This window comes from Nannobrachium achirus, assembly GCF_963921795.1.
Source record: "Nannobrachium achirus genome assembly, chromosome: 8".
NCBI classification, from domain to species: domain Eukaryota; kingdom Metazoa; phylum Chordata; class Actinopteri; order Myctophiformes; family Myctophidae; genus Nannobrachium; species Nannobrachium achirus.
Window position 1 is genome coordinate 43,749,328 of NC_137817.1, and position 72,089 is coordinate 43,821,416.

The window sequence follows — 72,089 nt, forward strand, 5'->3', positions numbered from 1 at the left end:
GATGCCTTGTAAGCGACTACGCTAGCAGTTTTCATGTGAAGTTCAGGGACATACCGGTAGTGGCGAAATCTGGCATTAATATCTTAATTACAATGAAATTAAGTTGACTTTTTTTTTTTTCTTTTTCTTTCTTCTTTTAACTCATTGAGTGCCTATCCCGAATTAGTTCGGGATATATTATCGCATCCCAGAGTGCCTATCCCGAACTAGTTCGGGATATTAAAAAAAAAAAAAAAAATTGAAAAAAAAATTTTTTTTAATTTTTTTTTGGACCCCATCAAATCTAGTGAACATGATTTCAATCGCGATTTTGCATGTTCCACCCCCATACAACCCCATCTAACATACAGGGCAGCCATGTTTGTTTACATAACATGTAAAACATAATGGCGATTATCTCAAGAATGCCTGAACGGATTTCCAATCGGATTTTTTTGTTTGAAAGCTGTGAACAAACTGCACAAATCCACTCCAATGCAATCCAGGATTGCATTGGATTTTTTAGAGCTCATTCTTCTCTGTTTTTTTCCCATGCATGAGGTGTGCAAGGTTTAATCATGGCTAAGTTGACGAAAATAAGGCTTCTAAAATGCTTGGTAGCCAATAGCTAACTTCAAGCTAACTTCATCCTCTTCCTGTACATGCACAAAGGAAAGTGTTCAGGCAAGTCATGGCTGCAGGGCTTCTGCATATACCAGCATATCTCTATGGGATTTTCTATGGCCACTGGGCGCCCTCTAGTGGTGAACTGGGTGGCACTAAATGAGTTAAGGGGCAACTGTTAATCGCAACTGTTAATCGCCATGTATAATCGCAATATTACACTCGAGGGTCGTGACTTATCGTGGTTATTGGCACTTCATCCCTGCCTATGGAACTCACCTGCTAGCTCGTTCCTGCAGCAAGGCAGGCGTGCCAATGCATGATAATGCACACACCCTCTTGTGTGATATTGCTCAAATACGTGACATACCGTTATGGTCGCATAAGGGCTAGGATAGCAGGTAATCATCAACACCTCAAAACATCTGTCTATACATACAGCCTATCATGCAGGCTAAACACCTTTGGAGAAGAACTAGGGTGTGTGCCTGACCACAGCACAGTGGGAGAGTCTGTCTTGAAAATACTACAGCTTCATTCAAATGTGTAAGATACAAAATATTACAAATTAAGGTTGTACAATGTACATAGAGCCTAATATTACACTGTACACAATAAAGAAAATAGATAAGTCTCTTTCAGACATGTGCTGACATTGCAAGTAGGGACTCATTCACCTGTTGTGGCATTGGTCTCAAAGTGAGGAGTTTTTTTGGAATACAGTCATCCTGACCATGTCTACCATTCTGGATTTGTGATCAAGGTAGAAAGTTCACAGTCAGCCCTTACACATTGCATCATTGCATTTGGATTTTTGTTAGTTAAAGGTATTGCGATGATGAACTGGAGAGTGCATGAATTAAATTGTTTGACTGACTTGCTGGCAATGGAACAGGCAGCGTCAGTCATCCTTGCATATGAAAATGGTGAGGATGAGGTATTTAATACGAATACAATCATATGTTGAGAACAGCTTGAACTGCGGGAATTTTCATTATAATAACCCTGCTGCTGACTACCTTGCATTTAGAAGTCCCCAGAGGTATCGGTAGGCTAAGATCTCTGATCGTCTGGCAACCCGAGACTAATGAGACTTTAGCTCCCGTGGACCCCCCCGTGGAGCTGGGCCTGCTCCACACTCCTTAAGTATTCCTTTTTTTTCTGCTCGCTATGCACCTTAGCGCTCATCAAACAGATACACACAGTTAGAATTATGAAGTTGCCCAACAGAGGGAATGGGAAATTGAAAAGGACGACGGGATAAGAGAGGTTAAGGGCTGAGATGGGAAGAGTGACAGTGAGGAACAGAGAGTAGGGATGGAATGAAATGGACTAGTGGTCTCATTAGAATGTAATCACCTAGAGAGAAGGTCAGAAGGCGGTTACTGCTGCTATAAAACACACAGAGAGGAACAGAGAGAGGGAGAGTGAGTTAAGACAGCTTCTTCAGCTGTACTGTAGATCACTGTCAGGAGAGAGGGACGTTACTCCGCGAGGAACAAAAAGACATGAGAGAAGAGAAAGCGAGGGGTTGAAATGAAGGAAAGAAGGAGATGGGAGGAGGGTGAAAAGGAAATTGAAACAAACCAACCTCCTTGTTTGATCTACCCCAGCGTTAATGTTCATCATATCATAATAGTATGTGATGTAGGCTATACGGTATGAATCAATGTTTGACCTGTTACAGCATGTACAGAATAATGAACTTGCGTGTGAAACGACAATAAAAACATGGAGGGGAAACGTTGTGTATATTATGGGAAACAAATGAATGTGTGAGACAGCAGCAAAACATCTACCATTGACCTGTTTAATGTATTGTTCACTGTCATCGAATTATACGCAATGTATCATACAGTTTGACATTACTGACAATTGAGTAATTACAAACACGAATCCTTCTACGCAGGCACACACGCAGGCACACACACGCACACATACACACGCACGCATGCATGCACTTTTTTTCTGATGGTGCACATACAGTATGAGAGCATTTCCAATCAAATTAAAATGTTTTAAATGTCGCTTACTGAACAGATGCTCATTGATCTCAAAATCACCTTTGTACTGGATAAATGCAACCAACCAATCTGCCTCTGCACAGATACAGTTCCAGTGGACAAGACATATTGAAAGCTCGAAAGCAAATCGAATGCGCTTTCATACAGTTTGACTGAAGCAAATGAGAACTTTACCACAACATGTTCAACAATGTCCCCAGCCATGACATCAATTCTTCGGCAATGGAACTGTTGTGGTTATTTGTCATTTCCTCATCTGCCATCACTGTGGCTATAGGATTGAAGCTGGGGGTGCCACAAGCTTCTTGGGCTGGATAGCGATTTATTGATTTAGCCACTACTAGGGCTATTTCATATAAACAGCGATACTTTTGTCACCTTCCTCAGCGCTGATCTACAGCTTTATGTGAAAAAGCTGCCCATCTTCCCACACAGGAAAGATGTTTTAGTGTGGTGATGGTGTTGTACAGTAGATGGGCTAGTTTCTTAGCCGTTTGTTGGGAACAAAGACAGACTTACAGCACTGTTGTTTTTCATGGCCACAGCCACATCAGCAGCACAGTATGGAACAGCAACAGTCACTGACATCTTTATTTACTGTACTGTGTGTGGCCTATCTATAAATTCCAAGAACATATATCTGTCTGTCTCTAGATATGTAAAAATATGGAGACCGTCAAAGTACGGACATCATCAATGACGGACGTCATAGATGTGGCCACTAAGTAATCTCGTAACGGGTACTGCACATGTACTGCCCTGCCCCAAATGAGGGCTGTCGCCCGCAAATGATATACTGCTCTATAGTGTCAATCAGACATGTCACACACCTCTTCAAGGAGAACATATATGTGTTAATGTCAGTATGTGAATTATGCCTGTTGTCATGGAAGCCAACTCTTGTTCTTCCAGGCTGGCTCTCCAGGAGGCTTTCGCAGAGTGGTAGAAATGCTCAGAGTGGTGGAAGTCAGTACACAGGCTGTTGTAGCCATGCGCCGGTTCTTAACCCCATGAGGTTCTGGGAAATAATGGCCCAGATGTCACTGAACCAAGCGATCCCGGAGATGATGAATGTCAGAGCCATGTTAGCCGAACACATGCTTCCCTCTGCCCATTGTAGGCTACAAGGGGAGATTTTTTAATATAGACCAATTATTTGTTTACAAACATTGAGACTGAATGGCGCACAGCTGACTGTTTCATCATGTAATCAATTCCCAACAGATCTCCAAACCTGTTGTTTTGTGTGTTGGTTATAGTGAGGTGCATGTGCGCCCTAGCGAGACCGTTGTGAGCTTGGAGGTCCCGCGGACGTCCTGTTTACTGGTGCTAGATCCCACAAGAGTGTGTTTCTAGGACAGAGAAAGGTCAATAATAAAGTTGATTTTCTCCTTATTTTTGTTTCTGAAAAAAGCCATTGTAGTATGAAACTGTTGGGAATATTGTGTGGCTTGTGGTGATCGGGTCCAATATTTCCAATATACATTGAGATGAATAGACTCCAACCTACTTCCTGAAAAGGTGTCAACCTACTTCACGCAAATACTGTACATGTCTTGCTATTTCCGTCTTGGGAAACACCTGCATTGTCGACCTAGACATTGGCCAGCCATGACTTTTCCTGTTGGCCTGGACCTCAGAGTCTGAAGTTTGGCCATTGGCCATGCAGGTGTAATGGATGTGTTTTTGTTTTCCTCCCACACAGCATGTCAGATGTCTGTGGTGAATTCCTTACAGGTCCATTTGGTTCCATTTGTACACTCACACCTTTCAAGGGGTCAAATGCTGCCATCTTTTAGTCCAACTCGCAGCGACTGGCAAGACTACTCCTCTAGCATTTAAATAGGGATTGTGGAAACAACTGGGGAACCAAAACAAAGCGACGCCGCTTTTTCTGCCATATCCGGTCTAGGATGCCATCTGGCCTAAACCGGATCAGACGACCTGTTGTAATACCGGGCTTTCGCCAGAGAAAGCCTGGCACAGGGCACCATGAAGGGTTAATCCTGCCCTGTTGGGTATGCCAGCTTGGTTACATTTGATGTCCAAGTCTTGCTTTCTACAAAAGATGCGGACGTCATCTGCTCACCTGCAAGCTTTTGCTTGAGGGCCTCCTGCAGGGGATGCATGAGTCCTGCTGCACAGACATCCACAGAGGACATGCCTGACTGCACTGTGGTCAGAAATACATACAGTACATACTGTAGGCCAGTGGTGGAAAAAGTACTAAAAGTGTATTGCTGAAGTAAAAGTATCAATACTGCAATATAGAAATTACAAGTAAAAGTCCAGATTTCTAAATGTACTTGAATAAAAGTAAAAAGGTATTGGCATCAAAATGTACACTAAAGTGCCAAAAGTATAAAGTACTCATTATGCAGTAAGTTTTCAAATGATCTACAACATACATGGGCAACTGGCGGCCCGGGGGCCACATGCGGGCGGCCCCCACCGTCAATTAATGCGGCCCTCAGGTTAATATTGGAATAATGATATATATTATTGATTTCAGCTGTGGCAATTACAAACATGCAAACATGACCGCTTATATTAATACCTTAATGACTAGTATAGTAGTATTACAATTTTTGTATTTTGTGTCCAACGTATTTGTTTTTAAGTTCAGAAAGTTAACTGAACTTAAGTTGAAGTTAAGTTGAAATTAAATCAAAACGTTAAATAACACATTTCAGGATTCCAATTCAAGTGCGACGCATTTTGAGCTTGTAGATTGGCCATTTTTGCTTTTTTTGTATTCTTTTGATTATTCTGACTATTCTTTTGACTAGAAAAGACAAAGTAGGATGTAGCAATATGCAATGTGGCCCTCTGGAGTGAGAAAATATAGTGGCCCTATCATCAAAGTTGCCCACCCCTGATATACAAGCTTGTAAAACTATTTTCGTATGGCCGAAATGTATATAGGGTATATGTTTTGTAATAATAATCAAGATCTAAAAGCAACTAGTAACAAAAGTTTTCAAATAATTGTAGTAGAGTAAAAGTACAATATTTGCCTCTGAGATGTACTGGTGTAGAAGTACTGAAAAAAAGTACTGAAAACTGGAAATACTCAAGTAAAGTAGAAGTACAGTACTTAAGTAAATTAGTTACATTACACCACTGAGGCCTACATACATACAGTGCATTGTTGTTTCGTTGTTATATGACAAAATGCGATAATTTTATTGGGGGAAAATGTCATGTTTGACTTTTAATTGGCAAAAAAAAAACATATCTATTTTTTATTCAACATTAGATCCTCCTAATTCTTAATTTGCATAGCATTTGCATTTACTTATTAAATCATGCACACCTGCTGCCCAAATTATTTTTTAAATTAGATTCTACATTTTCCCTGTGGCGCATTATGCTCACTGTGAAACGATCCATTCTAATATATAATTTATTTCTTCTTTTTTCCCCCTGATTTCAGGAAATGCACACATACGTGCACCGTGTGCTTATTTAATATGTAATAAATTATTATTTTATTGCGGGCGGTCGTTATGTTCTACTTTTAATGAGCAAAAGTCTATACTCTCCTTATTCTTAATTTGGAGCTCAATGACATGCCCCCATTGACTAACTCAACCATGCACACCTGCTGCCCAAGTTATTAATTAGATAATACATTTTCCCTGTGGCTGTATGTTTACTGTGACACAATGAATTCTAATATGTATGTATTCACCATATTCCTGGCCCTCTCTATGGAGGCTGCCATTTTCTTTTACAGAGAGCGCTAGAGAGTTTTTCTCTGTGTGCTGCTTCAAAAAACATCTTTTCACTTCCTCCCAAGTAAGGAAGTGACATGGAATTGTCTGTTGCCAGATTTTCACAAATTGCTTATTATAAGCAGACATGGCAACCCAGGTACATTCAGAGCCCAGAGCCCAGAACGCCAACTACTGACACTTTAATGCAAGGACAACAGGAAACCAAATGATGTTTTTCAGGCCAGCTTTTTCAGCCTCCGCCTCTTTCAAGGAAGATCAAAGAAGGAATGGACACTGATGTCATTTTAGGCTCCATGGCCATCCGCCATGACACTCTCGGTGGCAAAACTGGCACCGGAGGTTCGGTGAATAACATTGGAGTATATGAGCACCGGCTGGGGCAGCTCATGAACAAAAAATAATTCTGAACGATAGAGACCTTTATAAAACACTCAGCTCAGGAATATAAAAGAAAACATGTCACACATTGTTTTGTGCTGTGTTGCTTTTCGGTGAGTACACTGTATAACATTATAGAGGCATCTAAAGAGCACAATTTACGTTTCTGAACTAGATAGTATCGCGAGACTCTCCACCATTCCCTGTCTGGAATCCAAATCTCGCGATAGCTCCGAGACAGAAAGAGCCGCCGCCGCTGTTTAGCTGCCTCAATAACATTATGTACCGTGCACATCGAAAAGCAAGTGATTGTAAAAATACCTGCATGTCTTATTTTATATTCCTGGAGCGATTATACAACAAAGGTCTCAATCGTTCAGAATTATTTTTTGTTCATGAGCTGTCCCAGCCGAAGCTATAGACGCCAATGTTATTCATCGAGCTTCCGTTGCAAGTTCCGCCACCCAAAGTGTCATGGCGCATGGACCGTGGTGTGGGCGTGACTTATGGTGTCTTCTCCTTCTTTGAGGCTTCTTGGCCTCTTTCAGGATATGAACAGGAAGCCGGTGGCGGGGCCAGGAATATGGTGAATACTTTGTTTCTGATTTCATGAGATATTCAAAAATACTGCTACTGTTAATGAAATATTTGGACATCTGTCGCTCCTGTTAAGGGGGTTGAATTACTGTGAAAGTCTTAATCACAGAGCCGGAATAATGGGGGTTTGCTTTATTTAGCTTCCTGTGTCACACAATGTTGAGTGAGACAGGACGTGCTGAGAATGTTAGAGGGGCAGGGGCTGACATTTCTAAATGGGCACTTTTAGTGAAAATAGCAAAAATAGCAGATCTCCAGGCTCACAAGCTCGGTTGAATCAAGCCAATACTGGAGATGCGACATGGATTACACAGAGGGCAATTCCTTCTATATAAAATGCTGCATTCAGGTTCAAGAGAGTTTGGACAAGGCTATTCTCTTGAAGGCTGCCTTCGGGTACCGCATGGAAAGGGGTCATTTGCATTTCTTTCACTATAGTAAATGCTGCTATATAGTAATGCTGCATTAATGGTCTGGAGAGGATACTTTTACACACCTTTTTAGGGTAAAGTGAAGGGGCTCAAGCCCCCTTTGATGTCTATGTGAGCACGTGCCAGAGTGAGGATAAGCTAAAGGCCACTTTTAACCAAACAGATTCGTGGCCGAATCGGCGGCGGATAGCGGCGGAAAGCATCTGTTGCCGAACGGGAGCTCATCGGTAGGTTTTCGGCAGCGGGTCGGGAACGCTATCGACCAGTATCGACGGAAAACTGGAAGACTGGACTTGCTCAGTTTTGTAGAGTCGCCCCTGGACGTCGGTGAATTGTAGCGAGTTGTAATGGACCATTAGTTTGCTAGTACTGCAGTAGCAAAACCAAGCCTAAATAAGCCAGAGACATTTTCCCGTTGCACATTTTAACTAAATAGCATATTCACAATCTCAACTCTCAATTTCCTATACTAATCAACTCCAAGGCAACGCTAGTAATAGTGATGTGTGTTGTTTTGGTGTGAGGAGAAGAAAACACCGGACAGGAAGCATCTCCGCTTCTGCTCCCCGGTTGCCAGATTCTGTGCGTTAAACAAGCGACCAGGTCTATGAAAACAAGGCCTAAAGAAGCGTCCAGTTTCACCTATTGAGCTCTATTACATTAGCTATTTTCTAAAAGAATGTTGAAAGCAAGGCCAAATAAGCAACTACAATTCAGAAACATGCCCAAACAAAAGTAACCCACAACTAGCAACATTATAGGAAAACAGGATCAAAGTTGCTTGTAACGAGCCGATATGGAAACACAGTGCGCATGCGCAAAACTGTACCGTAATTACAGTCGGCATACAGTCGGCTGGAAAATTCAATGTGCTTCGTTTTTTGCAGTTCTTTGCAGTTCTTTGCAGTCTGTGAACAGTTTGAACAAGTCTCCTGTAGTATTTTCGGTGTGGAGGCACCTTAAGCCTTCCTTTGACAGACCTGTGATGATAGACCTGTATGGCTGCCATGTGGGGAGTGTTGACATTACCAGTAAGACTCCCTAACAAATAGGGCAAAAATTTGTTTTTCCAAAATCCTCCTGATCCATGTTGATGACATGAGTGTAGACATGCTGTGTAGTGATTTTCGTGATTTTAGGGCAAAATCTGTAGGAGCAGTGTCCAAAAATGTGCTTTTTAAAAATGGTGCTGAAGGTGGCGCTATATGGGACAGATTCATGTTGATGGGATGAGTGTAGACATACTGTGTAGCGATTTGCGTGATTTTAGGGCAAAAACTGTAGGAGTAGTGTCCAAAAATGTGTTTTAAAAATCGGCCTGAAGGTGGCGCTAGAAGAGGGCGATGTGAGAAATGAGGGGTGGGGTCTCCGCGTTGCCTTGGCGGACGAATAGGTCCAAGCCCCGGCTCTCCCGGACGCTCCTAGGCCGAGTTACGGCATTTTATGTGAGCTGCAGTGGAGGGGGTCCTCCACTGGGGGCGCCACCACTTTTGCAGCCGTTCTGGAGCACCAGGAGTGGGTGGTCCCCAGGAATTCCCCGTGAGCAGCCCCGTTGGGGTGGTCATTTGGTCATTTTTGCACATTTGGTAATTTTTTACACCTGGGGGTCCCCCAGGGACCTGGGGGTCCCTGGAGCTCCGGGGGTCCTTGGAGGTTGTAGTTTGGCAGGTAAGGAGTGTGTGTGCAAAATGTGGCATGGATGGGGGCAACGGTTGTGGAGATATGAGCAGGGCAAAAGTGTGACGTGTGACGTGTCACTCACGGAGGGACATTTTTTTACACCTGGGGGTCCCCCAGGGACCTGGGGGTCCCTGGAGCTCTGGGGGTCCTTGGAGGTTGTAGTTTGGCAGGTAAGGAGTGTGTGTGCAAAATTTGGCATGGATGGGGGCAACGGTTGTGGAGATATGAGCAGGGCAAAAGTGTGACTGACTCACTCACTGACGGACGGACAGCCGGTGGAGGTTTTGGTACAGGGTTCGAGTTATGTGGGGGCCAATGGGGGCTTAGCCCCCATAGATAAGGTCTGGGACCCCATAGTCAAAAACCCCTATGGGGTCTCTTTTTTTTCCCAAGTGTTTTTTTTTTTTCTTTTTTTTTTTCTCCCCTGCGCTCTCTGGCTCTCATCAACACAAACGTAACCTCTCAGTGGCATGTAGGTGCTATTTGGCTACTATTTTCCAGGACAATTTCAAAATAAACATGTTGAATGATCGATTGTATAGATGAAAAAAATAAAATAAAGACTCTTGTTTTGAAATGCGCTTCTGTGCAGAGAGGAAATGGCTTTCATAGGACGAGCCTTTAACGTTCGTCCACTCTGTCGTCAGTGCGTATCTTGCGCCCTGATGGACTCGTGGTGAAAACACAGGCATAAAGGAATATAACAGAACACCAAGACAAGACCATGTAGGCTATAAAGGCATTAAACATCGTCCTGCTCGTCTCATCGTCACTCTGTCAACAATTGGTGAGTGAGTCGTGGCTAAATAGAGTTGGAGTAATGATGGATGCTATGCTGCTAGCTAACACTGTTTTGGCTAGCGTTGTGGACACATTGTATGGGTCCTGAAAATAGCAGATCTAGAAGTTCACAACGCAGCGCGAAGCGACTCCTTGTGAGCTTGTAGATCGGCTATTTTCACTTCTACTTGTTTGGGTTTAGTTTCTCTTGGTTCACGGGCTAAAACGTTTGGGAAGCAATACCATAATGCTTGCTGTAGTAGAACAGTGGTGTAAAATTAAGTAGATAACTGAAAAGCTTTTGGAACTGAATGATTATATGATACTGGTGTTGTCTGTCTGTTGGAGTGTTGGTACCAAGAATTCCATCTACTACCAGTAAGACTCCCTAATCGGAAGATAAGCGACCGTTGGTCGCTTATCTCCACAAATAGGCCAAAAGTTTGTTTTACCAATTATCAAGACATACGGGCAGTTGACAGTTTGCCATGGTTACTCATTGAAGTTGAATCTCCATATATGGAGATAACCTACGCATCACACTAAGTCTGACCTCACCAGCCCATATTTGGGCATGAGCAACTTATGTCTCCATATATGGAGATATAATGACATCACACAGTCCTCAGCCGATGATGTGGCGTGATGTCATACAATACACAAACGAGCCCTACAGTATAAAGGGGCAATTCTTGCCAGGAAAGAAGCATTTCTTCGACTCAGACCTTATCGCCAGCTTATCTCCACAAATAGGCCAAAAGTTTGTTTTACCAATATAAGAGTTGGTTGCTAGGGTAAAAAACATGGTTGCTATGGTAAACAGTTGGTTGCTAAGGTAAAAAAGACATGGTTGCTATGGTAAACAGTTGGTTGCTAGGGTAAATAATGGTTGCTATGGTAAACAGTTGGTTGCTAGGGTAAAAAAACATGGTTGCTATGGTAAACAGTTGGTTGCTAGGGTAAACAGTTGGTTGCTAGGGTAAAACCATGGTTGCTAAGGTGGTTGCTAACGTACACTAACAGACCAGCAACAACAGACTGTTGCCACAGCAACGTACACAAAGGTTCATACTGATGTCAGCAGTGTGATGTCATACTGATGCGGAGATATGAGCAGGGCAAAGGTGTGACGTGACGGACGGCCGGTGGAGGTTTTGATACCAGTAAGACTCCCTAATCGGGAGATAAGCGACCGTTGGTCGCTTATCTCCACAAATAGGCCAAAAGTTTGTTTTACCAATTATCAAGACATACGGGCAGTTGACAGTTTGCCATGGTTACGCATTGAAGTTGAATCTCCCTATATGGAGATAACCTACGCATCACATTAAGTCTGACCTCACCAGCCCATATTTGGGCATGAGCAACTTATGTCTCCATATATGGAGATATGATGACATCACACAGTCCTCAGCCGATGATGTGGCGTGATGTCATACAATACACAAACGAGCCCTACAGTATAAAGGGGCAATTCTTGCCAGGAAAGAAGCATTTCTTCGACTTAGACCTTATCACCAGCTTATCTCCACAAATAGGCCAAAAGTTTGTTTTACCAATATAAGAGTTGGTTGCTAGGGTAAAAAACATGGTTGCTATGGTAAACAGTTGGTTGCTAAGGTAAAAAAGACATGGTTGCTATGGTAAACAGTTGGTTGCTAGGGTAAAAAAAATGGTTGCTATGGTAAACAGTTGGTTGCTAGGGTAAAAAAACATGGTTGTTATGGTAAACAGTTGGTTGCTAGGGTAAACAGTTGGTTGCTAGGGTAAAACCATGGTTGCTAAGGTGGTTGCTAACGTACACTAACAGACCAGCAACAACAGACTGTTGCCACAGCAACGTACACAAAGGTTCATACTGATGTCAGCAGTGTGATGTCATACTGATGCGGAGATATGAGCAGGGCAAAGGTGTGACGTGTGACGTGACGGACGGCCGGTGGAGGTTTTGATACTAAACTGCGACCTTACGGTCGCAACTAAACTGCGACCTTACGGTCGCAATAACTATATAGACTATCTTGCTGGCTGGTGCATGTGGAAAGGGGCAAAGGGAAAGTGTAGTGTGCCGTTCCCGATTGTTTAGCAAAAAAACCCCCCGCGGAAACCCGAATAAAATGTGATAAAAACGCGATCAAAACCGCGAAAAACCGCCAATTTTCGCGACGAGACGTGCACGCGCGCGAACTGGGAGTATAACTCGAACACTGTTTTGGTAGTAAATGCAACCTACGGTCGCAATAATTTCCGCAGCTGATCATTGTAGGTCGATCATGCACAGGCTACCAGAGATGGGGACTCGAGTTAAAGACTCGTCACTCGAGTCGAATCGAGTGACACTTTTGGCGACTCGTCACTCGACTCGGACTCGCCCCTCAAAGACTCGAGACTCCACTCGACTCGTGATCATAAGACTCGTGAAGTTCACGAGTCTTAAAATATTTTAAGCACTATAATGCATGACAAGCCCGACAAATATTGTCCTTTCCTTCTCCTTTCTTCTTTCTTTCTTCTCTGGTGCGCGGCTGAGCGCCGCTGTACGGCTGAGCGCTGCGCAAGGACACAGGGGCAACCGGGTTGTTTTTCCCAACGTACTTAAGCGCAACGGTGGGGGCCCAGGAGCGCTTCGCTGTGTTCACTTGGACCGCGCAGAGCGGCCCGTTGGGAAAAACGCAGTCTGTCTCGCAAAGCGTGGCAGACACAGCCGTCTGCATGGACCTTTCATCGTAAGATTTAAATATTAAAACGGCGAAATAAAACACACATGTTTAGCTCATCATCAGCTATTGTACTTCAGCTAACTTGGCATTTGTTTAATAATTTGATAAAATGATAGGATTATCTGTGAGAACCTGCTTATCTAATGTCGGGTTTCTCTCCGAGCGCATCCTCCTCTCGTCTTGTTCCACCAGCTGCAGGCAGCTATAGTCTAATAGCTGAGCTCATTAACCCCTCGTACTTATTGTTTAAAGCATTAACGTGAGGTTACGCTCCATGCCCTGTAAGCCCTACTGTTACACTGCTAGAGGATTATTAAATTGTTTTTGTATCTGTTGCGCTCGCGCGTATATAGTGCGTCTTTTCAAAAGAGAAGATCTATATCTAGACACGCCATGACACGGTGGATTAATAGCTTGCAACTCTGATTTTTTGGGAGCCTTATAGGCTAAACAATATAAGCCATCTAGTTGATTTTGTTAGGCTTATAGGCTGAACAATAAACCTATAGGCTATTACTGTAGGCCTAGTTCATATAGGTTGTTGTCACTAAATTGCTATTGAATATTATGCTGTATCAATGACTAAGTAATGTAATCAATCCTGACATACTGTCTGCTTATATTAATACAGTAAAAGAGTGATTATGAATGAAACAATCATGCAGTTGCCAGTACATAATTTAATTAATATACGCCGGTAACTAACGTCAGTGATGTAAAATGTATTCCCACTAAGAGTACACGTCGCTATGGTAACCCGTATCGATACGTTTTACGTAACTGCCATAAAGTGTTATGTTGCATACTGTCCAGCTGGCGGCTGCTTCAAATAGAGAAATTGTGATTGCTTCGCAATTCGTATTAAAAACAACATTTGAATACTGTATAGCTCAAACTCTCTTAGGAAAAGGTTAGTACAGAAAGCTACAAAGGTCTACTAAAAGGATTTAAACACAAGAAAGCACAATGGCTCGTTTACATTGTCATTGAGGTCCTTTCGTACTGCATTCAAAAAAGTGTCAAGCAACTGAAGCAAGTGTGGCTGGCTTTGGGATTATTTTATTAACAAAGAAAGTCGTCGGATGATGATCGGGATTCGGGACGGGGACCCTGCTACTATTGGACATAACTGCGTTGCTTCCAAGGAACTTTCACCGAGGATGGAGGCAGGAGGTCTACTTCAGAGATGTTTCCTGGGGGAAATGGATCCATTATTATTAATCGTGGAACTTTTAACTGCCTCCGTAGCGTGACTGTAAGTACATACATTCATGTGTCTTTCCTAATTTAGCCTGCCATGGCTGCTGCTTTAGCTGTATCTGTGAGTACCGGGTGATCATGATGCGCCATGTAACTTTTTTAGCTGGAGGCTAGATCATTATAAAAAATAATTAAAAAAGATATATATGTATATAAAGACTCGTAACTCGACTCGGACTCGCCACTTAAAGACTTGAGACTCGACTCGACTCGTCCCCCAAACTGCCCAAAGACTCGTAACTCGACTCGGACTCGCCACTTAAAGACTCTTGACTCGACTCGACTTGTGATCACGAGACTCGTGGGCATCTCTGCAGGCTACTGTATGTCTTCTACAGAATATCTCATCCCAACCAATTTATAGTTTAACTGATGATGAGTGAGAAAAACACACATCTATTTCATATTTTTCTATTGTGTATTTCATGACTATTACTTTGCTATCTCTGTTTGACAGTATAGGCTTAAGACTGATATATGTTTTTAATCGTATTATAATATTGTGTGACTGATCTACAATAATCACATTGTGTCGCGGATGCTGTGTTCAGTTTGCGACAAAGCATAACCCCTCCCGATCACTTAGATCAGCTAACACATGGAATCTGGCAGAACCTTCGCTAAAACATCCGGGACAACGCTCCACACGTCCCGGACTTTTCTCCCTTCTGACTCCCAAACTGTGGAGTGTTTGGGACCGTTTCCCAAACCGATTTTTATGGGTCACGACTCAAGTAAAAATCCCATTTTCTTTTCCTACATTTAAGAAAAACAAATCTACGAAATTCAAAACATTCAAAAATAATAATAATTAAGAAGTGAAAATATAAACCAGGAATGTAAATTCAAAGATCTCTCACCAATCGAATCTCAGTTTTTCCAAATACTGAAGTTATCCCTTACTATGGTACCCAATAAATCCATCTCCATGCTGTACACTGCATTGTGTAACGCAAATAATGACAGCACTATATACATCAAAGAAAGATGGGAGAGGGAGGCAGGTATTGAGATATCAGAGGAGATGTGGGTAGGGATCTGGGACTTCCAATGGTCTTCGACATGCTCCATGGACTGGAGAGAACACTGTTGGAAGAACATAATTAGGTTCTTTAAGACCCCTTACCAGGAAAAATATAAGGGTGAGACTAGACCTTGCTGGCGAGAATGTGCAGTCGAAAGAGCTAATCATTATCACATTTTTTGGGGGTGCTCTAAGCTGGAAGCTTTCTGGAAAGATGTTCATAAGTCATTGTGCTCAGTCTTTAATTGCCAAATACCCTTTAACTTTGAAACCTTGTACTTGGGACATGTGGAGGGCATAAACCAATTTAATGATAAAAAATTATTACAGGTGCTCCTGGTGGCGAGCAAAAAATCAATAACTAGGAGATGGTTAACCACAAACCCACCCACACTGGGGGACTGGCATGGGATAATTATGGACATCTTCAAAATGGAAAAGCTAACCTATCTCCTTAGAACCCGCAAAGAACAATTCTACCAAATTTGGGATAAGTGGATAATTCATATAACCCCCTTGAGAGCAGACTTCTTATAATTCCATTGATCCTCCTGCTTATAATAGGTTTCATATATTTCTACTAAGCCAACGTACCCCTCCCTCCTACTGTTGTATTCCATTACTTAAGTTTGGTTCCTTTCTTGTGTATTGCCCGGTGCCTCCTCAGCAGCAATGTAAATACTTTCTTTAATGTGTGCTTTTCTTTTTTATTTTCTTATTGAGAAGTGATACCCGCACACCCTTGAAATGTGTTGTCTTTTGAAAAAAAAAAAAAAAAGAACTACAGCAAAGACTTTTGAATCAGTATCTGTGATGACAGCATGGAACATTGGGGGGGATGGGAAAGAAGGAAGAAAAACAACAAAAAATATGGTCAAATGTGAGAAATATTGTGATGTATTGTCATTCAGAATGTGCTCAATAAAACAAATATTTTCAAAAAAAAAGAAGTGAAAATATATATACAAGCTCGCAACTCTGCACGAAGCAACAGCCTTGGGCGCTTGTAGATCTGCTAAAAGTTTGGGAACCACTGCTATATAGTGTGTATAGTATGTTTTTTTTTTTTTTTTACTCACTGTTTTCACTCACTTTCAATGTTCTTTATTAGTACGAAATGTTTTTAATTATTCTGGTTCTTGTATTGTAATAATCTCTCGGGGTGTATTCTTTATGACGAGCATTATTGAATTAATGCAGTCTTTACATTGACGTTCTATCTGCAGTACCAAACCCTGTCAATAGATGGCAGTCAGTCACTAATACCTCACTGCACTAGAGGTCACGTTTCACTTCCTGTTTATCATGAATGCAAGCAGTGTGTACAATTCCAGTTGCTTTTCCACATTAGCCTTGGAGTAGATGTATCTGTGAGTATCAGACTATCAACATTGCCATAAAGGGTAAAATAATGATTGTTTATATTTGTTGATATTGAGTTTAACTTTATTGAAAGGAGTGTTTGTTGTTTTTCATGGTTGCATTTGTAGTCCTACACCAGCCATTTTGAGGACCAACACAGGTGTTTTGATTAACATAGAACATCGGTTCTATGCCACTCAGACAAATTGAACACCTGTTTTGTTCCTCAATTCAGCAGCGAAGTGTGATGTCACTTCCGTGAAATGGCGTGAAATGTCGCCCTCTACGGGGTTCATGCTGGTATTGTTTTGTATTCAAATCGCCATTGGGAGATTTGCAATCACCGCATATAAGAACTGTGTTAAAAATATAAACACACCATGCTCTCGGATTGACCCAAATGGATATGAAGCATCGACTAAGGTGGAAATGTACAGATTTACCCAAAGAGTAACACAATAAACGCTAGAAACGAGTTACAACAGGCTATATCAGATATGAATGAATATCATAAACTATGCAGAACCCCCCCGCTGACAGAAACGCGCACATGGTGTGTTTATATTTTTAACACAATTCTTATATGCGGTGATCGCAAATCTCCCAATGGCGATTTGAATACAAAACAATACCAGCATGAACCCCCTAGAGGGCGACATTACGCACAAATGACGACATGGCTTCGTTTCTCTATATGGCCGGTTTAGGACTACAAATGCAACCCATGAGCCTGTCCATACTTTGACCGAAATCAAACTTTTCAGTCAAAAGGTCCGGTTCGATTACAAAATGACGTCACTCGCAACTTCTGAAAAGCATAACACAGAATGAGAGTTCGGAAATGTGCACGTCGGAAATCGCAACTCACAGAACATTTCTGAGATACTATGGACAGGCCTAAAGCCTAGTTTCATTACTACATGCTGTATATCACCTGTAATGGTTTCTGAGTTTCTAGAACTTTTTGGTGTAGTAACAGTATACTCGGTGAGCTTTAGAAAAAGTTATACTTCATAATTACTTTCCTACTGTAAAAGGTAAAAAAAAAACACTAATGAGTAAAACACTTAAAATGGTTAAAAGGTGACTTGTAACCTAAAGGCTATATTTCATTGTTTCAATGTTTATGAAGACAAGGCTTTCGCACACCCAGTTCCTCTCTAGCAGGTGCGTGGGTAACAAAACACTGCTTGTCTGTTTCAGAGAGTTTATTAATAATGGAGCAACGTTTCAGTCGTAAAACCTTCCTCGGCCTAGTTCACAAATTTGAAGTTAATTCAGGTTCAGAGTTTAAAATATTCCAATGTTTTTTTTTAAAGGGACTTAATCTTATAAGAATGAGGAGAATATGTTGTCAGTCACATATGTTATAGAAAATTGTTTCTCCTTTTTTGTGGTCTTTTTCAACAGCTCTGAACGGGGCTTCTTTAAAACCCTGCAAGGCCCAGCGTTGCTTTTTGTCAAGTTTTTTAAATCATTTTTTAAAAAATGTTATAATTAGTTTTCCTGTTATTTTTTCACATTAACATGACCATTAAATCCTATTGTTTAGTATTACAATGCCATTGGCCACAATATTTGCATATAAATGCCTACCACAGAGGCTGACATTCACACCTCCCAGAGAAGTTGAAATTCCAGCGTCTGGACGAACAACATCTCACTTTTTAACTGAAGCTATTCTTCGCTAAAACATAAGTAAAATGCCTGTAATATTTTTTTTCGTGATCATTAGAATGTCTAGAACATGTACGTTATTATTGTGAAAAATATCCCCAAAATGCAAATTAGAGCATGATTTATGGCTATAAAATCTTACAAAAACATTATTAATTTTTTAACATTACATTTTCCTGTAATCCTCCTACAACACCATCTGATTTATTTTTTTGGCCAGTAGAAATTAATTCGGGTCTTGCAGGGTTAAAGCCAGAGTATATGCTTTATCAATGCATTCACTTGAGTGCCCTCTTTGTGCAAACTTTGCCTTCATCTCAGATGATTTTTCATCAGTAAGTCTCCCTAATCGGGAGATAAGTGACCTTCAGGTCGCATGTATCCAAAAAGCAACCTCATGGTGGCGCTAGAAGAGGGGCATGTGAAAAATGAGGGGCGGAGGTTGTGGTTTGCCAGCCAAGGAGTGTGTGTGCAAAGTTTGGCATGGATAGGGGCAACGGTGCCGGAGATAGGAGTAGGGCCAAAAGTGTGTTGTGATGTGACAGACAGACAGACTGACTGATGGACGTAGGTGGAGCTTTCCATAGTAACCTGCGACCGTCTGACCTCACGGACAGAAGGGCCCATACAAGGAGATAATTATCTACGTGCGGGGCAGTGTTGTGTTGTGTATGCACCACTCACTTCGCACAGGTGCGATTTCTTTTGTTATAGCCTACTACTGATGAATGATGAAAGGTTTTCTTGGTTTAGCTACAATCCTAGATTACTATTTTGATTTATTACCCTGTGCTCTCCTTGCTTATTGTAAAACACTCTGGTTTAAGAGTGTCTGATAAATGCCTGAATTGTAAATTGCATAGATTAGGCAGTCTTGTCATTCTTTCAGGACATTTGTTACAGACAACACTTGTTTTTCTTTCTGTGTGTAATTTTGGGTGTTAATGTTCCTACTCTTCATGGATCATTTGGCGGGGGGTCCCATTCACCCCCCGACCCCCTGCCGTCCTATCATCCATTCTCCTTTTGTTTTCTGTTTATCCCTGCATTTCTATCTATCTTGTTTTAGTAGCAATCCCTCCATTCTGTTGTTCTCCATCTCTCCCTCTTGTTCTCTCTCTCCTGGTCTTGCCCTCTAACCTCACTCTCCCTCTCTAAATCTTTCTCACAGCAGGGTAATGCGATATTAATGTCTCAATGTCTCTGGTAGTCTGTCTGTCTGTCTGTCTGTCTGTCTGTCTGTCTGTCTGTCTGTCTGTCTGTCTGTCTGTCTATCCATTCTATATTCAAATGGATTTAAGGGAGGACCATGGTCTCTAACATAACATAACATAACATAACACTAGAAGAAGTGCTCTTCCGAGCACAGGTCTCCACCAGCCACACGTCCTGGTGGTGGTATAATTGGCCAATGTAAAAAGGGTGGCATGTGTTCTTCACCAATCTTAGGCCTTTCATGGTGCCACCATGAGGCTGACTTGAACATTTTGTAGTGTAATTTCTTCCTTGGCCTTTTGCGAATGTGCGTGCACAATTTCATTACAATTGCACGCTGTGTTTGATTTGAGGCATTTTGTTTGAAACGGATCAATCCTGCAAAGTTTGGAGGCCAATCTTAGCCAATCAGGATGGAATATTTAATACAGGACAGATCCGTCTTGATCATATGACTGTAGAGATACTGTGTACTGATTTGTGTTCATTTTGGGTAAAATCTGAAGGAGTAATATCCAAAAATGTGTCTTACATAAGTCCTCCTCCAGGTGGCGCTATAAAAGGCTGATGTGAAAAATGCAAGGAAAGGGTTTTTCCTTGGCATTTAGGGAGTGCACTTACAAAGTTTGAAACTGATCAGTGGAGTTATAGGTAAAACCACTAATTGGCCTGTTATAGCTTTATAGTTTAGATTTAAAACATTTGAAGTGGCATTTCTTCCTCATCCTAGTGGGAATGTGTGTGCACGATTTCATGTTAATTGCACTCTGCGTTTGTGATTTGAGGCATTTTGTCCAAAACGGACCAATCTTACAAACTTTGAAAGCCAATCTTAGCCAATCAGGATGGAATATGGACAATCAGAGAGATCCATGTCGATCACATGACTGTAGAGATACTGTCTAGCGATTTGCGTGATTTTTGGACAAAATCTGTAGGAGTACTGGCCAAAAGGTAGTTTTGCACAAATTGGCCTCCTGGTGGCGCTAGAACAGGGCCATGTGAAAAATGTGGGGCAGAGGTTCTGAAGTGGCATCCAGGGAGTGCGCTTACAAAGTTAGAAATTGATCGGCGGAGTTATAGGTAAAACCACAAATCGGCCTGTTATAGCGCCACCATGAGGCTGATTTCAAAGATTTGAAGTGGCATTTCTTCCTCGGCCTAGTATTGCACTCTGCATTTGTGATTTGAGGCATTTTGTCCAAAATGGACCAATCTTACAAACTTTGAAAGCCAATATCAGCCAATCGGGATGGAATATGGACAATCAGACAGATCCGTGTCGATCACATGACTGTAGAGGTGCTGTCTACCGATTTGCGTGATTTTTGGACAAAATCTGTAGGAGTAGTGTACAGAAATGTGTTTTGCAAACATCGGCCTCATGGTGGCGCTAGAACAGGGCCATTTGAAAAATGTGGGGCAGAGGTTCTGAATTGGCATCCAGGGAGTGTGTGTGCTCATTTTGGCAGCGTCCGGGCCAATGGCGCCAGAGATTAGCTGTACACAAACTCGGAGGACGGACGCACGGACGGACGGACGCACGGACGCACGGACGGACGGACGGACGGACGGACGGACAGGGGCGAAAACATGCCTTCGGCTGGTGGAGACAATAACATAACATAACATAACATAACATAACATAACATAACATAACAACATATCTACTACAGTACCCCTCTCTCTCTCTCTCTCTCTCTCTCTCTCTCTCTCTCTCTCTCTCATTCTTGTCGCACGCGTGCACACACACACATGCAAGAATGTAGAGGATTCATCATTCATTTCTTGAGCTGCAATATTCTCTGTTTTGAATTTTATTTTAGCTTGTTCTTATTTTATATTCTCTCAACCAGCTCTTTTTCCAATATTAATCTATGATGTATTTGTATATTTCATACTAGCGGTCTTAATCACTTAAACGTTTTGAGCTTCTAGATATTTAGCTATTTTCTTCCACTATTTCCCAAAACTGTTGGAAGCGTTAATGTTTTGTGTAAAGCAACTTAAATTGCCTTGTTTTTGAGATGTGGGCTATACTTTACAAAATGTGCCTTCAGCCTTGCCTTTAGAGACCAGGCCTGGGACAGAATGCAAGGGCTTTCTCCGTTTCTCAGTTTCCTATATTTAATTATGAGCGCCAGCCAGGTGCCCTTGAACAACAGCAGAGTTTAATCACCACTCGTGCCAGTGGAACCATGCAGCTGTGCTGGGCAGCTCCCAGGTGTGACCACACGACATGTCTGACACTATAGGAATGTGAAGCAGGGGACATTCAGAAGGAAGAGGAGAGAGTTGAAATACGCACACACACGTGCGCGCACACGCGCACACACACGCACGCACGCACGCACGCGCGTGCACGCACGCACGCACACCTGTTTCTGCTGTAAAATATGAAACGGCAGAGAGTTCATTGCTGATGACCTCCTCAGAGTACATGGTACTGTGCTGGCAAGCCCTTCCAGTGCACTAAATCTTGCAGCAAAACTTTCACTCAAGGTTGGAATCTACTGGGGGTCTTAAAGTTATCGCTTAACAAAACAAACATTATTAGAATGGGATGATTTTTTTGTGTCCATCAGCACAGTACTTGTTTACTTCTTTTTTAAACCTCAATGTTTTCTCCCGAAGGGATTTAAACATTGTGGCACATCTGTGAATATAGCCACGATGCTGAGTTTTAAAATATAACGACAAATAGCTCTGGATTAAAAGCTGATTAATGTGTGCACCAGTGTTCCTTTAAATGAATCTCAGGCATGCCTCTCCCCAACCCTTGGCTGGATGTTTCAGTCTGAATATGCAATACTTTACTTTAAACAATGTTTTGGTACATAATTCTTGTCCTTTTTTGAAAATGCTGTGAAAGATGCCCTAGACTAGAGTAAGATCCTTACAGGGAATGTTGTTTTTTTCGCGATTAATTCGCCTGAAAATATATTTAATCCAACAAGGTCATATTGTGTCATCAGTAGCCTCCATCCACACAGAATGAATATTACATGGTGATGAAGCAACACCATTTTTTTATTTGGAACAAGGACGACTTTTCACTTAGAATAAAAGCAACAATCTGCATAAATAAATGTTCGCTGCAGGCTCTGATCATTTTATTCGTTACACTCCCAGTGTGTAAAAAAAACGTTAGTTTCAACCCAACAGCCATAAGTGTCTCAAGGCAGAGAAGGATGCTGGGAGAGTTTTTTCGAGCAGAATACAGGCCTTGATTCAGGTGTTATTTGAAGACAGGAACATTGGTCATCTGGCCCCACCTCTACAAAGAGGTCCTTGAATCAATCAACACCCTGCTCCTCTCCAGGATTTTACAGATGCCCTCTCTGGTGAAGCGTGCGTAAGCGCATCTGGAGCCAGCGCATCTCCTGAGAACATTACCTCTGGCTGTAAATGATGTGGACACAGCACGGGGCATACCGAGACCGTAAAGTGAAGAGTCAGCTATACAGGAGCTTCTGGGCATCACTTTGTTCCTTGATGATAGACGAGTGCGGTTGTGTGTTAGTGTAGGCCATAATATTCACCTTATATAATATTCACCGCCATTTCCCTTTTCTGCTGCTTCATTCAATATCTGGTCACTTCTGCCCTAATAGGCTGCAGGTGTAATGCATGGTAAATCGGTGTGCTGCCAGAATTTGCAAGAGAAACAAGCGGTCAATTCAATGAGCTCAAAAGAAGCCACTGGTTTTACCACTTTACATAATTTTATAATAGCAGATCTACAAGCTCACAGCGCGTCACATCGCAATACACTGTGAACTTGTAGATCTGCCATTTGCAAAAAAAAAATACTGTGGAACATTTTATAATTTTTTTAAGTCAAAAGATATCTGACAAAATATTGTCAGACGGGGGTCTGGGGACAAATATTAATCTGGGGAAAATTACATAAAAATTCCCCTTTGGAATCAAGGTCAAATAAGCAACTACCTTCAAAAGGTCTCTTATTATAAGCAGAAATGGCAACACTGGTAAACAGAAAACCCCTTGATATGGGGCCCCCCACTGTGGGTGTGGCCAGTTATAAGGTGGATAGGGGTATCAAGCATAGACATAGAAAGGTAGACGCCTCCTCCGGCTCTGGGCGTCTGTAAAAAATATATTGGCAATTTCTAAGGCTTCCGGAATTCTGAAGCACGCTTCCGTGTGCGTCACAGAAGGGGACGTTCCTTAGGCCAATCAGATGCAGGACTCCCTCTTTCCCAGAGGCACTTGCTTTGGCAATGTAATCGTTTGTTTCCTCATGCCAGTAAAGGTCCTTTTAATTGAATTGATGTCCCAGAAAAGATGCACTGTGATTGGCCAGTACTTAGTCACTTCCGACAATAGTTTTTCACAGGTCGCACCAATGAACTGCAGCGGCGGATGAGGGATCTAAATTTTTATATCTGTGGTATCAAGCGTGTGCGTAATGGAATTCTGGATTCACCCTTTGTTAGCCTTCTGGTTGGTCCCTGACTGACCAACCAGAAGGCTCTATCTGCCTTGTCCCACCCTGGTTCCACCTTTTTTATGTTGAATTTGCTAAAACATAATTTTTGGAGGAATAAAATAATTTAAAAACATTCTGAATCACTATACTGCCACTGAGCAGCTCCATTTTACTGAAACCAAGTTTGAAATGAGAATTGAATACACAGACTAACAATACAAAGCAACTGAATTACAATGGTAGTGGATGGAGTGTCCCACCGAGACATAGCAACCAATGGGTGTGAAGAGGGGCGGGACAACGGGCGGGACTTGACAAAGGGTGAATTGGGTCTGTCTGATTGCCTGCCACCAGGGAAAGGGCAGTCGGCCAGCCACTCTCAAACTCTCTTCTTCCTGTCTGTTAACAGTGAGACCAGGGCCAAAGCACTGTGAGCAACAATCTGTGTTGGGGAAATCTCACTCATTTCGACCGGAGGGTTAGCGACTCACCCCACGGAGGTTAGGGTAAGGGTTAGAGTTGGGTGTCGAAAAGATGACATGTAGAAACAGCAAAGCGCTCCCATCCGTGTTGAATTCTAGTGCTTTTTTTATGATTTTTTTTTTGTGGCTTTTTATGCCTTTATTTGATAGGACAGTAGACTGACAGGAAACGGGGAGAGAGACGGGGAATGACATGTGGCAAAGGTCGTCCGGATCGGGAATCGAACCGGCGACGCCAGCAGGCATCATAGCCTAGTATGTGGTATGCGCCTTGACCACTAGGCCAGCGGGCGCCACAGTACAGTGCTTTAAAACACAAGGGCGCATTGGTCGTTGGTACAGATAACATGAAAGTATAACTTGTTTTTTGATCACATTTGACACGCTTGTAAAAATTTACATAAAATGACACATTTATTAAAATAACATCACTTTCCAAAAACATATTCTCTTTCATCTCATATGTTTCGCAGGAGAAGAGGACTGGCATCAGCACCACAGATGCCACGCTTCAAAGTGCAGCAGTGGCGGAGCCATCAGCACGGCCTCCTGCTGTGAGCCCTTGGAAGCTGATATGAACAGCTACCGGATGAATCCTATACCACTGATGGGAGAGGAACATCCCCTGGCCTGGTGGAAGGTACACAAGTTTAACTTTCCGATGCTGCTGTGAAAACTGTCTCGCATGTTCCTGTGCATTACCAGCCATGAGTTTGGCATCAGAGAGCGTGTTTACTGATGAGGGCAATTAGTCATGTGTCGGCTTTGATGGAAGTTTGGAACCAGCAAAGGTTGACATGCTGTTTTTATGAGTGCTGAAAAGAAGTACAGATTTCAGGGAACCAAGTATGTGAGGTTGTTGAAAATGCCAAAACACGTTAGTTGGTCTTGCATCTTTTATTTTGGAGTACTGCATTTTCCACTCCAGTGGATTTATTACTATTATTATTATTTAAGTAAGGCATGGAATAATCACTTTTGGGATAATTATTCTTTGGTTTGTCAATTTATAAACTAAATGCAGAAAAGTAGATATCAGTAAATATTGTTATATTAATTACAATTGTGCATAAATGACCTACGTATGTCAACGATTTATTTTTACAGAAAATGTTTAATTTCTTAATACAATTATTTTACTGTTTTATTTAATACGCATCTTTTATGATAAGTGTTGTTCTCATGTGGAAATACTCCATCAGATATTGCAAATCAAATAACAATCACAATATCTGTCATGATGAGATATTTCACCCAAATGCAAATCAGCCCTTGCTGATTGAGTGCAATGGAGGATGGGCCCTTGAGTGACCCTTTACTAAAGCTTTTGCTGTTATACAATCTGCTCATCTTTCAGTGAGTATGCTATATATTCCCACCTACACAGGTAACTAGTGAGAGTGCAGATTGGCGATGTCAGAAATTCAAATCACTTTGGTCTGTTTACAGTAGGTGTAATGTGCAACATGGCCTCTAGGGACCACTTTAAATCACACTGCGACCTTACTTACTGGTAATTTTGTATTAGTATTTATGTTGCACTTTACATTTGAAACAGACCTCAAAGTGCTACAGTAGAGAGAGAAAATGAAACACATTTGAATAAAACAATCTAAAAAACTAAAAATAAGAAGCAAGGGGGGGGGGGGGGGGGAGCAATGATAACCTATGTGTTAAAAGTTAAAACCTAAAAAGCTAACCAACTTTGTTAAAAATGAAAAGTCTGCTCTTAAAAGCATGGACAGACTGGAACTCTTGGCTGGTGTGGGAGTGAGTTCCACAGTAGATGGGCAGCTGAGTGTTAGGCTCGGTCACCCATGGTACAGACAGAGCTAGGTGGAGCGGACTGTGAGGCGCTTAGGCTAGGGCTCCACCAAAATGACGGCGTCGTGCCGGCGCCGGACGCCGTAAAAAAATGAACCGGGGCGAATTTGAGCGTCCGAAGCGGACGTTGACGTCGGCAGTGGAGCACCCTTCATTGATTAAAACGGGAGCGTTCCCTACGTTGACGTTGACGCGACGCTCGACGCGCTCGGTGGAGCCGGGGGGTTAGTGTTTCCAGAGTGGAGGCTGCGAGGGGAGGTTCGTGGCTGGAGCAGTTGAACTACTGGGGCTTGCTCTTGTTGACAGTCCAAATAGCAGGCTTTTCTTTATTCACGTTATTCCTGGCCCCGCCCCCGGCTTCCTGTTCATATCCTGAAAGAGGCGGAGGCTGAAAAAGCTGGCCTGAAAAACATCATTTGGTTTCCTGTTGCCCTTGCATTAAAGTGTCAGTAGTTGGCGTTCTAGGCTCTGGGCTCTGAATGTATCTGGGTTGCCATGTCTGCTTATAATAAGCAAATTGTGTCTCTAAAAAAAGTAGTTACTTTCTAATATTTTTTAAACCAGTGGTGCCCAAATCTTTTCATATCAAGGACCCCAGATCACATATTTGTCCATAGTCGCAGACCCCCATCTGAACATATGTGGTGCCAAAGTTTTTGTGTGTTAAAGTTTTTCAAAAATATTCAAAAAAATGTTTTCCCTCAATATTTTTTAAATAGCAAATATACAAGCTCACAATGTGTCACATTGCGACAGCTTGCTGATCTGCTATTTTCAAATGTGAAAGTAGTATAGCCTACTGTAGTTGCTTCTGTTGGGCTTATTTCTTTGGCAAAATCTGGCAACAGACAATTCCATGTCACTTCCTTACTTAGGAGGAAGTGAAAAGATGTTTATGAAGCAGCACACAAAGAAAAATGCTCCAGCGCCCTCTGTAAAAGGAAAATGGCAGCCTCCATAGAATGGCCAGGAATATGGTGAATAGACAAAGGCAGAAGGAGAGCTGAGAGGGTGCTTGGGTTTTCACGTTACTGTTTTTTTAATTAATTTAATTTGCAGATTTTCATTTACAGTTACAGTGCAGGGATTTCCATAATACATTATCAAGCATTACTTTCCAGTCCATTCATTCATGAATGTCCCTTGTTAGTGGTGTCGTCCTGCTAACTGTCCACGAGATTACAATCTTAAGCTTGGTTGTGGAGCCTGATGGCTGCTGGAACAAAGGACTGTCCAGTGTCCACGGTGCTTTGCAGTATAGTGTGTGCCAGCGCCTACGTCATTGTAGTCCTTAGCGGCCATTTCTTGGGTCAAAACACAGGTGTTTCAATTGTTTAATTGCATAGAACTAATGCTATAGTCTAATCAGAACACCTGTGTAAGGCTGTGTTTACCCAAGAAATGGCCGCTCTTAGGCCCCTATTAGACGAAAACAGGCTTCACTATAAACGGCTAAGAGCCGTTTAGTTTTCATTTTTTATGTGGTCTTTAGATGAAAACGCAATTTGTCCCTAAACGCGGTAATTTGCATGCCAGGTCGCTAGGTGGCGCATGTCGCCATGACCGCACTGCCCAAGTTCCGTTCTCTGGTCCTCCTCAGTAGAGATGGGATTTATGGCTCTTTGAAGTGAGCCGAATCTCTGGGATCCGTTCCTTTCAAAGAGCCGTTCAAAAGACTGGCTCATTCTAGTCACTAGTTGTAGTTACTTTGTAGATTTTGATTATAATTATCACTTATACATTAACCCTATATACATTTATTTCGGACATAATAGGTACATAGGCCTACCTGCCATTTGAAAATAGCCGATCTACAAGCTGTGAGCTTGTAGATCTGCTATTTTCAAATGTTTTTTTCTCCCTACATTTTATTCATTGGAAAAATTGTGAAATGGGACATTTTGCATAATGAGTACTTTCTAGCTACTATTAGTACTTTAACTACATTTTGATACCAATACTTTGATATTTTTACTCAAGTAGCCTACATTTTTTATTCCAAACTTCAACTTGTGGCAGAGTATTTCTACATTGTTGTACCTTTCCCACCACTGTTGTTCATTAGAAAGGAACGGCTCCCTATACTGCGAACCGGATCCCATCGTTCATATCAAAGAGACGTTCAAAAGACTCGATTCGTTCGCGAACATCCCGCCTCTACTCTTCAGTCAGTCAACACAACGCACCGTCACACAGCACAGGCAGACTGGCTAGTGGCTGGCTAACTAAAAATGCTTAAAAAGTTTGTTCCAGACGGTCGGAACAGACACATGTACCATACACATCCCGGGACTATATTTATTGCTTATGATACGATACAGAAAAAGGCGTTCACTTCACGTTTCAACACAGAGGACTGGAGTCAATGCCTTTACTGCAGCTTATGGAGGGGATGATGATTACACAGACGGCGACGAGCTATAGATGTTGGATCAGCGTCGGCTATTTTTGCAGTTGTCTGCTATTTTCACAACGCACCGCTACGCGTTATGAGCTTGTAGATCGGCTATTTTCACAACGCACCGCGATGCGTTGTGAGCTTGTAGATCGGCTATTTTCACAACGCACCGTGACGCGCTGTGAGCTTGTAGATCGGCTATTTTCACAATGCACCGCGACGCGTTGTTGTGAGCTTGTAGATCGGCTATTTTCAAATAGCTACGGTATAAATTAGGGCTAACGTTAGCAAATAAATAGTTACTTTACAGTTTACACCACTGAACTGATGTTTAAAACGCAATTAAATTGCTCTTCATTAAGGTACAGTACGAGTATGAGCTCAAAGCTATTTATCATAGTGGCATAAAATGAAGGGGGGAAAAAGACGATATCGTCAATCGCAGATTATTTGTATGACAATTAATCATCTGACAGCCCTATTAGGACGTCCCACATCTTATCATTTTCAGTGGTTTGCTGCGTTTACGGTATTTAGATGAAAGCGGGAGATACAAAGCGTTTTTACCTTTTCCACTTTCAAAGGGGGTTTCACTTTGTTACGGTTTCACCCCCCGAAGACGCCATTTTCGTCTAAATGACCCCCCACAAACGACTATAAACCATTACGTTTACAGTGAAGCCTGTTTTCGTCTAATAGGGGCCTTAGAACTACATTTGGCACACCCTATAGTGTGCCACTGTGCCCACTCATAGACGAATACGTACACTGTTACACTATTATTTACTGGATCATACTGTACATCAAAAACATATTGATATAGTGGTAACTATCTTGGCGTACCTTCACTACTGTAAATATGCACAAGTTGTATAGAGTACTTTTATAATAATAATAATAATAATGATACTTTTATATAACCATTACTCTTACTACAGTACCTGCATGGTTTATTGTTATGCAAATACACGTTTGTAATGTAACCCATGTTTCGTACAGTATATCAAAACATAACTATTATGTCTGACATTTGTAACAAACCAAACTGCTTGAAAATCGGTTGACAATTAAGCGAGTTGTGAAGATTTTTGTTGTGGAGAGACATGGACGCATTAGAGAGCATGGCTTCCCCCTACCAATAAGGCAGCAGCATTAACACATTCCTCCCATGAACTGCAGCAGCCAATGCTGTATGTACACTATGTACAGTATGTGCCCACTGGATGAAGATCTTGTGCCATCATATGTTTTGTAGCCATGACATACAGTACTGTAATTGACACATGTACTGTACATGTACACAGCAGTGACCTACCATTATACACCTTACATCTGGGACCTGACCCGCACATGCATATAGCCACAGTTCTCCAAAGCAATGGTTCTCAACCTGTGGGTCGGGACCCCCAGGGGGGTACCCAAATTATTTGGAGGGTCCCCAGATGATTAACTTAATGTGAAACATTGTTTTCTCACTCAACAGTAAACAAACCAACATAAAGTTTAAGTGTATAGAAGGTATCTGCACATTTCTAAAGTGACAATTTAAGGACTTTTTAATACCTCTAAAATGACAAAATAAACATTGGACAAATTGTCAAATATTTAAGGCAGAAATTGTGAAAATAGCCGATCTACATGCTCACAACGCCTCGCAGCGCCCCAGGGTGGGGGGACCCCCCCACCCTGCTTGTCAGGGTGGGGGGGTCCCCAGTTAAAATATGATTATTTTGGGGGTTGCGGCCGGAAAAGGTTGAGAACCACTGCTCCAAAGTACAGACTACACAAATATTATGCTTACATCAGTTTGCTAATAATGCTGCACTACTTGTTTTCTACTCATTGGCATTAGCAGTGTAAATGGAATTAAATGCTCGCTGTTGGTGAATGAGCGACAGTAATATGAATGGGGGATTACACGCTCATGCATGCCTGCACACTCTGGCACCAGTAACACACAGCACATGAATATGCATAATTGTATTAGGTTCATTGCAAATCCAGTCTGGTGTCTCTATATCAGGGGTCTTCAACGTTTTCAGGCTAAGGACCCCTTAGTTGAGAGAGAGATGAAGCAGGGACCCCCACAACCTGTTCAGAGATTCCATGTAGTTTCATTGTTTGACAGCATAATCATCAGTGTATTTTGGATTCATGTCAATTTGTATTTTCAGATATTTAACCACCTGAGCCGTCATTACCTAATAAACTTGACCTTTTAGTCTGTAGTTAGTCTGCTCTTTTTCCCCACCAAACCTCTTTGCCAAAAATAGCCGATCTACAAGCTCACAACACCTTGCAGCGCGAGTTGTAGATCTGCTATTTTTGGCTACAATTCTCAGAATATGGACACTAGGGTTCAAGTTGTTAATATAAAAAGGATTTGATTTGGAGGACCCCCTGTAGTAACTCTGAGGACCCCCTAGGGGTTCCAGACCCCCTGTTGAAGACCCCTGCTCTATATTAAGGGCATGTCATTATAGGCAAACATTTCCCCCAAATGTCCCGGAATTTCAACAATTTCCAAATCTACAAGCTTCCAACATCACTATGTGACACATTGTAGATTGGTTATTTTCACTCTTCACAGTATGAAGCACATAGGGCTTACAGTATAGGTTAACCACCTCATAGCTCTAATCTCTCCTTTTTTCTTATGAATTATCCTCAATCGTTGCCCCTCTTTTCCTCCTCTCCTCACTACTCCCCTCATGCATGCTCATAATGCCCGAGGTGAACTTATATTGGTACTTGACATGCAACAAAGAAGTGTGTGTGTGTGCGTGCGTGCGTGCGTGCGTGCGCGCGTGCGTGCGTGCGTGCGTGCGTGCGTGCGTGCGTGCGTGTGTGTGCGTGTGTGTGCGTTCTCAACTTATAATATGTATTTTAAGTGTCAAAGGATATTCATAGCCCATGGCTACGAGTGTTGACAATTCATCGCAGATGCTCATCCACACAGAGACACACACACACACACACACACACACACACACACACACACACACACACACACACACACACGCACACACACACACACACACACACACACACACACACACACACACACACACACACACACACACACCGTGCATCCCAGAAACGTGTGCATTCTAACAAGGCAAGTTGTCATTATTCAACTGAGTCACTTTTAATAAGCTGTTGCCTCTCAGCATGCTGTGTCTGATAGAAAGCCAATGTGTTCTGGCTTCACTCTGAGTATGTTTCAATGTATAGAGAAAGAATAGAATACCCATTCATAATATTGTTTTTGCTGTTCCAAAAGTGGTCTTCATCAGGAAGATACAGTATGCATCGCTAGTGGCTCAGGAGGTAGAGCCGCCTCTCGCCAACCGGAAGGTTCCCAGTTCGATCCCGGACTCCCCTAGAATTAGTGTGGAAGTGTCATTGAGCAATACACTGAATACCTAATTGCTCCCTATGAGTAGATTGGTGACTTGCATGGTTTCCTCCGCATCGGTGTGTGAATGGTTGAATGTAAAGTGCCTTGGATAAAGGCGCCATATAAATGCACCACGCTGGTCTAAAATAAAATATACTTTGGAAGCTATTTGTGCGGATATCCCATTCTTTCTCTGTACTAAACGTTTTCTTATCCTGCAACCGTTGAAATTCACTTTTGGATCTGTGTGTGTACTATCTGGGATAGTACACTGCATGCATGTTTCGACGTATACCGATGTGGTTTTCAATATTCGTGTGTTCGGTTTTTTTGTGTAAGTCTTCCAGTGGTGGATAGGATATATAATTTATTTGTCCCTGTAGGGAAAAATAGATATTGTGTTTCATACAGCAGTTTTGTTGTAAAGGTTTTTGTGGCAAATCAGCAACACTAAATAAATGTAATTGGGTGGGAAAATCCTGCCCTCACCAATATTTTTTATTCTACATCTCTTGATTGTGACCTTGATTCTTTGACATTTAGACCCAAAACGTAGCTATTCAGAATGACATATGAATCATCCCCACATGTTTGACGTTGCATGTGTGGTGTAGACTTGTATTTGTGCTTGTGTGTCTTTGTGTGCGTGTGACCGTGCGTGCATGCGTGCATGCGTGCATGTGCTATATAATTTTTTTCTGTTGCTGTTGGTAGTCATAGTTGCCAGTTCCCACCTGATGTCATGTGGGAGTTCAGACTGATCCAGACCATGCTGAGTGACTGCTAGCTTGCATAACATCTTCAGGCTAGGATTTAAGTCTAGGATGTACAGGTCACCAGAAATGAGGTTATTATCTTTGTATCCTCTATGGATGATAATACAATCTCCCACCATGCAACAGCACATCCCACTCATCCTACATGGGTCTTTGCCCTTGGTCTCAACCTGCTTCCAGGAAAAGGTCTCTGGTCTGAATTTCCACAGATCATTGAAGCTGTTCCAGTTCACGCCACCAAATACATACAGCTCTCCATTGTAGGCAAAGGCTGAATGATATGCACGTTCTCCTGGGAGAAGGTGTCCAGAAGGAGTGTTCAGCCAGCAGTTGGTCTCTGTATCAAACACTGTGACCTTGTTGTTACGCTCCCAGCCCTCCCAACCCCCAAATACAATAATCTTTGTCCCTATGATGGTGGCAGAGTGACCTCTTGAAGCAGGTGGTGGAGTTCCTCTGGTGTTTATTAAAGACCAGACCATTATGCTGGTGTCCAACTTGTACATGTCATTAGTCCATCTAGTCTGCTGGGTGCGTCCTCCGAACACATACATGACCTTCTTCAGGACACAAGCTGAGTGGGAACACCGTGCTTCTGGAATAGTCCCAGAAATATTGGGTTTGAACCAGCTGTGGGTGTCGACTTCAAAGGCGTAAAGCACATTGCAGTAAGGATACCCTCCCCAGATGTAGACAATTTCTTTTACCACCACAGCTGTGTGGCCCTGGCGCCCGGAGGGAACCTCAATGGGACGTTGTCCTCTTCCATTCGTCACTGGGGGAAACTTCCTCCAACGCAAAGACAATGTGTTGAAGATGTGGACTTCAATCTGATCACTGTTGTTCAGGTAGCCGTCGTATCCTCCAAATGAGTACAGCTTGTGTCCGACTACCACAGCAGCATGCCAGGATTTCCTTGGTCCTCCTTTCAGATGTATGGTCCAATGAAACATACCACTTGGATCGGTGCAACACATTTACAGGATAAGTTGTTAAACAACAGTCTTACTAGTTGGAACAAGTTGTTGAATGAAATCTTGTGTATGGACTTTTACTTTTAAAGGACTAGTACGTTGGTTGTGATGACAATGTTGTGATGTCAGTGGGTGGTGACGTAATTATGTAGAAAATGGAATGTCAATCCATCCATTTAACATTTACCCATGGTGGTATGCAGGTATTAATCCAGGGTCCTGTACAGTTTTCTATTGATTGATTGAATATTTTATTAAACAAAAATGGAGAAAAGTACAAGTAGAGTCCATACAATAAAAAAGCCCACCCCTTGTTTTCCCTAACCCTGAATTCATTCACATAACAAATAGCAAGAAATCATCTCAGTTATAAAAACACTATACGTACAGGGTAGGGGAAACAAGGGGGTGGTCTAAGGGGGTGGGCTAAGGTATCTATCTATTCATATGCAACATGCCCTTGGTAATATCAAAATCACAACATCCACTTTCACTGTTTCACAAAGTTGTAGACCCACTGTCGCAACAAAGTGTCCTGTTTACTGCCTGTGTGTTGCGACCATAGGTCGCATTTAGTATGAAAACCTGCAGATCATGTCCGTCCGTCACGCTCCATATACTGTATGGTCACGATCCCTCTTGTCACGCCTCGTGTCATGCTCCATATATGGCCAAGATTGCTGATGTCATCAACATTAAGCCCATACTGTATCTGTGAATGCCCATACTGTATATGGACATATTGTGTCAGTCTCCCGATAATCAGTGTGGTTGTCACGACGCGAGTCACACTTGCAAATGAATTCCGTCCTTGTCCCTTTTAGGTTAGCAATAATTTAACCACATGAATCCTCCCTATTCTGGGGCGACCTTGCAGCTAAAACAGCCGATCTTCAATCGCACATTGCGAGCTTGCAGAAAGGCTATTTTCACCAAAGATATTTTAATTAGAGTGTAAAAAGGAGCAACCCTAGTCCTTGATTTATTTTTTATTTGCCCTAAAAAAGTGCTTCTGGTTTCCGCTGGAAGCGGATCGAAAACACATTTCTGGTAGGCAGGACATAACCGATTATCAACTTCCTGATCCTGTTTGCGTTTGCTTACTGTGTAAAGACAGCTGCAGCTAACTCGGGAACGGAGGCACGGATTTCCACGCGGATTTTGATTAGCTGGCAGAGAATGTGGTACATAGCTCTGGTGGATCCCAGTCAACTAAGTAGAGGGTCTAAGTGCCTAAACTGCTGTCATGATTACATCCACACACAATGTGAATATTATTTAGAGTTGAAGTGACTTGCTGAGACCGGTCTACAAATGTCTTCTAAAAAAAAGTATGTTGCTATATGAGTGGTGCTCGAACCTTTTCATGTCAAGGACCCCCAAAACGCATTTTCAAATCCTTCATCGCACTCCTGGTGCCTTTACTTCCAGCTGAGGAATATAACCAGTCTTTCCTGTCATTTGTAGACCTTCAAATTTTAATTTCATCACGTTCAGAGTATTGTAAAAACCTATGCCAGGGGTTCCAAAAATGTTTAGCTCGAGACCCAAAAGAGAAATGTTGTCTCGGACCCAAACTCATGAAAATAGCTGATCTACAACGATGTGACTCGTTGTGAACTTCTAGATCAGCTATTTTCACTTTCACAAAAAAAGAAGAAATGTTTTTAAATATTAATAATAAAAACATATAGGGGACACAAAAAAATAGTGATATTTAATTAATCTCAACCCATATCAATGCCTCTGTGACCCCAAACTTGGTCCTCACCCATTGTTTGGGAAACAAACAGTGACCTACAGTATACTGTGGTTTCAGCTACAGTATATCCTGTCCTCAACTAACACAATTCAGCAGCTAGAATGCTCACTTATTCTATGAAACCATGTCAAACCTATCTTTACTTGTGAGTTTCACAAGTGATAAGATTTTACAGATGACTTTTAAAGCAGGGTTGCCAACATTGGACAGTCGGAATTCAGGAGATTTTTTTTTGTGGTAGGTGGGGCATGGAACTTCCCAAACTGGGGTCTGGAGGTCCTCCCCCGAAACCTTTTAACGCAGAGTAGAGTTCTGGTGAATTTCAATATTTTTTATAATTTTACTATACTTGCTTTACTCTCATTGGAAAATGATTGGTACAATTTCAGCAATTCAAACGCAGAAAGTAGGTGTATGGAATTTGATTTGTTAACTACCATTGGATATTATTTCAGGACTATTAAAGCAAAGGCACAGCGATGACACAAAAACTAGCTCTGAAGTTTCATTTTCATTTGTACGGCTTGAAGCCGCTTTGTAAAAGCCTCGGCAGAATTAAATCACGATCACAGTGCAATTCCTGCTGGCCCAAATTGATTCGGATTTTTGCGCACACTTTGTTGCCCTGTACAGGTTAATTGGGTTAATTGAGTATTACATTTGGGAGAAAATAAAAGTTATTGGTGGGAAAATTGCCTAATAAAAACATTTGCCGATTGGACTCATCCGTTCGTGACAATATGGCGATATATTCGTCATATCGTCCAACTCTACTAACCACTACTTAAAATGTGTCAGATGTGGATAACTTATCACTCTGACTGTTCGAAAATGATATGCAGGAAGATTACTGAACTAGACAAATCTTCTCATGCTCAAGGAAGTTGTGTGTGCGCACTCGTGCGTGCGTGTGGTGACATTTGTGGTTACACTACAGATTAAAAAGAGCACATAATTTCAGTTCTGGTTTTACAGTCCTTAGGTTTCCTAACAATGTGTTAGGAGATTCATTTATCTCCATAAAATATTAATCTTGTTTAGAAAAACAACAAGATTGATAAACAGCTTAACTACAGTGTGTGTGTACATGAAAGAGTGTGTGTGCGCATGTGCGCGTGTGCGTGTGTGTGTGTGTGTGTGTGTGTGTGTGTGTGTGTGTGTGTGTGTGTGCGTGTGTGTGTGTGTGTGTGCGTGATGAAGGGGCGTGCTGGAGATAAAACGGGGGCACCCAGCATGAAATTATGCAGATTTACAAAGACTGAAACAACCTCCCCATATTACTCATAATATCCCTTCTGTTCTCCTTCTCTTCCTCCTTTCTTCTCTCTTCTTCTGTTCTGTTCTGATAACTGTAAGTTCACCAGTAGATTTCAGAAAAATCTTTCGCTTGTTGATTTCCACAAAAATGGTGTGAAGGATTTTTTTTAGACTCAACATTATAGGCTACTCACTCAAAGTGCATCTTAATTTTTTATCCCACGATTTTTGTCTAATGTAATCCTGGGCGTTACACTCCCTCTGCCAACCTGGGGAGAGCAACGGACTGACCTCATGCTTCCTTCAATGCATGAGGAGTCCAAGCCGCTTTGTTTCACTTAACAGGGGGGAGTTTCCCCGGTTGGACGTAGTGCGTGGAAGGAACACGTTATTCCCACCAGTTCCTTTCCCCTCCATCAGGGTCAGGAGGCAGTATAGAGACCAGGTTACAGTACATCATTATGTGGTATTGTTTTAATCTTGGATCTCTAGTTTGAGGGCAGTAAACATTTTTTTATCAGCAGTTGATGGGTTCACAGGTCTGACACAGCAGCAGATTCGGTACAACTGGCGCTAACGGACTAAAATATGGATCTAATAAAAGGAAACAACCCACCCACAAACAAGAACACTGGTTTTTATTGCATTTTATATTGCCTTTTTATTTTTGGTCTGTGCACCCAATCCATTGTACTGTACATGGCTCTGGGGAAGAGGGATGTAATATTCGTGTACCGTTTAGATATACAGTAGGAGTATACAGTGTCAGGAATGGCCAATTCATGGTGATATATTAGGCTCTCAAATTTGGGATTGACCTGCTCATTGGCCTTGTAGTTTAGGCTTTAGAGTGTCTGCCCTGAGATTGGGAGGTCAGTTTCCAATTCCCAGCCGACTCATACCAAAGAGTACAGTATAAAAATAAATGGTACTCAGTGCCTCCCTGCTTGGCACTCATCATCAAGGGTTGGATTGGGGTTAAGTCCCTGTGACATATACTGTACTAGCCTTATGTCCAGGGGGTGTTATGTAGGACTACTTGTACATCATTGCTGTGGAATGTACTGTACCTTTACATCAATCCGCCTTACGCTAAAGAAACTAGAGACGGGCTCCTAACCTATCGGTACAAGACTATACTTGCTTACTTAGGATTGAGAATCTTGGCGTACATGGGACATACTATGTAATATATGTATTTTAATGGGTATTTGAATCCCCATTAGCCTCCCTTCCCCATACGGTAGGTGGTAGTCTTCCTGGGGTCCCTGAAAACGCAATGACTTAACACAAATTAAAGCGGTGGTGCCATAACTTTTTCTTGTTTTCTATGTGTCTATTTCCTGAAAGCTGAAAGGCTGAGTGTAAAGGCCCAATTGCAATACACTGATTTAATGACATTGTGATATCATCCCCTCCCCTTTTTACCATACAGCAACACTGTGGGTGTGGCTAACTTCAGCTGGGTCACCAACAGGGGCATAGTTCTGCCGATTTAAAATGACTCCGATCGCAAAAATAATTCTTCTCCATTGGATCGCATTCATTTTCCCCTTTCGTGTTCTAACCTTAATTAACATTTTCATGAATACTTTATGGTTCCTATCGCTAGTTAAAAATTGCCTTTCAATCACCATCATATGCGTTTTGTCGAAATTTGGTCCAATTTATTTTAAAATAAATTATAAAGTTGTGGGGGGCGTGGCCAACTAAACTGATACCAGCCGGCTGTGTTCTTCTTCGTGTGCTGTATTTCGGGAGGCTCCGACCACATTCTCCCATGTATCCCTGCGGTTGCACGTGACCGTTGGCAGCCAATAGCATCCTTTGGTGCCTTTACAATCTATGATGGCAACACCCATGCCAATGACCCATATTGTGTCATTTGCGCTGCATAGAAACCAATGGCTTCGCTTTGTCCATATATTTTATACAGTCTATGGTCACCACCCACCCACCACCCAGGCATACTTAATGAACAGGTAGGTGTGGCCACATAAAAACATAATTTTAACACTATCTGTACACTTTTTTGAAAAAGAATCTTCCTCCAAGTATAATCATAATACCTGATGATTATGTTCTAGGCCGGGGGGAAAAGATCACAGCACAATGTCTTTAAGAAACACAAATCAACAAAATACAGACAATTTATTGTATCAAATATGAAAATAAGTAAAATTAATTAAATTGCAAAATGAAGTAAATAAGTATCTTCAAATGACTGACAACAAAATAAACAGCTGCATGGTTGTACTATAGCTTCCCGGGGTGTGCATTGGACAGGACATAGACTTCCCAGCATGCCTCTGGGCTCTAACAAATGTTTTATTGTTTTATTGTCATGTTATTGTGTTATTTTCTATGGGAGTGCATTGGGGGAATTTATGAGTTTGAGGCAATAATTATTGCCATCGGGTTATGTTAAGTTCACTATTTATTTTATGGGTTGTTGTTTTGGAAGCCACCAAGCGATAACATGGCTAATTACGGAGAGAACCCCTCTCTTCTGTGCTCTCTGAATACATTTGACGTTGCCCTCGGTATCCAACCGAGTGACAAATAAATGCATTAAATTCATTATTCTGTATTAACTTTGCAGTCAATGAAAACAGGACTGGCGAACAAAATATCAGACCCCTTAAGGGCGGGGTGATATGAACAAATTCAAATCACAATATTTTTGACCAAATACCTCAATAGTGATATTGTGACAATATTTTCAGTATATTTCACAGTAGCACAAATCTCATTTTGTAATAACCACCAGTAATGCCTTTATAATATCTAAGTGGCTAAAGGCAAATAATAGGACAGCAGTCAGGTCATTTCAGAAAATTGAACAACTTAACTGTAATGCAGATTTTAAAACCAGAAAAAGACGAACACTCATTACAACATCCAAAATCCCAGACTATTTATTGTTATCACGACAACAATATCATATGGATATATTGTCCAGTACAACTATTCCGTTTGGGATTTCCCAATGATGCGGGGAGGGAGTTGAAAACATGGGGAGGCTTGATATTACGCAGCCATTCCGAGAACCATCGATGATGACAAATGCTCAGTTTTGGGTCGTGGGTGACACCTACTGTATAAACTCCAGTGTTTCAGCAATTCCACCAAACCAAAATGTTTGGCAGACTAGCATTGTCTTAGTTTGACAGGTCAATTGTGTGGTGACACTTCACATCCATATTCTGGGGCGAACGGTCAAAATCAACTATGGTCAAAAGGGCAGCTATGACTGCAGCAGGTATCAGGTGTTTTGCCCAAGCGAGCCTTTTCCTCACCTCATTGACCTGTACCTGCACTCAGAGGGCAGTAGGGTGAACCGATGATTGAGTGCGCCGTTGCAATGTGTACAATGGCTGTGAGTGGGGAGTGGAATTATGTAGCGGTTGTAATAGATACCATATTAAAGACAGGGTGCCATGGTTTTTTCCTACCTACAACATGATCATCAGGTATTATGATAATACTTGGAGGAGGATTTTTTTCAAAAATGTGTACAGAAAGTGTTAAATGATGTTTTTATGTGGCCACACCCACCTGTTCATTGAGTATACCTGGTTTTCAGGTGGGTGGTGACCCAGCTGAAGTTAGCCACGCCCACAGATTGTTGCTGGGGAGGGGATGATTTTATGATGTCATTAAAGCGGTGTATTTCAGTTGGGCCTTTTGACTCGGAGGCGAGCTTACGTCTCTTTTGCTAGCTCATTTTTCGGAGGTCTTTTTTGATATGCTGGTCAATCATTTTCTGGTGTCTGGTGTTACTCTAATATGTTTGAAGCTGTCAACCCTGTCTCCTGAGGGATGACGTGACAGAGTACAGATGATTGGTTCTTGTTTTGATTTTTCCTGGCTTGAGGTGAAGGTGATTGTCTTCACACCACTGGAATGTACGTAACACCAGTGGTGTAAAGTAACTAAGTACATTTACTCAAGTACCATACTTAAGTACAATTCTGAGGTATCTTTGCTTTACTGGAGTATTTCCAGTTTTCAGTACTTTTACCTCTACTCCACTACTTCTCAGAGGCAAATCTTGTACTTTTACTCCACTGCAATTAATTGAAAACCTTAGTTACTAGTTACTTTGTAGATTTTGATTATTATTACAAGACATACAGTCTAACCCCTATACCTTTCGTCCATTTGAAAATAGCCGTTACAAGCTCACAATGCGTCGCTATTTTCAACATATTTGGGAATACATGCATTCAAAAACTTGTGTGAAACAGCTAGGGCATTCTGCATAATGAGTACTTTTTAGTTTTTTACTTGAGTAAAAAAAACAAGTACTTTTTCTACCACTGTGTAACACTATTGTGAGTTCCAGAGCAGAATGGTTGTATGTGACTAGAGCAGGGATATCTGTGTCTTCCAAGTGTTTGAGGTAGGTGGTGACGGGTAAGGGGGCTGGTGCCCTCATTGGTGTGTATAGCGTAGTACAGAAACAGGCTCAGCACGGTGTGGGTGGTGAGTGCAGGAGATGTGGTTGTGACAACCCGACACAGCTTGCAGTCTGAAACTGAGGAAATCGTGCGGGAGATGAATCAGACAGGAGGGTGGTCATGTGTGGACGGTGTTACTGCCAGATCAAAGCAGAGCTGAAGTCCACAGTTTGTAGATCAGTTTGTAGATTTTGTTTGTTTGTTTGTTTTTGAAAAATGTTGACAGTTCTGAAGATTGAAGATGGATGGATTGGAGTAGCCAATTTGCTCTCCAGGTACCACCATGAAGATTGATGTTAAAATACAGTAGCTTAGTTCTACCCTGCACAGTTCAGACAGGAGGAGAATTAATTCCTAACAATATAATAACACGAAAATATAAGAATGTATATTATTCACAGTTGTCAGCCAAAGTCATGCCGTACACAATGGTAACAATAAAACTGGCACTTTATAGCTCCAAGTTTTACAGACAGAGAGACATACAGTCAGACACAGACAGACAGAGACAGAGAGAGAGAGAGAGAGAGAGAGAGAGAGAGAGAGAGAGAGACACACACACACAGCTTGCTAGTGAGAAGTTTAACTTAACAACCAACTTTGCAATGCACAAGGGAGCTATGAGACGTGTAACTTTTGACTGCGGAGTCTGCGGTTTTGCAATGCGCAAGAAATGCCGATGGCTTTCATTGGTAGACAGGTGAAGACGGGTTAATCGCAGACTTAGCCTGAGTCAGGTTGTCTCGTTATAAAGAAATCGACTCTTTTCAGTTGGCTACGTGTGTTTGGTTGTAATGCCGATTGAAATGGGTTTCATCATCATCATGCATGATGATTGTTTGTAGGCTACTCCCCCGCCCCACTCCATTCTGCTGCATCGCAGTTTCTGCGCCACATTAACTGGTGGGTTATTGTCCCATTTGAACAGCACCAATCCGGGTGCGATTTCACGCTCCTGGAGCAATAAGTGCTGTTCTGTGGTCCAAGACGTCCACCGCTTCATTTTCTACGTGCTGCTGGTCAAAATATTCTCCTCTTGATCCACACTTATAGTTCCAGTTTTGAGCCACAATGCACCATTTTAAGGCCGATGTTTTTTAGTGTCTTGCCACCGTTTAGCTTGTTGTGATCCGCTGTGATCGTGGACGCATCGCTGCAACAAAACAAAACATAAGCACTGACAAAGTTTTTAGTACATGAAAGCAAAACTTGTTTTGAAATCCCATTTCCATCATACGATGATGAAGTTCTAAATAATCAGTATTCATCAAGTATTTTGATAGTATAGTCTATTATAATTATGTTTTTGCCATTTAACATTTTGCCATCCCCATTGGCTAAGATTGGCTTCCAAAGGTTACAATAAGGTTACAATAAGTGTGCACCCTGCATTTTTCACATCTGCTTTTTATAGCACCACCAGGAGGCCGACTTATGTAAAACATTTTTTTTATTATTACTCAAGACTGATCTAATGGCATCATAAAATCATCCCCTCCCCTTTTACCATACACCCAACACTGTGGGTGTGACTTCAGCTGGGTCACCATCCACCTGACAACCAGGCATACTTAACTCTCCTACTGCCAGATTATTTATTTATTTATTGGGTCTGGCGCCATCAAAAAGCGGCTTACCTTTGCGACGTTATAGTAGATAGACAGACAGACATTTATTTATTTTATTTTTTATTTTTTGGTTGTGCAATAGTGCACTTTGGTCTGCCAGGCAGCAGAGGGCGGCGTCATGCGAGAATGAATGTGAATTTGCCTGTTATGTGTTGAAGAAGAAGAAGACCAGTCACTGGCCACAGAGCCTTACAGCCGGAGGAAATCAACAAGGAAGTGAATTGTTCTCCGTTGATCTAACGCATAATGGATTTTTTACACCATCACCGCGGAAAATGTGTTTACAGTAGACGGCCGCGCGACCCCTCATCAGCTTACAGTCATCAGACGAACGAACCGAACGAGCGCCGTATTGGCATCGAGGTTCTGTAAAAAATGGGGCGAACGTTAACGTTCAAAGCGTGGGAAGAGTTAATAAACTGGTGGGTGTGGCCTCATATGTGTACAATTTTGTATGTGTGTAATCATAATACCTGATCATCATGTTTTGGGGAGGGAAGAGGAAGAGGAACCTTTCTGCATCACATGCAATTTCTGTGAGATTTTGCATGCACATTCCCTCTAGAGGTCAAGGAACAAATGCCAAACTTTACACATTGGCCTGTTACAGTGCCACTAGTAGGTCGACTTTAGCAAAACCCATTTTTGGAACAAAATGCCACAAACATGAATGCAGCTTCCGATTGGCGTGAAATGCAAAAGAAGACATGGCACCTTTTTCACATTGGCCTATTATAGCGCCACCAGGAGGCCACAATAACCTACCTGACCTGGCAGAAACCTGTGCTCGGAAGAGCACTGCCTCTAGTTTTATATCTCACTCCACTTTTTTTCTTTTTTGGGGAGATTCCTCTGCGTACAACCAGAGGGGGCCTTGAGTACCTGCAGGCTGAGAACCACTACATTTTTCTCTCCTTTGCAATTGGTTCCCCTGGCGGCCACTCATGGGGTCTTTGACTCCCGATCTCATCTCATATCATTGTCATTGAGTTCTGAGAGCAGGCTTACATTTTGGTATTGTAGCAGTGGTTTTCAGAGTATTGTGGTTGTCTGGCAGGATTTGCAGAAGAGTGAATGAATATCTGGTGAAGGCCGGGTATGTGATGAATTGGCTTAATTAAAATCAAACACTGCGCTGGGTAGTCATCAGACGAGCTCACCAATGTAATGCCCTCAAACTAGAGGCTATATAGACTGTAAGGAGGAGAAACGAATGAGCCCTTCTACTATAATTTCATATCTCAGTGATGTGGTGGCAACACAATCCACAAGTTATTACAAGTTACTGTTCATGATTACTATAAATTGAATTTGGGTGCCCATGTGGGACCTTTCCTTGAGTAAAGGATGTATTATTGACATGTTTAAATGCATTATCAATAGTTTATAGTAAGTTATAATGTCAGCTATATCCTATTTCTGCCTCTCCTCTCCTCTCCTCTCCTCTCCTCTCCTCTCCTCTCCTCTCAATTCTTCCTCCGCACGTCGCATCTCACACGAAGGCCACAACAAAACAAAAGCCCTCTTTTCGGTCATATTGTCAGACATCTCCGAGTACAGTACATCCATTTAGCGGTTATGTAACTCGGCTCCTTTTCAGACGAGCCATTCATTCGTCACTTTTGTGTCTGTCTTCATCCTCCATCCTTGGTCGCACGCCGGCACAGTCACACTGGCACTAGACACGACCAACGTGACATGGGGAGTTAAGCGGATGTCATGTTGTTTTGGCTTAATTCGATTCTTTCACTGCCCGATGTTGTGCTCTCGGAGACGTGAGCTAACATGCTGAAGCCGACGCCTGGGGAAGGGCCAAGGCGTCACCGCACCGGTATAATGATGCATTATATCTCGGCTGCAACTTGCCATAATGTGAGATATGTCCAACAGGGCATTTCAGATTATTCTCATCTAACGCGTGTTTTGTCATCATGTGTGATAAGGACCTTGTTGATGTTCATGCAGCAACACTGAACAGTCATTATTATACAACATTATTCCCACTGAAGAACATGGCACTAAATCTGACATAGTAAATGTTCTTTTTTAATGTGGGATGTCACGTTAAATTTGGAATTCTTGCCTGTTAGCCTTTTGGCCTATCCTTTCTCATGTGTGTTATCTGGGAGACATAGTAATTAAGGTCCTTCCACACTGGGAGCATGGCGAATATTGTTAGAACTATTATTTGGTATATTGGTACATTCATAGGTTCTTGCTTTTTCTGATGCATTTGGTGAAAAAATATATTATTACATTGTATTATCGTGCAGTATTTGCGTCCTGTGTGGATTTACCCTTGCATGACACAAACAGCACTTTAAACTAGAAAATGTTGCTCCTCTGAGCGCAGCGGCGCAGGTCTCCGAAAAGGTCAGGTATAGATGTCAATCTCAACCAATCAGGAGGAAATATGATAAATCAGTCCATGACTACGGTATATAGACATAGTTAACATGACTATAGAGATAATGTGTACCGTTTTGTGTGATATCTGCTGGTGGCCAATGTGAAAATTGGCCTAGTAGGAATGTCTGTGCAAGGTTTCACAGATGCTGCGTTCATGATTTTAGCCATTTTGTTCAAAACATGCCACTTTAGATGCTAATCTTAGCCAATCAGGATGGAATATGAAACATTGGACAGATCCATCTTGATGACCATAGAGATAATGTGTACTGATTTGCGTTTGTTTGGGCAAAATCTGTAGGAGTAATAGCCAAAAATGTGTTTTGCAAAGATCGGCCTGCTGGTGGCGATACAGACGGTCAACGCACGCACGCACAAGGACGCATGGGAGGACAGGGCCGAATACATACAGTAAGTCTCGCCTTCCGCCTTGCGGAGACAATTAATGCGTAATTAAGTTTAAAAGGATCCCTGACTAGTAAGCCATGTAGGCCTTAATATGTTATAATAACCCTCTTTAACCAAATATACCATTTTGAAACACTTACAATGTCTTCCTTTGAGAGAAAAAAGTTCATATTTTCAATCCATGGGGGGAGCCATTGCATTGTCCGTCGCAAGCAGTGATGACGTAGTAGTTGGTTTTTGGGTGGACGGGCCCATTTAAAATAGCGGTGTAAACAAGTTTTAAATGTTGAATTAAACACTTTACAGGCACGGCAAAACATTGTACTTGATATGAACAGAACAGAAAAGCACAAAACAGCTAACTACAGTTAATATGAGCTTCAAGACAATGTTTTAAATAGTGTAAAGAGAACGTTGTTTTGACGTTCCATATTAACCCTATGGGGCCGACCACCCAAAAAGCATCTATGACGTCATCACTGCTTGCGACGAACACTGCAATGGCTCCCCCCATGGGTTGAAAATATGAACTTTTTCTCTCAAAGGAAGACATTGTAAGTGTTTTAAATGGTATATTTTGGTTAAAGAGGGTTATTACTAGTAAGACACCTGAGGGTGGAATGCGACCTCAGGGTGACATGCAACATATATGGGCATAAAAAGTATGTCATGTGACATCACTTCCTGTACAGACAGTCAGACAGACATCCATTGACTCCGACCTAACAATGGCTACTGTCTATGACGGTAGTTCCATATGACATATTGGACTAGACTATCTCCATATATAGTGTTATCCACATCTCCATGTTAGGACTCATATATGGGCATAAAAAGTATGTCATGTGACATCACTTCCTGTACAGACAGTCAGCCATTGACTTCGGATAAACAATGGCTACTGTCTATGACGGTAGTCCCATATGACATATTGGACTAGACTATCTCCATATATAGTGTTCTCCACATCTCCATGTTTAGGCCAAACAGATTCGCTCCATTTCTCCATGTATAGGTCCAAATGCCCAACGTTGAGCTTGACAACGAAACGTTCTTAACACAGACGCCCCCATATTTACATATATATATAAAAAGTATGTCATGTGACATCACTTCCTGTACAGACAGTCAGACAGACAGCCATTGACTCCGGCCTAACAATGGCTACTTTCTATGACGGTAGTCCCATATGACATGATGGACTGGACTATCTCCATATATAGTGTTATCCACATTTCGTGTAGCCGCCCTGTACAGGAAGTGATGTCACAACTTGCTGACATCACACTGACATCACAGAGGTTACGGAAGGAAGGTCACTCAAGCGACACGGTTCTTCAGAGTATATGCGACCTTCGGTTGCAATAACATAAGGCCTACATGGCTTACTAGCCAGGGATCCTTTTAAGTATTCGTAAGGAACAAACACTCTTGGTGGATAAGGCACTTTAGCCTTATAACTTTTTGTTGTCATCTGTAAAGTCAACTTTGCTGACCCCTTGTTTGCTCAGAATTGAACCTATTCAGAGAAAACTAATGGATGACCGTGATGTCCCTGGTTTGATTACAGCCCATATGTTTCCTGTGTCTCTCTGCTTTATAAAGCAAAACTAAACTAACCGCCAAAAATGAAACACAAAATACTGCTGTTTTGTCAAACACCCACTACTCACATTAGTCATGTTTTCTCTGTAATATTTCATTAGCCATTCTTTGTGCGTCATGCTTTTGTGTGATGGTCAGCTCACATTAGCCATGTTCACTAATGGAGTTGTTAGAAAGAACACTGTCTAATGCTAACAAAACATCACACAAAGAATTGTCCAAATCTTCTCTAACGTGTGATGTTCCATTAGCATTAGCCTGTATTCTTCCTAATGGGCCCAGTGTCGTGCAGTGGCACATTGTATCTAATGCTGTTTGTGGTGCACTGTTGGCTGGGTTAATGTGTAATGTGTGCTGTTGGCTGGGTGATCATTTTATGGCCTCCGTAATGCAACTGCTGAAAGACTGTCAACTAGGTTACACACATCTATATAATCCTTTTAATGGACTCTGTGGACTGGACATCATCTCACACACACACACACACACACACACACACACACACACACACACACACACACACACACACAGCTTTATTTGAGTCCACACATTATATTAGACCTCAAGAGGAATGAAGTATAACAGGGTTAGACAGTCCTCGAACACCTAAGGGTTCACAGCACCTTCTCCTCCGCAGACAACAGAGCAGTATTTGGCAAGTTGTTTGGTTTTGTTCTTTGACATGCCAGCAATATTAAGTCCACTTGTGCTGTGGTAAGTGTATATTATGTGCACACAGCCGATCTGTACCTAAAGCTACTTGTAATTTAGAGAAATAGTTGATACTAGTACTTTGAATGTTTACAGTACGTTGGGAAGCCTGGTCCATGTATAGATATAGATACTGTGTGCATGCAAGCATGCACGTATGCGAGCGAGCATTCACACAACTCAACACACACACACACACACACACACACACACACACACACACACACACACACACACACACACACACACACACACACACACACACACTGAGCAGGCAGTTAGGGATGGACACAGTCAAGAATACACAAGACAGACACGCAGAGATACACACACAGCTGTGTGATATGTACCTAGATGGTACACACAGTTTCTCGCCCTTACTGATGCTATTTTAGCATCAGTAAGACATCACAGTATGCGTGCGTGTGTGTCACACTCTTTTAATCATGGGAACGGGGCCTACAAATGTTTTATTTCAATCAATCGTTTGTAGGCCCCGTTCTCATGACTGCCTGCTGCTGATACTAACATTATTGAGGGAAATCATTTTTTTTATAAATATTACTAATTTTGTTCTTCTGCAGGCAGACCTGGCGAACAAGCTTCTCAACCTGCTCTAGTGTTTTTCCTTCTTTATATTGGGCTATAGAATTTAAATAACATAAGAATTAACTTAGGCAACCCATACTCTTCCTGGAGTTGTTTAAGGATTTCATGGTACCATCTTGATAAAGATTATGACCTGTATTCCAAATGTATGCCATTCTTCAAACCCAGGGTTAATACACGAAGGAATGAAATTGAGGTTGCTAATGATTGGTGCATAAAAAGAAAATGCTCTAAACATTAAAAGTGTCTTCTTTATATTATTCCATATTCTGAGAGTATTATTCACAATAACATTGTCCCCAGTACCTAATGATAGTTTTGCATTATTTATAAATGGTAGTGATGAAGAATTACATCCTTGTAGTACAAGGTTCAGCCACGTTGATCTGGGGTTTTGTTCCACCCATTCTGATTGGTTATTCACTACTATTGCCCAATGATAATACTGAAAATTTGGTACTGCTAGGCCTCCATTTTCCACTGGGAGCTGAAGCGTTACAATTTATTTTTCCTTCATTTATCTTTAAAAAAAAATTATAAAAAAGAAATGCTGAAAATAACATTGGGTATCATTTTAAGGAGGAGTATATTCCTTTTAATAACAGTATACGTCCCAACAAATATATTTTTAAGTAGTAGTACCATCCATTTGGTTTGATCTAATTGAATCTGTTTAAAAATAGGGGACAAATTCATCTTCACTACCTCCTTTTTTTGGTAGGGAATTGGTAGGGTATATAAACTAGTAAGACACCTCAGGGCGACAAGCGCCAGTGATGTATATCGGACCAGTTACCCATAGAGACCCCTGGTACCCATATATGGAGATCCATTTACTGTATATGGAGATATGCTGTGAGAGCCCAAAAATGCTTACTCAGTTATTTGTCATGTGAAAGTCCAAGGATGTCTATGACATCTGACATCATACCTTTGTATGCCCATACATGGAGATCCCTGTCTGTAGAACCAGCCACACAGATATGAGCTGTCTTGGTCATCTAGGGATTCTGTTAGTGTGTCATGTGGCCGTTGTGGCCTCCATACATGGGCAATCCCCTATGAAGTCCTGTTAGATATGGGCTTAATATTGATGACATCAGGGACCTCCATATGGGCATAAAAGGGATTATGTTAGTGTGACATCACAGTGAAGCCAGAGCGTGATGTCAGAGCTCCCATGCCCCTCGCAAAAATGCGTGCAAAATGTTTGACAGCCGCTGAAAGTTTGCGTCTCATTCACTTACTATATACTAAAGGAAAAATCTGCTTTAAGTAGCATGTGAGGGATCAAACTAGGGGTTTTTAACAAAACTATGGTTTAGTGATGAGTCATCACTTTTCACAGTCTTTTGGGGTCCGTTTTTAGCCCAATGTTTTTCATGCAAAACAAATGCTTGCAATGGATTCAGAATAATTAAACACCCCTAGTTTGACCCCTCACATGCTACTTAAAGCAGATTTTTTGGGGGTATTTTTTTCCTTTATAGTATTGTATAGTAAGTAACATTTTGCCTGCATTTTTGCGAGGGGCATGGGAGCTCAATTTGTTATTTAAAGTTATACTATGTAACTTTTTTTATAAAACATATCTTAAAATTGTCCTAACTATTAAATCGCTAAAGTTTTAGAACCCCCACTCCGTTAATTTCAGCCCCAAAAGCCTTTTCTTTATATGTTTTCTACTTAGCCGTGACAGGGGCGGGATTTCGCGGCAAAATGACGCCATCTGCATCATCCGTATACGTTGTGTACACGTTGGCCAATCACATTGCAGATCATACACACATGATACACTACCGGCCAATGACAGTGCATCTTGAGGTCTCTTCAGGAAATAGCTTGCTTCAACAGCTTTGTTTACACTGGTCTAGAAGTCTAGCCTGTAAACCTCCCCAACGCCGGTCCGCAGAGGGACACTACGGATGCGTGGCGACTTGGCGAGGCCGGCGAGGCGGACACGGGGGTCTGAAGGCCCGGTCCACGGCGAAAAACGGCCGAAAAAAGCAGACGTAACCGCGGTTTGCTATAACGCTACTGACCACTAGTTGAGCAACTTACACAGTATAGCTTTAACCTTCATAGTTGACAAAACCACTGAGAAACGGACCTATGCTCTCCACGGTCACGGAAATATCGGATTCGCCCCAACTATCATGTCAGTCAGCCAGACTCCTGACACTGCAGTCTGGGCTAGATTGATCATGATAATACGTCATGTGTTATTAACATTAAGTCAATGTTCTGACTAATGTTGTGTTAAGTCAGAACAGCCTTGTTTTCTTCCTCTCTTGGCACTGCATAGCATCAACGTCTACACAGTATGTTGTTGTTGTGTTGTTTGAAATCGTCTCCTATGAGGTGCAGAGCCTGTAAATCACTGGCCCTTTCGGAATGGTGGATTTCATTATCATCCAAAATATCTTCTGCAATGAAGATGTGAACGGTTGTACTTTGGGGTTTAAATAAGTGAATTTTGAGAGTGAGGGGGGAAAAGAAGGAAATTACCATATAATCCACAAGAGAAAAACTACCTAATGCTTCTTATAATTGAAAATGTCTTACTCTAATTATATAGTTTGTGTATATTATATTATATACTGTCCAGTTATTCTGAAGGTGAGTGTTCTATTTTGAGTGTTCCAGAGGGCGAGTATGGATTCATGTTTCAATGTAAAAAAAATATATATATGAAAAATTGTAGATCTACAAAGCTCACAGTGTGATAAATGTATGCCACATTGCAACTAATATAATATAATTATTTTGATGATTTGGTTGGATCATTCGATTAAACAATGTGACTAATTCAGACCATAACATTCATGTAAAATGAGATTACAAGTACAAAGTTATTTTTCTGATCTTGCCAGCTTTTCATTTCATACAGTAGCATACGGAACAAAGACAAGCATTCACATTTTGCAAACATCACTTATTCAATCACAAAAAATAAGATTTGATTACTTTTCGATTATACAATCAATTCACTCATTCAATCACAGGATTACCGGCAGGATATTTGATACTGTATTCTAATGCATTGTGTAGGCATTGTTGTTGCTGTTGTCGCTCGGGTGCGTCTGTTCCCCTGGGCTTTTCGGTGACTGATGTCTGTGTCATATTTGTTTCACCGGGGTGGATGGAGGTTACATACTACCTTCACCAGCATGTGATTTATTCACGCTTAATGAGGGCTTTCACCTGAATAAAGCCCTGAAATCGTTATTTTGTCCCCAGTGTCCCCATAATTAACAAAGCGAAAGTGAGTGTAATGTTGCTAACGAGGGGGCCGGCATCCTCCTCCGTACTGTCACCCCTGAAGCACACAATGTTTACCCGATTCATAATTAATTATGGATGAGGCAAACGTATATGTTTTTATCACTGTCTGGCTGAGATCTTGAGAGTGTGTGTGTGTGTGTGTGTGCGTGTGCATGTGCGTGTGCGTGTGCGTGTGCATGCATGCGGTGTATTTGTGTCTGTCCACACCTGATTTTGCAAACTACTTGGCTGATCGGCATCACATTTTTTCCCCACTTTTTTTTAAGATATGTTTTTGGGCTTTTATGCCTTTTTTGAAAGGACAGTAGATTGACAGGAAAGGGGGAGAGAGATGGGGAGTGACACACAGCAAAGGTAGTCGGGATCGGGACTCGAACCAACGACTCGCTGTCAGGCTACACTGAGCCTATGTGGTATGCGCTTGGACCGGTAGGCCAGCAGCATCCCCAGCATTACATGTCTTGAGCACGCTGCCATCAGGCCAGGAGCATCACTTCCTGAATATCCTATTTTAAAATCGTCTAACCGGCTGGGCCAGTGGACCACGTCATCATGCTCATGTCATTATGACTCAGCCATCACCCGGATCGGTCGGATCTGCGGTGCGACGTTCACAGTACACTGTATAGGTGTGAGGGTTTTTTCGACATATAGGCACAGCAGCCATTTTGGAGAGAAGTTGGGTCTCTTCTCACTTCCTTCACAGGTGTTACCATTATCAATGATACTAATGAAGGCTCTGTTTCATTCTGGTCAGTCAGGCCGCTGATATTGTTCTATGTTGGTTGGCTCACTGGAAACACTCTCAGAGGCACTTGCCCATCGGGCAAGTACAGGTCATGTTCTACTTGCCCGAAGGTAATTTCCACTTGCCCGAAAAGTAAATTGTCCATTATAAAATGATACGATTTTAATTACAGCTCAATTTAACACTTATTACTTTACTTTCTGGGGGTGTGCGATAAAAAATGTCATACCTCAATGCCTCCAAATCCCAGATACCGACATTGCTATGATTGAATATGTCTATGGTTTATATTATTATATTTTTAAGTGTAGCAACAGTAAAAACAGCACATTATAGGTAAACAGTGCTCTTATTTTACATTCCACAGACCAGAAGATGTGCTGGCCACATTCAGGTGTTTAGACAGAAATCTCGTGTTGTCTTTATAGACGGTTGCGTCCCCTCTCAAATGAGCACTTGCCCGGTCGGGCAACCTGAACGCAAACCTCACTTGCCCGAAGGTTTTATTTACCTGCCGGGGGCAGGTGGGCAAGCCTTAGTGTCAATGCCTGACTCTGTTACACCAATGGGTCTCAAAGTGTGGTCCATGGTTCCTTGGGGGTTCCAAATTACCTGTTATAAGGTGTAAATCTGAGAGTGTACAAATGGAACCAAATAGACCCGCCAATGACTATTGACTTGAATAGCTGTCAATTACTTTTTCAAGGACTCGCAAAGTCCCTGTGGGCCAGAGAAAACCAGACACTTTTCAAATTGCAACATGGATTGGAGTTGTTTGCAGAACAGTACCATCGTTTTGTCCTTGTAACTGGGTTGCATAACTGACACATTAACAATCAGACTGCACTGCACTACTGGATACGAAATCGATCTTATTTTCTAATTTTCTACCGTTTGAAAATCGGCGACATATGGACGGTTGCACCAGCCGCGGTCACATTTGAATTCGCTCCCAGTTACTTTAAAGCAGGTGCGAAAGTGACAAACAAAAAAGATTATAGCTGCACTTAAGGTTTGAACCTCGTTTGACACCTGATCCCGACTATTCCCCCATGTTAAAGGGGAATTTCACCCCTGGAACAAGTTCCAGTCACTTAAAGTTAACCTATGTGGGGGAAAGTGTATTCATATTTTAAATCGGTGCCTTAGGACTGGAAAATAAATACATAAAGATGTTCATGTTCCTCTGGGATGTGTTCGACTGCATTACTACAACTACCAGCATGCTCTCTTCACCACCTTTGTGAAACTCCTCCCACATTTTCTGTGTCATGAAGATCTTTGGCTATGGGCCGGTTGGCATTGATTAAAAATACACACCTGTAGTCACCTGCGGTATTGTAGTCAGGAAATAAAGTGAGACCAGTGTAAGATTAGGTTGTCTCAGGGGTGAAATCGTTCTTTAATTAATACAATTTCTCTTGAACGTGCAAGTAAACTCCCTGTCGCACTTAGAACTACAGAGTCACTCCCTAGCTTCCGCCGTGGACTGAAGACTCACCTCTTCAGACTCCACCTAAACCCATAGCACTACTGTAACACTCCCCATCCCTCAATGATCATGAAGCTAGATAGCATTTTTAGGTTTTACTGATTAGGTGTGTGGTCTACCTATGTTATTGTTTTTTCTAGATTGCTATTCCCATGCCTTGTTATATTGTTGTTGATGTACTGACATATTATTATATTGATTTAACCTGCTTCTTGTAAGTCGCTTTGGATTAAAGGCGTCTGCTAAATGCCTAAATTGTAGTGGCAGGGTGCGGCTATAATCTTTCCAGATTCATCTCGCCTAATGTTGGCAATCTGACAGAAAGATGGAGAGGGGGACAATGAACATAATAAATATTGCCTGGCGTTGCCGTTTTGGGAAGAGAGTCTGGGATTTCAGGAAGAGTTTTCATTTCTGGGGTTTGCCCCAAACCACTTGCCCCAAGCCTACAGAAACCACATGCCCCAAGCATACAACTCTGATTGGCCAACCCTTGAAGCTGGTTGAGGAAATAGAATCTCAATGGATCGGTACCGTACTACAACACCACTACCACCAGGGGGTGTTGTTGTGTTCGGTCTGGTTTATTAACCAGGCAATCCCTCAGGTTACTGAGGAAGATATACTGGATCATTTCTGCTGGCATATCCCCCTTAGTGTCCTTTATTCAGATTTAATACTTTAATACTGAGACCCGATCAAATGTTATTGCGACCGTCAGGTCGCATTTACTACCAAAACCTCCACCGGCTGTCTGTCAGTCAGTCAGTCAGTCAGTCAGTCAGTCTGTCAGTCAGTCAGTCAGTCTGTCAGTCAGTCTGTCCGTCATGTCACACTTTTCCCCAACTCATATCTCCGCCACCGTTACCCCAATCCATGCCAAACTTTGCACACACACTCCTTGCCTGCCAATCCACAACCTCCACCCCACCAGGGACCCCCGGAGCTCCAGGGACCCCCAGGGACCCCCTTCCACCGCCGCCAAAAAGTGCAAAAATGACCAAATGACCACCCAAACGGGGCTGTTCACGGGGAATTCCTGGGGACCACCGACTCCTGGTGCTCCAGAATGGATGCCCCTAGTGGAGGACCCCCGCCACTGCAGCACACATAAAATGCCGTAACTCGGGCTAGGAGCGACCGGGAGAGCCGGGGCCGGTACCCACGCGTCCGCCTCGGCGGCGCCAAGAGAGACGTCAACATGAATTTGTCCCATATAGCGCCACCATCAGGCCCATTTTTTCAAACACATTTTTGGACACTGCTCCTACAGATTTTGCCCTAAAATCTCGCAAATCGGTACACAGTATGTCTACACTCATGTCATCAACATGGATCTGTCCCATATAGCGCCACCATCAGGCCGATTTTTTTCAAAAACATTTTTGGACACTGCTCCTACAGATTTTGCCCTAAAATCACGCAAATCGGTACACAGTATGTCTACACTCATGTCATCAACATGGATCTGTCCCATATAGCGACACCATCTGGCCAATTGTTTCAAACACATTTTTGGACACTCCTACACATTTTGCCCTAAAATCACGCTGCGACCTGACGGTCGCTTATCTCCCGATTAGGGAGTCTTACTGGTTTTACACCTTTCTTTGGCCTTAAGTTATGAGTTCAACACGGTGTGACATGGAATATTCATGCTGACAAGATCGGAGATGTGTATCACCCTCTTTTACAGCCTTCAGATAACACCATGACTTCTGCCACAGTGATTTTGCCCCCTTTCCACGTGGCTTTAACATGTGATTCATATACAGATCATATCTACAATAGACATAGACATAGAGATGTTTACACCTGGCATTATACAGTATGCATCTCACATCCAGATAGTATACACCACAGATGATTTAGGCGGTTTGCATGCACATTCATCTATTCAAGTCCTCCTCTCCCATTTGTGAGGTTCCTATGAAAGCTATTAGTGGCCGTCCATATGGACTTACTGGTAAATTCTTACTTAAAGCGTAAGAAGTAAGAAGCGTAAGCTTTTACTACAGTTCAGGGACGTGCTGGCCATTGGGAAAAGCGGGACAACTCCCGAACGGCCGGTTCATTCTCGGGCCGGTCCAGGCCGGGCCATTTGGAAAAAATTAAACTGTTTGCACAAAAGTAAAAATTAAACTGTTTGCACAAAAGTAGTGAAAACAGCAGATCTACAAGCACACAACGCCTCGCACCGCGAGGCGTTGTGTGCTTGTAGATCTACAAGCACACAACTAATTTCGGACTAATGAACCTTCGGACTTATGGGCAGTCCCCTGTAAGCAGCCTTTGGTGATCTACAAGCATCTACTATGCTTGTAGATCGGCATAGTAGATCGGCTATGATAAATACAAAACAAACGGTTTTGGACATACAAGGTTTCCACCCGACAACAGCGAAATAAAGGCCTAATTCATGTAATTGGCCCACTGGCTTGTCACTTGTCATGATCTGAAATGGCAAATCTTTGAGTAGCAGCAGCGCTATAGAGAGAGATCTCTCTCAATAGCGCGCAATGAGGGCCTCTACAACTCTTTTTCCCGGGCTGAATCAGGGGCCCAGCACGTCCCTGCTACAGTTGTTTTGTTAGCCTGCTGCTTTCTTGTGGTCAGTTGTGCATGAACACCTGCATTTCCGCCTATGTAGTTATTGCATGTGCTTCCAGGAGGTTGTGTAAAGAGTACATGTTGGGGGTACGGTGGCGCAGTCGGTAGCGCTGTCCCCTCACAGCGTTCGATTCCCGCTGGAGACACTGTGGGAGTATTCTCTCCTCCGCGTCATCAGTGCCTATACCCTAGGTGGGGTTGGCGAAAGGGCCTTTCTGTGTGGAGTTTGCATGTTCTCCCCGTGTCCGCTAGGGTAGGTACCCTGTAGTAATCCTGGTCTCTATACTGCATACCCCTGGCCAACCGGGGAGCCTGATGGAGGGGAAAGGAACTGGTTGGAATAATGTGTTCCTTCCACGCACTACGTCCAACCAGGGAAACTCCCCCTGTCAGGTGAAAAGAAGCTTCTTGGACTCCTCATGCTTAGAAGGAAGCATGAGGTCAGTCCGTTGCTCTCCCCAGTTTGGCAGAGGGAGTGTAGCGCCCAGGATTACATTAGACATTTGACACCGTGTGAAGAAATTGTGGGATAAAAATCAAAAACATCTAAAAAAAGGAGTAGTCTACATGTTCTTTGACTGATCTGCTTCACTCAGTTTGATTCTGTTCTGCTCTGCTCTGCTCCATTCCCTTTTCTCTTTTGTTTTCTTCTTTTGCTTTCAATCTATATGTTCTAGTTCTCCCTTATGTCCTCATCTGTTTTTGTTATGATCCATTTTCAGTTTTTCGTTCTCGCCAGCTCTGCACCTCTCTGTCCAGTGAGTCAGTCAGTCCCTCATATCAAAGTTGATGTTTTACGCAATGGAATGAACAAACAGAAAAACAACCCGTCCATGCCAGCACAATGTTTACCACCAGAAGGATGGAAATAGAGGCAGAGAGATGATGGCAAGAGTGCATTCAGCCCGATTTAGATACAGTAGTCTTGCTCATTCTTTCTTTTTTCTTGTAGTGGCTGGCTGTCTGTCTCTTTCTCCCTCTGTGTCACGCATACATGTGCTCATGCACACGCACGCACGCATGCATGCACGCACGCACGCACACACACACACACACACACACCCACCCACCCACCCCACACACACACAGACACGGTGTCATTTTGGTTAATCTGCTATTTGGAGAAGTCGCTCAGAGACAGATGGAGTGCGGTATAGCAGCAGCACACATTCACTCACACTTTTTTACTTCACTTTCTTTCACTCTCCCCCCGAGACACACACACACGCACGCTCGCACGCACGCACGCTCTCTCTCACACACACACACACACTCACACACACACACACACACACACACACACACACACACACACACACACACACACACACACACACACACACACACACACACACACACACACACACACACACACACACACACACACACACACACACACACACACACACACACAAATACACAGGCGCTTCACTCATCACTCTGCCAGGCTCCATCACAGCATGAGGCGAGAGGCTGGAACAAACACTTTGATTTGTTGATTAGCTCTAGATCAGAACCTGATTGGTAAATTAGCATGTTGATCATGATGTAAGAGCCTCTCCTGCCAGGGCACTCAGCAGTGATCTGAGCTGGGTTCACCGCCAAGGATGGATGGATGGATCTGTAGAGATGGAGAAGTACAATAAGATATAAGAAAATGGGGTAACACTTGCTATGCATCCAACGTCTATGAAGCTTTATAAACCTACTTCTAATGTATTGTAATCTGCGTATAACACTGTATAATTGCTTTATAAGAATAATTATTACACATTATAAAACATTTTATAATTACTTTTAAGGTCAAGTATTATACTTTTCTCCATAATCATCTGCTAATCATCAGTTAAAGCAACAAATGACCACTTATAGTGACGTATAGGCTGATTATATGAAAGTTCACCACATCTACTCTCTGTCCAAGATAAAAGACATACATCATCTCAATAACACATAGATCCACATAATATTTTGCGCGCACGCACGCACGCACGCACACACACACACACACACACACAGATGGATGGACGGACTGACGGACGGACGGACGGGTAAATAGACAGACGACTGGGTAGATGATAGTTAGATGGATTTATACTGTATGGGAAGAATGGTTGCATGGATAGACATGATAGTCAAACACATATTTTTATCTCGGTAAGAGAGAGAGAAGGAGAGTGTGCTGAAAAAGTCTGCTGAACTTCTCAACTATGCTGTAGCTTGGCATCAAAGGAGAAGGGTGCTGGGGAAAACACTTTTCAGAAGTAAGAAGTAAGTAATGAGTGACCAAATAGAAGAGACAACAGTAGAGGGAAAAACAGGAGTGTCTTGCCGTGCAGCTTTTTAAGGGGGAAAACAAAACACATTTGGTGCTCGCTTTCACCCGCAAATCTTGTGTACACAGTTCAAACAAGTTGACACATAAAAGCACAAATTACACCTTTTATTCCAATGCTTATTTCAAAATATATTTCCCGCTGAATATCTAATATCACCTCATGCATTTTAAACATGAGAGAGGTTTTTGCTTTTTAGAGTAGCACTTATTTGTATGCCCTATGCAAATTCATTGCTCTCCACACACATTTCTGTGTTGTCAATGCTGTTTTATCTGTGCCATGGCATTGGTCTGACATTCATTGTTACTAACCCTAACCCTAACCCACATCCCATTAGTCCGAATCTGGTGAATGTTTACCTGGTAAAAATACTATGCCTAAACCTAAACCTAACCCTAACCTCAGTAAAACTATGCCTAAGCCGAACCCTAAAACCTAACTCTAACCAAATTAAGATTATTCTGTTGGACTAATGAAATGTAGGACTTATGGGCAGTCCCCGTTTTTTCCTAGTGATGACAGACAGTGAGCCCCCACCGGGAGGATAGAGCCTTCGTCCTTTACCTAAATTTGTTGAATCTTCAGTAAGGGAGATTAAACATTTACTACTGACTTCAGTAGGTGTTGTGAATTTAGTTGACCCTCCATATGGTCCTCCTAACTAAGGGGCGTGAGTGAAAGTTCAGTTGAGTGAACAAGATGACACCAGGCAGTATCACACGACAAATTCAAAAATGTATTACACGCATAGAGAATATACTGTATAGCACGGGACACATGATGTGAGCAGAAGATGAGAGATGGAATAGGACAGAATGAGTGGGAAAACAACAGATGCATCTTGTATCATTGTGCTCAGGCGTCAGTCTATCTGATAAGTTCACAGATGGCCCATGTGTATCATTATGTGCTTACAAAGATGAGAGCGAATCAACATGAACAAAATGTATTTACTGGTCAATCAGATAAATACCAGTGCTAATCATTTAATCATAACATGAAACAAGCAGCAAGTAAGAAGGTAAATAGGCTATAAGAAAATGTAAAAGATATGTTCCGTTTAAAATATAGCTGATGAAACAGGCATTGATGTGATTGTGTGACAGCTGATTATGATTGTAATTGTTTTGATTACAAAGAGGTTGCTGAGTAACATATTAGTGTGATTGTATTTCTAACCGCATAGTAGTCTGCTGATTACCAGAACTGCAATTTTAATAATTGCCTTTCAGCGTACTCTACATCATCAGATGCATTCATATCTGATATCAAATGGAGGAAACAATTGTCAGGTCCTATTGACGGTAATTTGATGTGGCACCGCTATCAGTGGTGGTGGCATTTTGATGGAGACTCTCTCTCTCTCTCTCTCTCTCTCTCTCTCTCTCTCTCTCTCTCTCTCTCTCTCTCTCTCTCTGTTGTACTGTATGTCTCCATTCCTGTCTCTCAGCAGCTGCTGCTGCTTGAACAGCAACCTGGTTAATCAGTCAGTGTTGATTTCGTCGACTAAAACTATGACGAAAAATGTTTGCCGATTACCTTTTGTTTCATGGCGAAAACTAAGCTATGATGACTAAAACTAAGACTAAATAAATTGATGATTTTGTCGATTACCTTTTTTCATGGCGAAAACCAAATAAAAACTAAGCTATGATGACTAAAACTAAGACTAAATAAATTGATGATTTTGTCGACAACGGACACTCCAGTGAGAAGGCCTTTGACAGAGGATAGCAGCACATCATTGGTGAATTTTAAGCTTTTTAATGCTGTGGTGATGGAAAAAATGTGTCTAAAACCTGATTGGACTGGGGATAAAATGTCAAATAGACTCATATACTGTGAGAGCTGATTAAAGATGATTTTTTTTAAAGTATGTAAACCGGTGGATATTTTATGTTGTGGGTAATTTAAAAGTGTGGTTTAAAAAAAACAAAAAAAAAAAACAGCTATGAACCCAATGTAAATCTTGAGTGTCCTGGCTATAAAACGATGCCATACGTCTGTGTGCTTTATGCTAGCTTCAAGAGAACTTGTTTAATTTGGGATGTCATATAGAAATACTAGCCTACCCACATTCCTAATATGTATAGCAGCAATGTCTCTGATTGGTGGAGCTTGTGTTACCATGGAAATATTGTCTGCCCGCTTATGTCACACGAGTTTCTACTATCCTAGATCCCATATTCAGGACACACGATCATACATTGTCGTCAAAAATCACTATTTTACAACAATAACAAAATAAAGATGATTAAAGTAGAAAAGAAGCAAGTTAAACAATTGTTTTGGCTGGGAAGGTATGCACAATGGCTTTTGGGAGAAGCAGTTCCTTCATTCTTAAAATACAGTGTGTATGCAGCCTTTTTTGCTTTTTTCAATTCTTTTTATGAACAGAATTCACCAGGACACTGGTTGGCTTGATTCCAGACGTTTAATATCTATTGAGAAAATAATTGTATCTTTACTTCAGAAACAAGCACCGGTGAAAAACACAGTGGCGACTGTTGTGGTCTATTGTGTGGTGAGGTGTGGCGAGAAATGCCCTAACACGAATTAAGCCTCTTTAATTGTCCAATTATTATTCATGATAATTGATTGAGAATTAATTATTTGACTGACAGACATGTCTTTAACCATTTAAACCCTATATGCTTCATTGACCGGGGTCCCCCAGGGGTCTATCCTTGTCCGTCTCCTTTTTTCCCCCATCACACCAAATTTCTTAGCCGGAAATAGCTGATCTACAACCTCACCACGCAAAGCAACACGACGCGTTGTGAGCTTGTAGATCTCCTATTTTTTGCTATGTTTCTATTATATGACATGAATAGGGATGCTACGCTTCAAGTAGCCTGATTAACTACTACTATAGTATACTATCTACTACTAGCAAGATAGAGCATGCCTTATCTGACAGCATTGCTGTACAATACGTCAGAGGGACATGGGTGGTGAGATATGCACAGAGACACAGTCGCGGCTATAATGCATGCACGCACATATCACACAGACAGAGAGTCACAGAAGGATGCGGCATCTATATACACGCACACATGTGCATGCCTGTGGGAGAGACGTACCGTTTAGCTCATGCCCACGTTTGATTAAGGCCGTTATTAAAAGTGACAACATGCCAATGTACCCCATGCGCATACAAGCACACCATAGGACACTTGGAGACAGAGTGTAGTTCCCTCCGGTTGATAAGATACAAACACAAGGTGTTCTTTTTATGGACAGACATTTATTGCCAAATAAAATGCCGTAAGAACTGTAACAAACAAACACAAAATACAAATATGCATTAATACCATATTCTCACAGAGAACAATGATCAAAGAAAACATACAAACAAATACAGTTCACTTTCAAACAAACAATGCATACCTCATTGGCCGCATCAACTCTGGGGAAATAAACTTGAATCTTCTGTAACGTACTCTTTCTGATATACTGTAACTCTTGACTTTTAACCAACAGCAACTCTTTCTCTCTCAAACAGCATACAGACAGCTGCAATGCTGTGCTTGTGTCTCCTCTGAGTGTTCTGTTCAGAATGAACTGGTTCCCCTCAGCTCTGCTAATTACCGTGATGCCAACCACCCTTGCTCATTAACAGATCAAAGATCAAAAGGCCAGTGTGACCTGGGCCAATCAAGAACACAGAAATCACCTCAGTATCATGTGAAACAAAGAAAGAAACATAGATACATGAAATTGTCCAAAACAAAAACATCATGAATTTAACTTATTGACCTTTTTAACTTATTTATATAAACAATGAACTTTAATCATGATGACAGATTCTGATGGCAGCTACACTCCCACCGAAATCACTTGGGATTTCTTAAATGAACTTTACATTTTTTATAACCATTTTTTAATTAGAATGTCATGCGTTAGTGAGCCCTAGTGTATGGAATGCAAGAGGTAGAGGTTTTTAGTCTGCTTCCAGCAGGGTAACCGTCTTGTGGATAGGCCTCTCCAAGTAGACTGGCTTGGTGAGTCTCTTTCCCTTATCGTCTAGTGCTGCATTTCCAATGAGCAACTGTAGCTTCCTCACATATCCATCTTCACCAGGGTACACATCCGTGACCTTGGCTAGTTTCCACTCATTTCGTGGTGCAGTGTCATCTTTCACAATCACTACGTCGTTGATCTTCGCATTTCTGCGGGTCTTGTGCCATTTCTGTCTATGTTGCAGGTTCAACAGGTACTCTTTCTTCCATCTACACCAAAACTCGTTGGCTAGATATTGCACTCTTCGCCATCTTTTACGTAGATAAAGGTCTTCATTCACAAAGTCCCCAGGTGGTGGTAAGACTATTGAAGACTTCATTGTCAGGATGTGGTTTGGCGTAAGAGGCTGTGGCCCAGCCGGGTCACTGAGTAAGTGTGCCGTTAAAGGCCTGCTGTTTATGATTGCCATGACTTCGTACAGGTAGGTTCGCAAGGATGAACAATCAAGTCTTTGGGATGACTTATCCAGGATGGATGTCAACACACTCCTTATTGTTCTGATTTGCCTTTCCCAGGCTCCACCCATATGGCTTGCGGATGGAGGGTTCATGACAAACTCACAGCCTAGTTGCTTTAGGGATTCTTGATCCATGTCCTTCACAGCTTCCAGGAACTCACGCCTTGCGCCAACAAAGTTGGTACCTTGATCAGATCTGAGTTGACGGACGTTTCCTCGTAGGGCAATGAAGGAACGGAGAGCATTAATAAATGCATCTGTAGTCATGTCATCGAGGAGTTCAATGTGCACAGCACGAGAGCAAAGACAGGTGAATAGTAGCCCATAGCGCTTCAGCTCCTTCCTTCCTTCCTTGATATGGAACGGGCCGAAGCAGTCCATACCACAATAGGTAAAGGGAGGAGTCGTTTCCATGCGTTCACGGGGTAGATCTGCCATTCTTTGTTCCTCTGTACAGCGTCTGAACTTCCTACACTTGACACACTTGTAGATGTAGGACGACACAGCTTGACTACATCCAAGGATCCAGATGCCGTTGGATCTCAACTCGTTCAAGGTTATGCCTCGCCCCTGGTGTTCCACCCTTTGATGGTAATGGTCGATCAGTAACCTTGATATGTGGCTGGTCTTCGGCAAGATTGCTGGATGCTTGACGTGCGGATGCAGAGCAGCATGTTCTAGTCGACCTCCAACCCTGAGGATACCTTGCTCATCCAAGAAGGGATTCAGACGGTGTAGTCTGCAGGTCTTATCCTTGCTCATCTCCTTCTTGTGTTGAAGACTTTGAATTTCCTCCGAGAAGGTTGCTCTTTGGACAATGCCTATGATGGTAAGTTCAGCTTCCTTTCTCTCTTCGAGACTTGTGGCTTCATTGGTTCTTGATGTCAAACCTTTAAGCTCCTTGCCACGACGCTTAAGTCTGGCAATGGCTTTGACTAAAGCTGTCCAGCTGGAGAACTTCAGGAAACGATCGAGCAGTTTAACTTCTGTTGCCAGGGTCTTGTGTACAACTGTCTTACGAACCTCTGGGTCTTCAACTGCTAAGTCTCCCACCATAACATCTCTGCTGGGAAGCTCCTCACACCAGAGAAAATCTGGACCCGTAAACCAGTTGGAAGCAATGAGGTCCTTTGAAACGTGGTCTGCGGGATTTTCTTCAGATCGTACATGCCTCCATTGACTTGGATTTGTGCTTTCCTTGATTCGTGTAATGCGGTTTGCCACGAATACATGAAATCGCCTGGCATCATTGTTGACATAACCCAGGACGACCTTTGAGTCGGTCCAGAAGAACTCTTGCACATCTTCTATATCCAACTCCTTTCTGAGCAGATCACTTGTACGAACAGCAACAACCGCTGCTGCCAGCTCAAGTCTTGGCACTGTGGTGACTTTCGTGGGTGTCACTCTGGACTTGCCCATGACTAGAGAACAATGGATTTGTCCAGATTCACTGATCGCTCTCAGGTAAGTACATTCTCCATACCCTGTGACACTTGCGTCGGAGAAGTGATGGAGTTCATACTTCTTGACTTCCTTTAAACTTGCTGGCAGGTAACATCGCTGAATCTTGACATCAGCTAAGTTCTGCAGGTCCAAAAGCCAGGACTCCCATTTTGGACGAAGCTCTTCAGAGAGTGGTTCATCCCATCCAATCTTGTCTCTGCACATTTGCTGTAGTATTTGCTTCCCAACTAGAATGAAGGGTGCTACGAAGCCAAGTGGGTCGAAGATGGATGCTACTGTCGACAGGACTCCTCTTCTAGAGAGTGGGCGTTCATTCACCACGACTCTGAATTGGAACTGGTCTGAAACGACACACCATCTCACACCTAGGGCTCTCTCAAGCTGCGGCTCACCCAAGGCTAGATCAAGATGTCTTACTGTTTCAGCACATTCTTCTTTAGGGATGGATGCAAGAACCTCCTGACTGTTGGAAATGAACTTGTGAATTCTCAGCTTGCCAGCGCTGCAGATTTGCCTTGCTTCACTGACCAACTGGATTGCTTCATCTACAGTTGCCACACTTGTCAGGCCGTCATCCACGTAAAAGTTCCTTTCGATGAAACAGATGGATGCTTCACTGAAGCGACCTTGTCCTTGTGCAGCAATGTGCTTGAGGCCGTAGTTTGCACAGCCTGGCGATGACGCTGCTCCGAAGAGGTGCACTCTCATCCTATAGACTGAGGGCTCTGATTGAATGTCTCCTTCATCCCACCAGAGAAATCTCAGATAGTCTTGGTCTTCTGCTCTTACGTGAAATTGATGGAACATGCGTTCAATATCGCACATTATTGCTACTGGATCCTTGCGGAACCGGCAGAGAACACCTACTAGGGTATTCGTAAGTTCTGGTCCGGTAAGCAGATAATCATTCAATGACACGCCTTGGAACTTAGCAGAGCAGTCGAACACAACCCTTATCTTGCCGGGTTTCTGAGGGTGATAGACCCCGTGGTGAGGGATGTACCAGACAGGACTTTTGTTCATTTCTTCTGCTGGAACTTTCTCAGCATCTCCGCGAGCGATCGTTTCACTCATGAAGGCCATGTAATCCTTATGATACTGCTTGTCTTTCTCGAATCTCCTTTTCAGGCACTTGAGACGGTGATTTGCACATACTCGATTGTCTGGTAGACTCGGTCTGTCTTCCTTAAATGGCAACGGCATTTCACAGTGACCGTCATCCTTGATCTTGATGCCATCCTCCATTGTTGTGATGAAGCGTAGATCCTCTTGGGAGAAGTGTGCATCCTCTACCGTTCTCTCATTGAAGTCTGATTCAAGCACCCTTATCACATCTGGTGGCGTGAATACTTCCTTGACTTGAGTTCGGCAGATGTAATGGACTTCACTTGTTAGATTAGAAGGCGAGTGATTGCTTGGTGTCACTTCCTTGACAACAATCCTGTGGCTGCTTCCAATCTCATCACCATAGTCAACATGGGGATTGACACAACCGACTATACTCCAGCCGAGGTCTGTTCTTTGGGCAAATGGCTCATGGTCTTTGCCCGACACCACTTCTCTGGGTAACATGGCCTGAGAACAATCATAGCCAATAAGCAGACCAATGTCACAGTCGATTAAAGGTGCGATCTCTTCAGCAAGGTACTCTAGGTGAGGCCATGCTCTTGCTGTCTTGGGTGTAGGAATGTGACTTAAATTGGCAGGAATGAACTCTCTTGTATAGGTGACTGGGAGGGGGATCTTCTTAGAGGAATAGAACCCTCGGACCTGCAGTCCCAATAACTTCTGACTTGAAATGATAGTACCTCTGGATGCCAATGTGCCCAGTTTTAGCTGCACCGGTACCTTCTGTGTGTCCAGAGTGTCAGCTTTCTCTTGCAAAATGAAGGTGGAATCACTTTGGCTGTCCAGAAGTGCATAGACAAGAACTTCATTCTCTGGTTTACTTGTAGTGGATAACCATACAGGAACAACTGTGGATGTGAAACTGTTGCTCTTGTCCTGAACTACTCGAAAAGATGTTGCATCATTTGCAGTTTCTTCAGTCTGTTTAGACTCTGCTTTGTCCTTTGACCTTTCTTTGTCCTTTGAGTGCTTCTCACTCTCCTTTCGTTTGTCATCCTTCTGTTCTTTCTTTCCGTCATCCTTGGAACGGTCCTCATGTAAACAGGTAGGATGCTTCCTTTTACATGTGTCACAGACACTCTTGTTTTCACAGTTCTTTGAATGATGACCTGATTTCAAACATCCAAAACATAATCTGTTGGTCTGCACAAACTTGACTCGTTCTGCAACTGATTTAGCCATGAACTTTCGACATGTGTGAATGCCATGGTTTGGCTTTTCACAAAAGACACACTTAGAATCTGTTTTCTCTTCAGATGTGCTGGCCAGTACCTTAGCACCAACACTTCGAGTCTTTGGTGCTGTCTTCACCTTCTCTCCATCACTCGATTTCAAAGCATAAAGAGAGGTCACTGGATTACAGGCTATCTTGGCTTCTTTTGCGACAAACTCAACAAATTTTGTGAATTTAGGGAATTCCTGGGACTGTTCTAGAGCTTCAATGACTTTTCTGTTCCATCTGGCTGTTAACCAATCAGGAAGCTTGGTAAGTATTCTTTGGTTTTCGGAACAGTCGTTTAGGACTTCTAGGCCTTTAATCTGTGACATCGCTGATTGACAGCCTTGCAGGAAGTCTGCGAACTCTCTCAGTTCAACACTGTCTTTGGGTCCTATCTTCGGCCATGAGGTAAGTTTATCCCTGAAGGCTTTAGCTATCACGAATGAGCTTCCATATCTTTCTTCAAGTATGTCCCACGCTGAATGATAAGCAGCTTCTGTTCCTAACAGGAAATAGCCCTCTATGGCTTTCTTTGCAGGTCCGCCGACATACTTGCGAAGGTAGTAGACTTTCTCGTTTACTGGAATGTTCTTTCTGCCTATCAGTGTTTGAAATGACATTTTCCAGTCTTTGTACCTTAGTGGGTCTCCACTGAAAACTGAAGGCTCTGGTACAGGAAGTCGGCTTGCATTGATGGACTCTGCAATTGCTCTAGCGATTGCTGTAACGCTATCATCTTGCTGAGCATTAGTAGCAGGCTGGCCGCTTGTGGTAGTTTGGTTTATCAGAGTCGCTTGTGCATGCGAGACATGTTGTGGTGAAGTCACGCCTTGCACAGGGAGACTTCTTGGCTTAACTGCGGGTGTCAGTTGCTTAGATTTGTTGTCTTGGAACAAGTCTAATATGTCGTCATCTGAGCCCACATCTTGTTCATACACTTGTAGTCGTGCCTTTGCAGCATTCATTTTCTTAACTGTCTCTAAGCGCTCTAACTGCCTGCGCTTTTCTTCTAAAGCACTTTGCCTTGCAGCATTTTCCACTTCTTGTTGTGCAAGCTCAGCTTCTATGATTGCAAGCCTTTGTTTGTTCTCAGCTTCAATGGTTGCAAGCCTTTGTCTGTTTTCAGCTTCAAGTATTTCAAGCTGTTGCTTCTCGTGTTCCATTTTGTCCATGACTTCCAAAGTGGCTTTAGTTGCAGCTAGTTCTGCTGCAGCTTCTTGTTTCTTTGCAGCGGACAGGGCTGAGTGTTTTGATCTCATGGTTGTCTTACTTGCAGACACTGAACATTGGCTTGCACTGAATGTGAACTTTGAACTAGTCTCACTCAGTGCCTCTGGATCTTTGTCTTTAGAAGCACGCTTCAGGATCTTCTCCGACACCGCTACACACGTGTCGACTCGACGGCGGATCTCATTATCAGGAGTAATGTGTCGGCGCAAGTCTTCATAAGCATGCGTTACATCTTTCTGAGCACAGTTGATATTGGTCATAATGCGTTGTAGTATGTCACTCGATAAAGGTCCACTGAACGCTTTCTTAGCCTCCTTGGCAAGACATTTCCATTTCTCATAGGAAGTTGTGAAGTGATGCTTAAAACTTCTGATTTTGTTGTCTTCAAGTTCTTGACCCTTTTGAGTAAGCGTTCGGGTTCTCTGGCTTTTTCGCAATTGCTCTGGAACAACTTCGGTCACTCCTGCATCATCGTCGGTCTCTTCTTCAACCTCAATTACCTCAGTGTCCTTGTGTGGGTTAGTGTCTAAAGGTGCATTATCAGTGTTTTGAGACTGGTGAAATAATGCTTCAACATTAATGGTACTATCTAAATGTGTTCCATTGTCTTCGTGTTCAGACATCTTTGTTTGCTTAAGATTTACTGTAAGCGTTCTTAATTAGTAGCTTTTAAAATAAAAAATAACAAAAAACAACAGTTGAATTAACTGGCTTGACTTGAATAGTACTTATGGGTTTTAAATTGCAACAACACTTATTGCAATGAACTTGGATTTTAGTTTCACCAAAAACGTTTTTAGAATAACTCAAATGTACCAAACCCTACAGCACAAATGAACTTGTTTTCACTTGCAATGAATTGGCATAAAGTTAGAATGACTTAATGTATCATAAATTCTTTTACAATACACATGAACTTAAATGAATTAACCCAATGAATTGGATTACCCTTTTAACCCTTAGTAACTTATATCACTCTTAGTTGTAATATTATTAGTCACTTGACTTCTTAGAAAAGAATCACTTAAAGATGAAATCAATTACTGGGAAAAATACAACAGAATATTTGTACCCCTTCTTGCACTTCAAACTTGCTTAATTGTGAATTACTGCGTGGCAAAAACTTGATCAAATAGAACATGTGCAATAACACCATGACATTTCCCTTTTAGCACTTATAGAGTCCCTTTAAAGCAGTTAACGAGGTTACTCCACTTATCAACATTTAACTTGTTTAAATGAATTACTTCTTGGTTTAACCACGCAAAAGCTCCCGCACTCCACTTGCTGGGATGCCAGTGTAAGCACAGTCTTATCTGTACAATGCTGGAGTTACTGTAGGTGGAAACTTGCTTGAAGCTCGGTCGACGCCAGGCTGGTAGGCCCCTTCTCCTAGGCCAGACAGGCCCCTTTCCTAGGCCAGACAGGCCCCTTCACCTCGTGTCGAGCAGGCTGAGTTCTTACTGTAGTTCCCTCCGGTTGATAAGATACAAACACAAGGTGTTCTTTTTATGGACAGACATTTATTGCCAAATAAAATGCCGTAAGAACTGTAACAAACAAACACAAAATACAAATATGCATTAATACCATATTCTCACAGAGAACAATGATCAAAGAAAACATACAAACAAATACAGTTCACTTTCAAACAAACAATGCATACCTCATTGGCCGCATCAACTCTGGGGAAATAAACTTGAATCTTCTGTAACGTACTCTTTCTGATATACTGTAACTCTTGACTTTTAACCAACAGCAACTCTTTCTCTCTCAAACAGCATACAGACAGCTGCAATGCTGTGCTTGTGTCTCCTCTGAGTGTTCTGTTCAGAATGAACTGGTTCCCCTCAGCTCTGCTAATTACCGTGATGCCAACCACCCTTGCTCATTAACAGATCAAAGATCAAAAGGCCAGTGTGACCTGGGCCAATCAAGAACACAGAAATCACCTCAGTATCATGTGAAACAAAGAAAGAAACATAGATACATGAAATTGTCCAAAACAAAAACATCATGAATTTAACTTATTGACCTTTTTAACTTATTTATATAAACAATGAACTTTAATCATGATGACAGATTCTGATGGCAGCTACACAGAGAGAAGGAGCGACACAGCTTGACGTTACTGCACCAGACAGCGTAAGCGTGTCTCCTGACAGAGACTTGCACACCACTGAGTGTCCCTTTCTAGTTAGATATAAACTTGACATAGGAAACGAGAATACAATTTACAATTAAGGCATTTAGCAGACTCTCTTGATCCAGAGCGACTTGCAATAAGCATGGTAATACATCAATACATCAACATTAATACATCAAATGCATAGAAATAGTAATCTAAGAAAAATAAATCATATGTAGACCAAGCACCTATTCAGTAAAAAAAACTTTACAAAATCAGTTTTTCTCCAGTCTTTTGGGGGATTTCACCTTTTTTACATTATAAGTAACCCATATGTCAAAGACCCACTGATATGCATCCAGGGCCATTATACTGTGGCTATTTGATATGCAAATAGGGCAGTATTTGATTGTTCTTTTAGTTGAAAGGTGTGTGAGATCTAACTCTCTCCCATAATGGGCTAATTATAAGGGGAAAATATATATGGAGGAATATATATATTTTAAATAATAATAATAATAAGGGGGGTAATAATAATAATAATAAATTATAATAATATAGTAAAGATTGTTTTATTGATATCTCTGATGGAGCTCTGGATTTATCAGAAGGATAGCTGCTTTACAGAACATTAGATCCTAACCGATGACGGCAGGGATGGAGATTTAAATAATCAATGAAGTTACGCTGCTGTGCCTCGTGCATAAATGGCATTAAGCACTGTGTTAATGAGTCCAATTTCCTGTTGTATATCGTCGCTGTCGGGTGGAAACCTTGTACTGTATGTCCAAAACCCTTCCTTTTTTTATTATTATTTTAAAAACGAGTTAAGGAAGTGAAAATAGCCGATCTACAAGCATACAACGCCTCACATTGCGAGGCATTGTGTGCTTGTAGATCTGCTATTTTCACTACTTTTGTGCAACACTCTTACAAAAGAACATACTATTTTGAAACTTGGAGATACAAGGTTTCTGCCCGACACTGATTATTATGACAGCAGTAAAAAAAAAGATTAACTAGACAGAAAGTGAAGATGAGACACCCAAATGAATATTATCCTCAATGAACTTTCATTACAGAACAGGTATTATTTCGCCCACCCAAACCCACCCACTGTTAATCAGAGTTGTATCACCTAAACCGCCTGATCCACGTATTAACTGCTGTGCCTGTGGATACAACTGCAATCCGCACATCTCTAATTGTTATTGTGAAGCAGTTTTCATCGACGTTTAGTATTTAAAAATTGCCGTTAGCCTGTGATGCAACTCAAGGCAGCTGGCTCAACTGGCTTGGGGGTCAACTTCGTA